The following is a 71,870-nucleotide window of genomic DNA, read 5'->3' on the forward strand; positions in this document are numbered from 1 at the left end:
CATACAGAGTGAAGTAAGTCAGAAAGAAAAAGACAAATACCGTATGCTAACACATATATATGGAATTTAAGAAAAAAAATGTCATGAAGAACCTAGGGGTAAGACAGGAATAAAGACACAAACCTACTAGAGAATGGGCTTGAGGATATGGGGAGGGGGAAGGGTAAGCTGTGACAAAGCGAGAGAGTGGCATGGACATATATACACTACCAAACATAAGGTAGATAGCTAGTGGGAAGCAGCCGCATAGCACAGGGAGATCAGCTCGGTGCTTTGTGACCGCCTGGAGGGGTGGGATAGGGAGAGTGGGGGGGAGTGAGACACAAGAGGGAAGAGATATGGGAACATATGTATATATATAACTGATTCATTTTGTTGTAAAGCAGAAACTAACACACCATTGTAAAGCAATTATACTCCAATAAAGATGTTAAAAAAAAACAAAAACAAAAACGCTGAATGCTATTTTCGCTTTTTGCCTTGTTTTGTAAAAGGAAAAATCCCCTACGGATTTCTCCTGGTTAGCAAAAACAGGTACTAATGTAATGTAGGTCTTTTGTAAAAAGCAAAGTGGTGTAAAGCAAACTTTTGAAAAGCAGGGGATACCTGTAACTTTGGGTGCACTGGGGAAGGTTTGTGGGAGTCAACTTGGACCTGGGCCTTGAAAGTGGAGCAGGAATTTGCTGGGTAGTGAAAGAAGAAAAGAAATTGTACAAGGCACAGAGGCATGAAAACGCACAGCGTGCTCCAGGGACAGCAAGTATTCGTCATGGCTGGGGCCTGGGAGGAATGGCCGGGGGCTGGGAGATGGGGCAAGGGGAGCAGGCAGGGGCCGAGGAGCAGCACACCTTACCTTCACGCCAGGGAGTTTGGACACATACATGTCCTAGATCCAGTTATTGAAGATTTTCAAACAGGAACGGAATGATGTGGTCAGTTTGAATTTTAATGTAGAGGGGAGAAGCGATAGAGAGGCCAGAGAGGAGGCTGCTCTGTTAGTCCAGGGATTTGGGCCACTTAATAACAATGGTTAACACTCAGTGATCACTCTGTATGGGCCCCATTCTAATTACCTCATAACAGTCAACTGATTTAATTCTCCAAGGACCCTATTTTAAAGATCAAAAAACTGAGGCATAAAGAAGTTAAGTACCTTGCTTTACTTGGTAAGTGGTGAAGCCTGGATTTGCACCCTGGCTGGCACACTTCAGGGCCCGTGCTTTTAGTCTCTGTGCTATATGGGTTCTCACTATCATCATAGTAATAATAATAATGCTATGCTAACGAGTGTTTGTTGAGTGCATATTCAGTGCCAGGCTCTGCTCTGTGCCCTTCGGACTCTTACCTCAGGTTTAATCAAGTTCTAACCAGGTTGGCAAGGAGGACACTGTCCAGCTGGAAGGCCATCCCCAGAGCCCATAGTCCAGGCCTTGCTGTGACTTAGCCACTCAGAGGACCTGGCCACCTCCCCAAATTGCTGACAGCGACCTTTGGCAGAGGCATCCGGAGCCTCGTGCTGCAGTTGGCTGAGAGCCCAGCCAGAAGGGCTGAGCCAGTGTGGAGTGGGCAGCTGCAGGGCCTGGGCCCCAGGGGCCTCCAGGCACCCTGGCTTAAAGCCAGGACACTGTGCAAGGCTGCTACAGCCCATAAACGGGGACCAGGCATCAGGACCCCTGGGTTTGGGTCCAGCTTGGCCACTGATGTGTTATGGGATCTTGGGCAAATCCCTACCCCTCCATGGGCCTCAGTTTCCTGGAGGGTGAATGAATAAGCTTGCCCCTGTCCTTGACCTTCCTTCCTTATATGGCCTGTGATGGGCAGGGCACTGGGAGTACCACAAAGTCGTCTCTCCTTCCAGGAAAGCCAGGCCCCACGTTATTTAGGATCTCTCCTTGGTGCCGGGCCCTGTGCTGTGTACCTAAGCCACAGAGCAGGGCTGAGCTGATCCCTGCCTCCAAGTAGTTCCCAGTCAGTTGTGGGGTTGGGGCACAGACAGGAAAACCAATCACAGCCCAGTGTGGTAGGTACTGCACTGCATAGAGAGAAGGGTACCCATGGAGGGGTCTGTGGGGCTCCAAGGAGGAAGCAACTGACTCTGCCTGCAATGACCTGGAAGGCCTCCAGATAGGAAGTCCACAGAGCTGGACTGTGTCTTGCATCTTCCAGGTGGAGAAGCAGGGGTGATGCGTTCCTGTTGAGGGAACAACCTATGCAAAGACCTGGAGGCAGAAAAGCCTGGGTCTGTTGAGGAAAGGGTGAGAGCCATGTGGCAGGCGGTGGAGACGGCAGTGTGTATGTGTTCGAGGAATGGGGCTGAACGGGCAGGTGGGAGGCAGCAAGGGGCCACACTGAGCACCAAATTGCCAAGGCACAGCTGAAGTCTCCTCAGCTAGGAAGAGCAGGGCCCACACACAGGCTTTGTGGGCAGCTGGGAGGGCCAGGAGCCTCTGGAGTCCCAGGTGGCCCATACCACCTCCTCCCTTCCCGAGGCCAAAGGCCATCCTGCCTTCCTGTTCGGGGCACTCCATCCCCTCCAGTCTGAGATAAAGCCCTTCACAGAGCTGCCCATTCATCCCAAACACCTCATCCTTGTGCGCTTCATCCTCTGGCTTCTGAGTTTCTCCAGTAGTCCAGTGAGGTAGCTGAGGCTCAAAGAAGCCAGCCTCCAGGCGATGCAGAAACAGTTACTGAGCACCTGTGGGTCAGTCACCATGTTGACCTCTGGAGAACAGGCCAGACAGGATGCCTGCAAGGAGCCTACGGTCTGGCTGGGAGGACAAATGCTAAACAGGTGAGCATGCCACTAATTAATGATTTACCATTGTTTGGGTTGTTTAGAAAAATATACGTAGCTGGAGAACTTTATAATAGGGAGCTGACCTCTCTGGGAGACAGAGAAGGCATTCCTGAGGAAGTGATGTCGCAATCCGAGCCTGAGGATGCAGAGTTGCTGGTTTACTCAGTGAAGCATCAGGGGAAGAATGTTACCAAGTCCCAGATGACTTGTCCCAGGTCATCTGGCCACAAGGGGGATCTGACTCCAGGCCCAGCGTCTCACAGTCCCCTCCCATCAGTAATTTTCTCACATTATTCAAATGTCAGCAGCAAAGAATTTCCATATCTTTGATCTTGCTGGATCCTCCCTGAGGTAGGGCCCACCTGCCCATTTAGAGGCAAACTGAAACCTAGGAAGTCCAAATGACTCACCCACTTCCACACAGCGAGTCAGAGCTAGGACAAGAACCCACATGTCTGGGCTCTGAGATACCCGGTGAGATCATGGAGGAAAATCACTGCTGTCTTTCCCAGCATTGCCTTGGACCAGACCATCCCTGGGATGACAGACACCCAAGGGACTTTCCTGGGAAACAACTTCCCTGAGGGACATGAGAGCTGCCCAAGAGGGTGCCCAGGAACCCCTTACTGGTAGCCCAGCGCTCAGAGCAAACACTCAGACCATGGTTCTTTCTGCCCTTGATGTTGCAAACAGACGGCTTTTGAATGAAATGGAGCATAAGCAAGGGCTGGACAGGCCTCTAGGGGATGTGGACACCACCCTCAGAAAGACCTGTGAACTGTAGGAAGCTCTAAGCCCTTGAGCACTGGGCCCTCAAGCCCTGAAGTGGGATGGGTATCTTTGGACCCCAAGGGGGTCTCATTCCCATTCAGGGGACTCTGGGTCCCAGTGTGAAGACCTGTAGGTCATTACAGAGAATATCTTTTGGGGGTTCTAATGAGGGGTCTTTGGATACTGTGGACCCCGGGGAGGGGGTTCAAACAATAACAGATCACTTGTCAGAAACATGGGAACAGTTGAGGGTTTGAATATATTTGTGTGTATATATTTGCTGTGTATCTATGGAGTTGCTTCAGTCCCTTTCATTCCCAGAGCACTCACTCGTTGATTATCTTATGTGTTCCACATTGGCCCTAAGAGCTTCATCTTATGGAGCAAAAGAGATTGAAGATGGAGAAATAAAAAGAGCTGACCAAATCCCCACAGAGAGGGACACATCAAGAATCAGACCTGACCCTCTCCTGTGGCCTCCATCTGCCCTTGCACCCTCTGCCCATCCTCCGCCCACCCTCCCCCAACCCAGCTGGCCTTGCCTTTCCAGCCTCTGCTGAGCTGCAGGCCTTAGAAGCCAAAGAACCAATCCCCACTCCCCACCTGAGTTCTTCTCTCTAAAAAAGCCTTGTCTGGGGAGATAGGATGAACCGGAGACCTTAATCCTGGCTCTGCCTCCTTCCCTGCATTGCGGTGAGTTTAAGTGAAATCATGGATCTGAAAGTGCTTCGTAAACTGAAAAATGTTGAACCAACACAAAGAAGGGGAAATCACCACTCTGCTCCGTACAGAGATGGGTGGTTTGGAGTCGTGCCTCTGAGGGGCTCACGGTCTGGCTACACAGACACACAGACCCACAACCTCAACATGGCATGACTAGTGTGCCGGCCAAGGGATGTGCCGGGCACTGTGAGGGCACGGACAACTCCTAAGGAAGAAGGGGAAGGCCCTGAGCGGAGGACACCTTGGAGATGGGCCCTGAGGGATGTGTGAGAATTTACCAAGTAGACAAAAGGGAAGACATGCATTTCAAAGACAGGAACAGCTGGTGCAAAGGCAGGGGGGCCTGGAGAGGGAACGACGGTGTCCAGCTAGAGCCGGAGAGTGCAGTCAGCGATGGGGCAAAGGAGCCTTGGCAAGGCCGGCCAGGGTGGGGCAAAGAAGAGCGCTGCAGTGCTTACCAAGATTTGGAGTCCTTTTCAGTGAATAATGGGAGTTCTAAAGCAGGCAAGTGGTACTTATGCAAGAAACGGTTATTCGGTTTTTTTTTACAAATTTCAAAATAGAGGCTCAGCGTGAGCAAGCAAATTGCCCAAAGCCCCTGTATTTGTCAGGAAAACAGAACTAATAAGAGCGATGTATATCTCCACACTTATATGTATGTATGCACTTATATTTTATATATATTTATATTATACCTATAAAAGATTTATTATACATATATGTATAATAAATATACGTATATAATATATACACACATGTATATAAAAGAGATTTTTTTATAAAGAATTGGCTTATGCGTTATGGAGGCCAGCGAGCCCCAGGATCTGCAGGGTGAGTCGGCAAACTGGAGGCCCAGGAGAGTGGATGGTTTAGTTCCAGTCCGAGTCTGAAGCTATCTGGACACTCTGTGAGCAGTCAATTTGACACACAAAATTATCACAGCCTCACAGCTAAATAGTGGTAGAGCTGGGGTTCCAAGCCAGGACTATCTGACTCGAGAACCCGTGGCTGCGGCAGCCTCTGGGCAGAGATCCAGGGCTCTCCTTCCCCAGCCTGGTCTCCAACCCCACGCCAGCTGGAAGGAAGCAGCCAGTCACCAGCCAGGTTAGGCCGTGGGCCAGTCAGATAACCCAGCAGGACTTGGGGAAGGAAGGACTAAACAACAGCCTCTCTGTTTCAGGCAAGGCTTTACAAAGGGTTTTACACTCTCCTGGGAGGCAAGGTGAGGACAAGGGGGTTGGGGCTTCAGAGAAACTGCCCAGCTGGAGCAGAACCTGCTCCGCCCTAGTCAGGCATCTGAGCAGCTATGCCTCCTCGGTCTCCCGTCCCCAGCACCCCCACCCCCCGCCCCGCTCCCTGGCCTGGAGAGCCATTGTTTTCAAGATTGCTGGAACTGGAAAAGCCCCCAAACTTCCCTTCTTCAAATCAATTCCACACCATTATGCAGATGGCAAAACAGAGGTCCAAAGGGCTTTCCTACTCAGCGAATCCAGTTCTTGTCAACCCATGTTTATACGTCTCACTGTTTTCTATTGTGCAGGGGCTTAAATGGTAAAGGGATTGGATAGGCAAGTCCAGGAGTGTGCTTAAGTGACACTTTCCCCACCAGCCTGGAGCCTCTAAGGAATAAAAATGGACCCACCTCTGGGCCTCCAGTGTGAGTACAGGGCCTAGCGTAGAGAAGGTGTGGGGCTATTCAGTAGTGTCCCCACATGTTCCACAAGGTCCTGAGGTACCTGTGAGAGACACAGAGAACAGAAGCTACATGAGGCTAGTATAAATGTGGGTGGTAAGAGTCAAGGGGTTGAGGATAATACATCGCAGTTTCCAGGCTTCAGCTTCTGGGTACATGGGGGTATCCTTCTCTAATTTTAAGGACAGTTGGAAGAAGTGCAGATCTAGAGGGAAGATGACAAGAACAGTTGGGACCTTGAACTCATGAGTAAAGTTCTGGAGAAGGAAAAGTAAGAGGCTTGTTTGGGGAAGGCTGTTGGTGTGTCTTGGAGAGCGGCAAGAATTAGGTATGAGTGGTAGAGGGTTTTGAATGGAGGATGAGGTTAGTCCTTGATTCCCTCGGGGCAGTGGAGGGCCACTGAAGGTCGGTAAGCAGATCCTCGGAGAGATGATTCCAAAGGGCACTTCCAGCAAGCACCATGGGAATAGCACCCTCAGATTCCTCAGGGAGTAGGGGGAAATGAAGCCAGGCTGTGCCCACATCAGCATCCACTTTCTTCCCCATTCACCTCATTTGAGCTCCGCAACCCTGAGAGTGGGGAGGGGTAAATGCACATTGGGCAGATGAGAAACTAAGACGCTGAGAGGTGACGTGTGTGCCCAGGGTCACAGCTGGGAAGAGAATCACTTGGAGCCCATCCCCCTCCTACTTTACAGAGAAAGAACGAGAGGCCCAGAGGGGAATACCCCCATTTTGCCCATGAAGAAGTAGAAACACAGGAAGGTTGGGTCTTCTCCAAGCTGTTCAGTAAATAGTGGTCAAGCCCTCCAACTGTCCTAGGTATTTTCTCATCTCTCCACAGAACTGGGCCTTTCTAAGGTCCCCAAGCCCAGAGTTTACAAAATATTTGTCTTGGCCACTATATCTTCGGTTCTAGATAATGCCACTGTGGAGCCAGATGCAATCTTACCCTCCGTACTGAGATCCAGGGAGGACGAACAACCTCCCATGTCACCCAGAAAATCAGGATCTAACTCCAACTATTTCCCTGGGCTGTCCCTTGGACTGGCATAATAGAGGCTCGACTGGTGGTGGGACCAGCCTCTGGGCGACCACGGGAAACCTCTCTGTGGAGAGGAAGGTTCTGAGGCCCGGAGATGGCAAGGGGCTGGCCTGAGGCTCCACGAGCTAAGACATGTTGCTACCCTATCACACCACTTGGCGAACACCAGGTACTTTCTGGCGGTGATGGAGGATGGGCTGGGCCCCAGTGCCTGCCCCACATCCCACCATGAAAGCACACCAGGAGCGAGGGGCTTTCCACCCAGATCTCTGAGAGAAGTTGCTCCATCACCCTGTCTCACCACAACCATTTCCTTCTCTAAAAACTCCCTTCGCCACAGGCTCTGAGGCCAGCCAGGCTGTCAACATGGAGGACCCAGACTAGCTGCTCTAGCTGTAGCCACACCAGGCTCAGGAATGTCCCAGGAGGCCCCCTTGCCTCTGCTACTGCCACAACTGAGGGTGTGTGCTGGGTTAGCCTCAGACTAACACGCTCCCATTGTTGCAAAGCCATCAGACATCACACACAACAGCTCACTTAATCCTCACAGCCATCCCATGGGGGTGGGAATAGTTATTATCAATGGCCCTTTTACAGGTAAGGAAACTGAAAGCAGGAAAGAGCTCTGAGTAACGACTTTTCCCTCTGACTGAGCAACCTTCTCCTCCTAAGGGTCTGCTCAGTAGTGTCGAGGATCACGTTCTGAGTTTGTTTAGCTTTCGGAGGTTATGTTGGAGGTTGCCTGGGAAAGAGTTAAGCTTCGCAGAGCGCCAAAGCGGAAGGGTCCCCCGGGGTTGGGGAAACCGTAGCGGGAAAGGAGACCTGACTTAGGGAAGGTCACACGGCAAGCGAACTAACTAACTGGCTGGGGTCAGACTTGGCGGCGGGAAGCACCTGCCAGGCTTGCACCCTGACACCAGGGCTGCCGCCTCCCATCCCTTAAGGCCTCAGCTTCTCGGCTCTCTAGGCGGGGAGCCCTTCCAGAGCTCATGCCTCCGGTGCCGCCGCAGACTATGGGAGCTGTGCCTGCGGAAACCTTTTCATCTGCAGAGATTCTCGCCCCGCCCCCTTTGGCGCGGGCAGTTCCTTCAGCCCCCTCTAGCTTCCCTGACCCCTCCAGCCCTGACCCCGCCCCGCCCCCTGCACCCCAAGCACCAGAGGACTTGAAAGGCTCCGCCCCCAGCGGTGCGCCAGGTGTAAGGGGCAGAGCCTCTCGTCCCAGCGGGGCCAGGCGGGAGCCCCGCCCCTCTACCTGAGGAGGCCCACCTTGGGAGGTGAAAGGTTCGCTCCTCATAGGAGAAAGAGGGTCTGGCTGGTGGGCGATGCCTGCTGCTACTGACTCATTCATACACTCATCCATTCATGCATTCAACCTCCCTGATGTTCATTCGTGCACTCCATCAGCAAATTCTTATCCCAGAACCTTCTAATTCTCTCACTAGACTTCTCCGGACAGCCACACTGGGTCACGCCTTTTGCTGGACTCTGGGGACACAGAAATGAACAAGGTGGACATGGTCTCTGCTCTGGAGGAGTTTAAGAGTGTAAGGAGGGACTTCCCTGATGGTGCAGTGGTTAAGAATCCACCTGCCAATGCAGGGGTCATGGGGTAGATCCCTGGTATGGGAAGACCCCACATGCCGCAGAGCAACTGGGCCCCTGCGCCACAACTACTGAGGCCCGCCTGCCTAGAGCCCGTGCTCCGCAACGAGAAGCTGCAATGAGAAGTCCGCGCACCACAACGAAGAGTAGGTGCCTCTGACCACAACTAGAGAAAGCCCTTGCGGAGCATGAACACCCAAGACAGCCAAAAATAAATAAATTAATTAAAAAAAAAAATAGTGTAAGGGGCACAGCAGCGTGTGTCTGATGCTATAACAGAAGGATGGGCGCAGGACAGCAACAAGACGGGGAGGGAGCCTCAAGTGTGAGCAGCCAGGCAAGGCTACAAAGGGGAGTGGCATCTGACCTGGATCAGGAAAGGAGCAATAGATGGCCAGGTGAAGTTAATAATAGTAACAACCCAAATATAAGCTCTTTGCAGGTTCTTACTGTCGGTTTTATTTCCATTGCTTTTCATCTTTACTACAGTCTTGGGAAGTAGATATTATCACCTTCATTTTACACATGAGGAGACTGAGGCTTCAAGAGTTTACATAAATTGTCCAAAGTGATACAACCAATAAATTTCAAAAAAGCCAGAATCTGAACCAGGTCTATCTCCAAGTTTAGACCTAGATTTAAGTTTAAAAATACCAAATGTTAACTATAAAGGCCTGGAGGCTATACCCAAAATATTAGCAAAGGTAGTCTCTGGGAGGTGAGTTTACATTGTTATGCATTTGAATTATGTATGAGACGAGATGTCTGTATATGTTAGAATTCAAAATTTCCCTATGGCAGATTAGTTTTGTTTTCTCCTATTCTTTTTCTTCCCCCAGAAATGGAAATTGCTTGACTGTGGGGTTTTTTTCTTCCTTGATTACAAAAATATAGTATCATTTTTTGAAAATCAGTCCTTTTAAAAATAACCATTTTCAGTGATTATTTTCCCTCTGTGTTTTCCTAACTTACTGCATCAAGCATGAATTACCTTTGTAATTCGAAAGTAAATGCTATTTTTAAGAAATGAATTGCACTCGTCAAGGACTCAATGACCTGAACCACCAGAGCTCAGGCAGTTCCTGAGAAAAAGGCTTGGGGGTATTGGTTGACCTCAGACAAGGGTGAGTCATCTCAGTGAAGTAACTGCCAAACACTGGGCAGACAAGTAGAAACGGGGGCCCCAGATTGGAGAAGGAAACCTCCCCTGCCGCCTCAGGGCTGGTCAGACCTCATCTGAGCCTCAGGCAAGCTGGAGAGCTGCCCTGCAGCTGGGGAGAGACCTAAGCACAGTTGAGGGATCTTGGAGAAGAGGCACCTGGGGAGAGGTCTTCACAATACACACACAATTGGCGTGCAGGTATGAGCAGGGCAACCAGGGGGCTTAACTTGTCTGGAGAAATAGTGAGCAAGGAGAGGCTGGAAGACCACCTCATTAAAGGGTAGCTGTGTGGGTCATAGATCGCATTAGGAGACCTCCCTAATATGTACAATGTTAGTCAGATATGACGGGAGAGAGATACATCCCCAACTCAACATCTCAGAGGGAATACGCTGGAACTATCAATAGTAAACAATAGTGATAACAATAATGAGAATTGTTTGTTGAGTGCCTATTGTGTGCCAGGCTCTTTATGCCTAGTACATTATATGTAATATACATTGTAATACATGTAATTATATACAATATATAATATAAATTATGTCAGTTATTATATATGGTGTGTTGTATAATATAATCATATAATATAAAATATAATGTTTATAATATAACTATATATATATATAGAGAGAGAGAGAGAGTTAGGCATAAAGAGCCTGGTGATATATATACCAGTGACTTTCAAATTTTAGCTACACTAGAATCCTCTGGAAGGCCTCTTGCCACACAGATTGCTGGGTCCCACCCCAAGAGTTTCTGATTCAGTATGTCAGGGGTGGGGCTAATTCACAGGTGATTAAACGCAGCTGGTCTGGGAACCACACTTTGAGAACCACAATATACATTTGTCACAACTGCCTTACAGTAGAGGTTCTGTTATCAGCCCCGTTTTACAGATCAAAAAACAAACAAAACAAGACACATCCGATGTTCCTCACAGAGGTAAAATTACTGCTTACAGCTAGCAAGTGGCAGAGCCTAGATTTGAATCCAGGTTTTTCTGACTCAAATTTCAGACTTAACCAAAACAATCAGTTCTTTTTTTCAGGTAACTAATAAATAGAAATCAAGATTCTATTGTTTGAAATTAACATAACATTGTAAATCAACTATACTTCAATAACATTTTTTAAAGAAGATTTTCTTATTTGGTAGTAAACCTGTAAATTTTTCCTTCAAGTTATTAAAGAAATAAAAATTTTGATCCTGGAAGAGGCTGGGCAGGAGTCACCAGTATTCCAGAGACGAGAAAAAGCAAAGCCTTGCGGGGGAGGCGGGAGTGATGATTCAGTTCTTCCCTCCGTGTGGGAGGGGCTTTGGATTATACCTTGCCCAGCATTTCTCAGTTCTTACAGCTTCAGGATCTCGTGTTGGGGGCTCTCTGCTGGGGCAGTCGTTCTTCCCTTTCTTAGGATGCAATTGACCAAACACGTATTGAGCATCTTGTTCGATAGAGCAGGGTAGGCTGAATAATGGCCACCCAATGATACCAGGTCCTAATCCCCAGAACCTGTGAATGTTACCTTATATGGCAAAAGGGATTTCACAGATGTGTCTACATCAAGAAACTTAAAATGGGGAGATCATCCTGGGTTATCAGGGTGGGCCCAATATAGTCACAAGGGTGCTTATAAGAGAGAAGGCAAGCACAGAGAGAGACTGGAAGATGCTTCGCTGCTACCTTTGAAGATGGAGGAAGGGCCACAAGCCAAGGGATGCAGCTTTAGAAGATGAAAAAGCAAGGAAACAGATTCTTTCCTAAAGCCTCCAGAAGAAATGCAAGCCCTGCCAACACCTTGATTTTAACCCCTGCAAGACCCATTTTAGCCCTGCAAGACCCATTTTGGACTTCTGACCTCCAACTATAAGATAATAAAATTGTCTTGTTTTAAGCCACTAAATTTATTGTAATTTGTTACAGAAGCTATAGGAAACTGGTATGAATATGTGCCAAAAATAGAAAACTGCCTCTAGTTGTTCCATAAATGTGTGAGCCAATAAATACACACGCATCCACGTTCACACTCACACTGCTTCTGCCTTGTGCATGCAGGGGAGCAGGTGCATACGGTGGCCTCAGTGGCATCCAGCCTCAAAGAGTGAGAGTACCTGGAGCCACCTAGACCCACCCAGACCACTTCTGGGCTTACTTCCACAAGTAAGCAAAGGTGATTCATTTCCTCAATAAACATTTACTGAGTACCTGCTCTGGGCCCAGCTTGGTGCCAGACATGGGTATGAAAGGTAAGCCAAATGGATCTTCATGGGGCTTCTGGTCTGGGGGTGGGACCATAATTCATAATTATAGTGTGGGTGTCTCAGAAGGGGGTTCAGTTCTAAAGTCAGCACCCAGGAGGAAAGGATATATCATTCAAAATTACATTTGAAAGCCCTTAAATTACCTATAATGCACAATAATTCTTTTGCATGCTTGGGTCTGAGAACTCAGCTGAAGGGAATAACTAAAGGAAAGGCTGTCTTGAGATATCTGTACATTGAAGCTGCTCTGCCTTTAAGAAAAAGACCCCATCTCTAGGGATGAATTGAGGTTGGGCAGAGAATTTGGGAGTGCTCCTGGCACCTGCAGGGTGATTCCAATCTGCTTTTATATTACGCATGTATCATCTTAGTGCATGTTAAAAGATTAGTTTGTTTTTATGAGGATAATACAAATTCTGGAGCTGCATCTTTGGAGGTCAGTGGTTGGAGGATATGGTCGTATTATTTAAATATGCCTCGGATATGAATCCACAGGGCAAACTGTGGGCAGTATTATTATGGAAAAGAGCTGAACCCATGAGAAACTACGGTTGGAAGAACACGGGGTCCCATGGAGGTCCTCCCAGAGGAAGTGACATTGAACTGACACCTGCAGGACAGGGGGACAGGTGAACATTAACCAGCAAAGAGGACTGACCGGGAGAATATTCCAGGCATGCAAACTACCTCAGTAAGTGGCTAGAGTTGAGACCTCCTCTGTAGACCCAAGAGAGTGACACCCACAGTCCCCTTGCTGCCCAAAGATACCCTGGGACTCTCTGCCCTAACGCTGAGACCTTTAAGAGGTTCTTGTCTGTGAACCCTAGGCACAGTTCTACTTCCTAGAAAATGCTGGGGATTTCTTAAGATTTGGGGTTTCTTCTTCATGCCTGGGGCACTTTTTGTTCTCTGGAACAGTGTGGTGAAGCTTTGCAGGGAGTGGTCCTAGAATCTGTTCTGACATCAACTTGCTGTGTGATCTTGGACAAGTCAGGTCTCTCTGGGCCTTGATCTGTCCATCTGTAAAGTGGGTTGAGCCCTTCCAGCCCTGACACAGTCCCTCTGGGACTATGGAGAAATAGTGCCCTACAGTGGTTTGAAATCCCAGACTGGCACCAGCTCTGAGTGGGAGTCCTGACTCCACCATTTACTGGGACCTGGGGCAAGTCATTTCACCTCTCTCAGGCTCCATTTCCTCAACTGTTTTACAGATGAGGCCTTTGTTCCCATCCCTGTGGATTGTACGAGGATTAAATGAGATCAGGGACATAAAGCATTTGTTGCTGTTGCAGCTGTGGTCATTTTTTGTTATGGTTGTGAAGTGGAACGAGTTAACTCTGCTGATTTCTGCAGAATGCACCACCCTCAGGGTTTACCACCAGTGCAATCTCGGCAAACAGCGTCAGAAGGTCCTCTGATGGGTGTTCAGGGAAACACCCAGAACTGGGTGGCTGCATTTGGCAGGAACTGAGGAAACTCCCCACAGGGAGTTATGACGGGTGGGCGGTGGCTGCACTAACTTGTGAGTACAAAGATGATTCCCAGACTGAGCTGCAGGAGTAGGCCTGGGATGGAGTCTGGGTAGCCTGAAATAGTTCAGGGTGGGAAGGGAAATGTCCCTTGCCCTCAGCTGGTAACCAGGGCCAGGACAGGCTGGGACAGGATGGAAAGGAGGAGGACTGAGTCTTCCCTCACCTATGACCAGCCCCTGAGCCTCTGGCCCTGCCCCACTTTGATTCTGACCACCTGGTGTCTATTCATATTGCAGCTTAGACAGTCTGACTGCTCTTGATACAAGGGATAGGAAACTGAGTCCCAGAAAGGGGTAGGGACTTGCCCAAGACCACACAGAAAATCAGAACCAGAATTGAAGTCTCCAGGTCTCAGATCCAAGAATCTCTGACAGCATCCAAGAATCTCTAAGGCTATGTGAGCTTAGTCAGGTCACTCCACCTCTCTGAGTTGGTTCCCTCATCTGTAAAATGGGGTTCATCATATCTACCTCTCAGGTCTGGATAAGGAGCAAATGAAAAAATGACGCAGATCCAAGACTTGGTCAAGTGAGTGAGTAGTTGGTTGTTGCCTGGCAACTGCAGCAGCCCCAGATGTTTTCTATCTCCACACTTCCATGGGAATCAGGCCACCCAGTGACAACTGGGCTCAGATCTCAGAGAGAAAAGTCTCTGGCTTATGGGGCGGTAGGGAGAAAGGCTTCTCCTTCTGAAGCACTGACCCAGGCGAGGCACAGTCAGTTCCCTTCCAGGTCCTAGAGGTCCTCCCAGGCAGCCCAAACTTGTCTATCTTTCTAGCTTAGGGACAGATTTACATGACTCCTTCTCTCTAGGCAGAGCTGAGCTGTGGGCTGTCAGCACACACAGCAGCAAGTGCTGGAGGAGAAAAGCCTGCCGGGGCCTTTTCATCACCACTGAGAGGCACCTTAAGGGAGTAATCTGGAGACACACCTGGGCCCAAACCCTGGCTCTGCCACTCATTGGCTATGTGACCTTAGGTCACTCCACCTCTCTGAGTTGGTTGCCTCATCTATAAAGTGGGATTCATCATTTCTACCTCTCACGTCTGGATAAGGAGCAAATGAAAAAATGAATGTAAAGTACCAGGCCTAGAAGTGGGCACTCAGCACTGGATCAGTTAGCTTTCTCAATTGCAAAGGTCACCTCGCAGAAAAGGGCCAGAGAATCAGGCTGAGAGGCTATACAGCGAAAAACAACACCCCCAGAGTGCAAGTACACGGCACGGATAGGGCAGCACGCACCAGGGATGCTCTGCAGGCTCGCTTCCCTGACACCACCGCTTAACCGCTGCATCCTTCTTCTCCTCCTCCACCTTCAGCACTCCCTGACCTCCTTACCCTGCTTAGCCCTTATCACCTTCCCACATAACTTACTTATTATGTTTACAAGTTGTCTGCTTTCCCTCGTTAAGCACCGTGAGAGTGCGGATCTTTGTTCTGTTCACTGAACAAAGTATGGCACATAGTAGGGGCTCAAAAATATTCGTTGAATGAATGTCCATAATGTCCCTGAGGTCACACAGCTGGGAAGCAGCATGGCTGTGATTAGAATTCAATTTTATTTGGTTCCAAAGCTATAGAATCTTCTTCCTAGGGCTGTTAACGAGGCTCAGATGAGTTCACATGTGTAAGCCACTGAGCACAGTGCCTGGTACAAAGGTTATTGTACCATAAATGTGGGCTGCCGTCATCATCATCACTCTTACTATTATTGTTATTGAAGGGTCCCCCCCTTCTCTCCTCATGGGCTCATTTTTCTAAATTCCATAATAGTTCTGTCAGCTATCTGGGGTGTGACTTCAAGCCTGGGCAGACACACTGACACGAACCTCAGGAAGGAAAAAATACAGGTGTCTCCAGGCAGCCCAGGTCGCAGGGAGCCCTGCCTGCCACCCCCACCCCAGGACCCAATCCTCTATGTGGCCTGTATTGTAACTGACCTGAAATTATTCTCTCACAAAGGCAAACAACACAGACTTCCTGTGTTTTGAGAAAGGGGAAGTCCAGCCAGCACTTTACCTTGAGTCATTTGTTTCACAAAGGAAGCCCCTGCAGTAGGCAGAAGAAGGTAGCAGAAGAGAGAAAGGAGGATTCTAGGAGTGCTACCACTTCTCAGCTCCGTGCTGAGCAAATCTCCTCTGTGGTCTTAATTTTCTCATTTTGGAAAATGGGACAACGATCTTTATCTCACCTGCCCCTCTGCATTGTACTAGTATCAATGAGTATGTGTGAGGAGCTGGGAATACGTAAGCCCTGTGCAACCGGGAGGCCTTGGAATAGCCACTAAGTCCATAAGTTAAAAACACACAGACCTGGATTCAAGTCCTGCCTCCATCACTTTCTAGCTGTGCGTTCCTAGGCATGTAATGGACCCTCTCTGAGTCTTGGTTTCTTTTTCTATAAAATGGGCCCTTGGTTTCCTCAGCTGTGAAATAATAGCTTATCTCCTAAACTGGTTTTGAGGGTTAACTGAGAAACACACATCAAGGCCAGGAAGGACCTAGGCTCAGAGCAAGCCTTCAGGAATGGTGGCTTTTGTTTTTAATCCTCGATGACCTCTCACTTCCTCACCTCTCCTGTGTGCTGCCTTGTCCAGTCCTGCTGTGCTCAGGACAAAGCCCCTTCTGAGACTGCTTCTCATAGACCTTCTCCCACATCTGTGAGGCCACAAATAACTGTTAAAATAGTTTTACTGATTACAAAAGTAATAAATCCATGCTAGAAAAAAAATTTTAAGCAAAGAAGTAAAAAGAAGGAAATAGGTATTACACATAACTTCACCACCCAGAGATAATCACTATTGATTGGGTGACTTTCCTCCCTGATTTCTTTTTAATGAATGTGTAACAGGATGTCCCTGTTGTTTTGGCAGATAACAAATGCCATGAACCATGGACCACCCAGGCAGAGCATGCCAAAGGATGGAGAAACCAGTTCTACCAGCATTACCCCATCACCCACCTCTGGTCATCATGGAGTGTGTGTGTGTCTGTGAGAGAAACAGAGACAGAGATGAAGAGAGAGGAGAGGCTGGTTGGAAGGGATTTCTTTTCTTTTTTCTTAAATTCTTAATTTATTTATTTTACTGATTTATTTTTTTAGCTGCGTTGGGTCTTTGTTGCTGCGCGCGGGCTTTCTCTAGTTGCGGTGAGTCGGGGCTACTCTTTGTTGCAGTGCACGGGCTTCTCACTGCACTGGCTTCTCTTGTTGCAGAGTACGGGCTCTAGGCGCATGGGCTTCAGTAGTTGCAGCATGCAGGCTCAGCAGTTGTGGCTCGAGGGCTCTAGAGCATAAGCTCAGTAGTTGTGGTGCATGGGCTTAGTTGCTCCGCGGCATGTAGGATCTTCCTGGGCCAGGGCTCGAACCCATGTCCCCAGCATTGGCAGGCAGATTCTTAACCACTGCACCATCAGGGAAGCCCTGGGAGGGTTTCTTATGGAGAGGACTGTTGGTTATTGTTTGGTCCCCACTGAAAAACCCCCTCCACCCCAGAGAGGTGGACTTGAAGGGAACCACTTGGCAAGTTTGAGATGTACCTGGGGTCCACAGACCCAAGAGAAAGGCAAGTCTAAGGCAATGGCACACTCTCGTATCACCCACACTTCACATAGCACAGAGCTTATCACACTGAATTGGAAATGTCCGCTGAGTTGCCTGCCTCACCAGCTTGACCTAGAAATGGCTTTCAGTCTGGGCCTTGTATCCCCTACCCATGCAGAAGGCCTAGCACTTAGTTGATGCTTGATAAATGTTCTGGTGAATTGAGTGAAGATTGAAGAAGCTGTGGAATCAAAAGCAGAAAGATCAAGGATTTTAGGACCACACAGATCTAGGTTCAAATGCTGCCTCTGCCACTGTCGCTGGGTTCCCTTTGAGGAAGTCACGTCATATATCTTACCTCATTGTTTTCACTTGAAAAATGAGGATAATTTGAGTTTCTGTTCTGCGGAGTTTTGAATGATCAAGCGATGGCACATAGTAGGTGTTCCAGCAATGATGAATGAATGAAGACACAGTAGTCTTGGAAACGCCGCACACTGGCTGGGCCTCCCTGTTTGAACTGATACAGTTCCGGAATTTCTGGATCCTGGTTTCTTTCCCCTGCTCCTTTCTCAGGCATCGTCATGTCATTGTCGTCATCATCATCATCATCTTTATAGCAGCAACAACAGCTGCTGGTTGAATGGAAATTTACAGAAATTCCATGACCTGGTCTCATTTAAATCTCACGATAATCCTGTGAGATCTATAATTCCCATTCCACAGACAAGAAAACTGAGGCCTAGAGAGGGTGAATGACTTGTCCAAGGGCACAAAGACCTGAGACTTGAGGTGCTGCTTTTGGCCTTCCTTAAACTAATTGATTTAACATGTACTCAATACCCACTGTGAGCCAGGCACTTGAAATTAGCAGCTTGGCTCCTGTCCCCTTATAGATGAGTGGGAAGGACAGACATGCAAGTTAATAATTATAACTCTACATAGTAAGTGCTGTCCAGGAAAACTCCAGAGAAGATGATTATTTCTTCTGCTGGGGGCAATCGGCTGGAGAGTGAGTCCAGTCCACTATTTTCTATCTCTGTGGCTTTGGGCAAGTTACTGCACCTCTCTGGGCTTTAATTTCTTCATCTGTAAAATGGGGATTATGATAATAATATCTCTCTCATACACTCACTGTGGGGATAACAGAGGTAATATATGTATTTGCACAATGTCTGGCACAAGTAAGCACTTAGTAAATTATAGCTGGTTCTTTATTACTGTAACCTAGATGTCAGCCAGGGGCCTCCTGACCCCTTGAGATCATGGGATGAGCCCAAGCACTCATTCCAAAACCCTCACCAAAATGACTGCGAATTCTTGGGAGATTTTTTTTTTTTTTTTTTTTTTTTTTGCAGTACGCTGGCTTCTCAATGTTGTGGCCTCTCCTGTTGCGGAGCACAGGCTCCGGACGCGCAGGCTCAGCGGCCATGACTCACGGGCCTAGCAGCTCTGCGGCATGTGGGATCTTCCCAGACCGGGGCACGAACCCGTGTCCCCTGCATCAGCAGGCGGACTCCCAACCACTGCGCCACCAGGGAAGCCCCAATTCTTGGGAGATTTGATATCTCGTGGTCCAGCTCCTGATTCAGCCTGTACTGTCTTTGATCAGCACTATGCCAAAACAGATGTAAAGCTTGGCCCCTTCAGCCATTTTCACAAACACCCCAGTCGGGGCAGCTTCAGTGAGTATAGAAGACTTTTTTGAAGATTTCCAGGAATGGGAGACAGAGGAAGAGACCACATCACAATTACAAAAGACCTCAGGGTGAACTAAAAATACACTGGTTCCCAAGACAGCATCAGCAGCTCTTCTGCTTCCCTCTACACTGTTCCCACCCCCTCAGCTGTGGCCAGCTCCTGTCTCCTGGCCATGGATATCTGCCATATGGCTACTGTCTCTACTCTCTCTTCCTAAGGAGCTCTCCAATTTCCCTTCCAGGCATTATCCCACTGTGTGAAGCCTTAGGGGTTGGGGGGCTGGCTTCCCCTCCCGTCTCCAGTCACCCCCTCACACTCTCCCTCACCCCCTGCAAGTCCAAGTACAACAGGGCCCCTCCCTGGCCTTCATGTAGACCCCATGAATGAGGAAATGTTTGCCATCATTCACAGCAGTTGATGCTGGTGGGTAGGTGTCCTGGCTGGCTTTCTACTGCCTCTGCCCTCCCCCCGCCTCGGTTCCTACCCATTTCCCAAACCCAGGCCTCCAGTTTCTGGTAGATTCTCTGAGTCCTCAGTAGCTTAAAACGTCTAGAGTCGTTTTAAGAACAAATTCAAATCCAATTCCTCTTCTTTTTTGCCTCCACAACAGCTGCCTCTGGGAGCTTCAAGACCACACCTTCACCTTAAACAATTTTTCAAAGTATTTTCCCAGTGAAAGCCATCCTCTTTCCTAAAGAGAAGAGGTCACACACTGAGGGTCTATGAGCTGCATCTGGTCCACAGGATGTTTAAAAAATCAAATCAATATTTAAAAAGTGAGCAATTACACATAAAAATCTGGATTTGTGGCTTTTCCTGTACACTCACAATATCTGGCGTCATAGGACCCACAGTCCCCGCAAGAAGCATGCTGGCCTCAATGGACAGCAGAGTCCCTGCCCTCTAGCTAGGTTCTTCTTATGCCCCTGCCCACTGGCCCTATTTATTTCTCCTGTTTGACCCCTGTAATCTTTCAAATTTGTGACCTTTGCTGAAAAGCATTTCAGCAGCAGTTCCCACCCCCCATCGAATTTTATTATAATAAAGTTGGGTCTATTAATGTGCTAGGTTTGCAAAGGGCACTCTAGGCAAAAAGTACAGCGAGTATAGTCACGAGTATGAAAGTGATGGCTGTTCCTGGATGGGCAAGAGGTCCAGAGGGACTGGGTCTCTGGTGCAAGAGAGCAGTGGGACTGGAAAGGGTTAAGCTGGAACTTGGTTATGAAGGGCCTTAATGCTCTCCTATAGGGCTATTGGGAGCCAGTGTGGAGTTTAAAGCAGGGCGACACATCATGAGGTGTGCCGTAAGACAAAAGTGGCTGGGAAGCTCGTGGGGCAGGATAGATTGAAACCCTCCTGTCCCCCGCTGTCCCTGCAGGAAGCCCAGCGACAGGCTGGGGCAGTGGTCCAGGAGGGCCAGGGATGCTGTGGCCTGACTGCGTGGCAGCGGCAGTAGTAATGGCTGGGACGGATTCCGGAGGCAGCCTTGCCCTGGAGTGGGTATGCTTGACCTTGACGGAAAACACTGCGTGCGCTGCGGCTGCAGCTCACTCGCCTCCCCGCCCCTCCCCCGCGCCGCAGCGGACTGCGGCGGAATCCCGGCCCCTCGCCGGAGCCCACTCCCGCGCGGCTGCGGCACGCGAGGGGCGGGGGCGGGAAAGCGGGGGTGGCAGGATGGCGGGGATGCCAGTCTCCCCCAGAAGGCGAGGAGGGGAGGAGATGGGGAGGCTGGTCACGTGGTGCCGCCACTAGGCACAGTCCGATTGGCAGGTCCCGCAGCGGAGCCACCCGGGCTGCTTGGGTTTCCAGGCACGAAGCAGCGCCCTCCCCTCGTTCGAGGGCTCCAGGGTGTGCTGGTCTCTTGCGGAGGAGGGTAGGGTGGGGATGCTGCTCCCTCCGCGGGGTGTAACGCAGCCTGCTGCCTGGCTGGTCGCCACGGTCCTCACTGCATCTTGGGAGGTCTGATTATTGTCTCCGTGAGCACATCCCTTCTCTGCTTCTCTCCCGCCTTCCCACATCTGCCCCTCTTACTACCATGCTAGCTGGAGGCCAGCTTTGTTTAGACTGGCTGAAACAGGTTTCTATTACTGGCCGCAATGTTGCAATTTGGGGTAAATCAATTAACCAGGCGGCAAAGATTAAAACAAATCCCACAGACACTTCCAGCCTCCACAAATCCAAACCGACATTTTTCTCTCTCCAAACTGCGCCTTCTTTTTGTCTTCATCTCTGTTTCAGGCAAGAAGCCCAAAAGCCATCTGTCTCACTGTCCTCCATCAAATCTATGACAAAAACCTATTAAATTTACCTCCAAAATAGTTCTTAAAACTCAGTACCCAGTGTTTTTCCTGATTTGTAACTATGTTTATTTGTGATTGTTTTTGTACAGTTTTTTCCACTGGACTGTAAGTGAGCTCCATGAGAACAGGGACCTTATCTATTCTGCTCATTGCTGTATCACCAGCACCGTACCAGGCACATAGTAGGTGCTTAATAAGTGTTAACTGAAGGAACAGATGCACAGCAAGTACTGTACTAGGTGTGGAAAAGGGGCTCAGATTTTAAGATGAAACACACAGCTCTAGCCTCAAGAAGTCATCTATCCAACAAACCCACCCTGAGACCTTCTCTACACCAGGTGCTGGGGGGGACCAGTGCACAAGATGAGTAAGACTGCATTTCTACCTTCCCCCTACATCTGGGGAGGGGGGACCACACATGACTAACCTAGACAGTAAGACTCTGAGGTACTGGGGAGTCAGGGGTGGTGGCCCATACCAACCTCTAGAGTCAGAAGAGTTCAGGATTTGAAATATGATTGACCTCCAGGGCCAGCTTTGCTGCCTTCTGGCTGTGTGACCACAAGTCTCTTCTCTCTCTGAGGCTTCACCTCCTTATCTTAAAAATGGGGATAACATTCTTGGGCTGAGAGATATGAAAGCACCACGTGCCAGGTTTTATGACAATGTTGGGTGTAGGTGGATAACCGTACCTTCTCGTTTGCCCGGAACAGACTGATCGACACCTGTTGAACCAGGGCAATTGATAATAGCATTCTCTTTCATTCTCAAAAGTGTCCTGGGTTTGGACAGTAAATCATGTGGTCATCCTAGTAATAGGTGTGACACTGGTGTTATCTACATCATGCCCTGGGGACACAAGAGAGGGAGGGAGGTGAGTCTGAAAGTAGAAAGGGAGGTGGTGACCATGGAAATGAACCTGGAATTATGCATGGGATTACAAGCAGAGGGACTAGCATTTGCAAAGAAGCAAGATGCATGGAAGGAGATGAGGCTGGCAGTGGGAACTGTAGAAAGTTTTTTGTGGAGGGGTTGACATGAGCAGATGATTTCACAAAAGACACCAATTGAGGGGAGCTGGGGCCAAAGTCCAGGCAAGAGAGATGTTGAGGCCTGAACCAGAGTGAGGTTCCATAAGCACTTTGGAGTAAATAAGACTTGGATATGGGGCTTGGAGGACAGGTCAGAGGCAGGAGGACTTCCAGGTGGATGGGGAGGCCATTCACTGAGGCAGGTAGGGAGGGGGAAGGGCCAGGAAACCTAGGAGATAGGAGGCCACCCAGATCAGCCTGACTAGGCCAGTGGCATTCACCATTCTGATCCAGAGGGAATAATTAGGGGTAACAACAGGTAGATCACTCCTGAGGCCAGAGGAAGGAGCTGGGGCCCAGCAGTATTCAGGTGACATCTGACCAAAATTAGCTTTCAAAGCAACCTGGAAAGGCAAGAGAAAGCCTAAAAGTAGAGCCTCAAGGAAAGAAAGAGCAGGCTTTCCAGACCACCTCCATTGTACACATGGCTCTCCTTGATCAGAATGTCTCCACAGCGCCCTACTCCAGAATAAAGGCTGGAGTTCTCAGGCTGGCATTCAAGGCTCCTGGTGACCTGGCCCCAGCCTACCTCTGGTGAACACTTCATATTTTACCTGCTCATGTTTGACCCCTCCCTTCTTGTGAAAACATAAGAATTGCCCTTTCCCCTGGTCCAGCCATACGTTCCAATCATGGCATCCCATCCCCCATGGCCAAGGGCTCAGTAGCTGTAGTACTTGTCTCAAAGGGTTACATGAGCCCCAAATCACTTTTTTGGCCTAGGCTAGTTTACGTTGCGCTGCTTTTCCTTGCATCCAATGGAGTCACAATACAGAACCTTTCCATTTTCTCTTCTCTCACACAGGCTTTCAAACATTCTCTATTCCTGTCACACCCTGTTGCTCACACTTCCTCAGGCTGATCCAGCCTTTGTACCGCTATGCCTTTCTTTCAGGCTCCCTCAGTTAGGAATGTCCTTTCTCTTTCTTACAACTTGTCAACTCTAACTCATCCTTTGAGACCCAATCCAAAGGGCTCTTCTTCAGAACAGCCATCCCTCACCACCCTCAGCAAGGCTTACCATGCCCTCCTCTGGCCTGTCACAGCTTTTTGTACATGACCTTATCACTTAGTATCCCAATGACCTGCTTTCTTGTCTGCAACCCCTATTGGACTGTGCTTCATCTCTATGACCATAGTGCCTGGCAAAGAGCCTTCCACAAAGTAAGTATAATAAATGTTTACTGAATGAGTGAATAGATAAGTGAGAATCCTTCTCTCTCATGTCATCTCCCTGAGTCACTGCTCAGCTTGTATCAAGTGGAGACACAGAGGAAAAAGTGGGAGGAATTGCTTTAGTCCCTTGATTCACGGGTGATGGATTCAGGAGACAAAACCCAGGAGAAATGGGGCCATAGCAAAGTCCAGTGGCATTTATGAGAGGTCAGTTTTCTGCCAAAGCACTGATGGTGGCAGCTTTGAGCTGAGGCAGAGTTTGTTTGGGAACCAGAGCCAAGAAAAGCAAACATTCGGTGCATTGAGCTTTTCAGCAAGCTAGGATTCTGACAGCTGTTTCTGTCAGCTGCACAAGAGGAGGCATCTCAAAGCCAGCTGGGTCTGCCTGGAATCAGGGGTCCCCATCTCCTTCAGCATAATCTGACCCAAGGAACAAGGCAGACTTCTCCCCCATCTTTCATCCATATCACAGGCACACAGCTCCTCGAAGGGGGCTCTGCAACCGCTCAGGACATTGGGCACTGAGAACAAAGTCAACAGTGATTATAGGGAACTGTGGCTGAGATAACATCACTTACTAAATAGTCCATGCCTCACCCCCCTCTACATTTCCCAGCCTCCTTTGCAATTAAACTGGGCCTGTATGACATTTTCTGCCTAGTAGTCTGTGAGTGGAAGTAACACGTGTCATTTCCAGGCTGAAGTATTGAATTGATGGTGCACAACCCTCCAGCTCTCTTTCCCCTATTGAGGCAATCCTGAAAGCCTTGGGTTGAGGTGGTACAGCCCAGACTTCTGAGTGACCCAGAGACTGCCTTGCCTCATAGCAGGCTTTGTATGAGTGGGGAAAATATATCAATGTGTTAAGGCATTGAGATATGAGTTGTTACCACAGCAAAACCTAGCCTACTCTGTCCAATATACAGAAGTTAATTGTTGTTTAGCCATCCAGCATCAAATCTCCTTCCTCCTTGAGGAGAAACATTTCTCCTCCTTATGGGACTCTTTGGTATTGCCAAATCCAGCGGTCATTTCTGTTCTTATCTTTCTTCATTTCTCAGCGGGATTTGTCACAATTGACCACTCCCCCCTGGAAACATTTTATCTAGGTGTCTGTGACATCATGCCGGCTTGAGTTTTCTCCTGTCTCACAACCCCTGCTTCTCAGTTTCCTTTGCTGGCTCCTCTTCCACTGTTTTACCTCATGAGTCTGAACTTTCTCAGGGTTTGTTCCTGGGGGCCTTTCTCATGGTTTTAAATACCACCCATGAAAAAGACAGCTGGTTACCTTCCAGTACTCATTCCACCATTCTTTTTTTTTTTTTTTTTTTTTTCCCCCCATTCTTTTTAACAACAGAGCACCGGGCTTCCCTGGTGGCGCAGTGGTTGAGAGTCCGCCTGCCGATGCAGGGGATATTGGTTCGTGCCCCGGTCCGGGAAGATCCCACATGCCGTGGAGCGGCTGGGCCCGTGAGCCATGGCCGCTGAGCCTGTGCACCCGGAGCCTGTGCTCCGCAACGAGAGAGGCCACAACAGTGAGAGGCCTGCATACCGCAAAACAAAAACAAAACAAAAAATAACAGAGCACCTATTTTTAGGGGCACATTGTGCCCAGTTAGAAAACTACATGTCCCAGTTTGGCCATGTGACGATGCTTTGGCTAATGAGATGTAAACACAAACGTGCCAGACTTTCCAGGTAGTCTTCTCAAAAGGAAAATAGTGTACCTTTCTTCTCTTTTCCCTCCCCACTGTCTGGAATGTGGACCATAATGAGGTGATCTTACGATTAGAAACCAAGTGCTGAGGATGGTAGAGCAGCCTTGAACTGCCTACTTTGCGACTTAGTTTTCACAAAGAGAGAAATAAATTTCTATCGTAAGTCATTTTTTTTCTTTTGTTATTTGCAACTGAGTATAATCCTAACTGATACATTCCCATTGCTGTTAAAGTGGCTTGCTTGCCTCGCATTTGTAAGTCTGAATCCGGATCTTCCCCCGGTCAGAGCAGTGGGGAACCAGCAAAAGAAAGGCACTTTCAGGCAGAAAAATGCTGGGCTTCCTTCTACAAATTGTAAGTAACGAAGCTAGCGGGAGGTAAGAATGGGAGGTGGGCCTAGCAATAGTTTATTAGCTCACAGAGACCACTGAATGTTAGATTAAGGGATTTGGACTTTGTTCTATAATTCTCTTGCAGATAGGGGGACCCCGTCTGTCTTATCTAGTAATGCCTCCACTTAACAGATACTCAATGAATATACTCTTTATTAATTAAAGCTTAATAAACAACAACAAAAGAAGTGTTGGAAGGTGGACCAGCTTGGAGTCACCATCTGATTTACCCTTATCTGCTTTTTACAGATGGAGTAACTGAAGTATCATTTGCTGCAAGTGGCAATCGGCCCATCCTTGAGGAAAGGCAAACCGAAAACTCCACCTTATGGATGACGGGAGTCGGGGAGAAGGTATTGTAGCAGGAGGTCTAAAAAGCAGTTGGGTTACCGTCTCCTCAAGATGGAGGTCCTGGAATCACCTGACCCCCGAGGAGGCGGAGCTCCGCTCTAGCACGCCCAGCACGCCCCACCCCAGCTCGGCCCCGCCCAGCGCCCCCACCCGGGCGGGGCGGCGCGGGTTGTGAGGTGTCTTCGCGAGGCGCCTGCGCAGTGGGCAGCGGCGCGCGGGGCGGAGGCTTTATAACCACTTAGTCGCTGCCGTTCCGTTTCTATCTCTGGGAGGGCGGCTGAGGCGGCGGCGGTCGGGACGCCGACTGAGGAGCGCTGTGGCGGCGCTGGGCGCCCCTCGCTCCTCGGCCTCTGGGGGCCATGGGCTCCGAGAAAGACTCCGAGTCGCCGCGGTCTACATCCCTACACGCGGCTGCGCCCGACCCCAAGTGCCGCAGCGGCGGCCGGCGCCGGCGCCTCACCTTCCACAGCGTCTTCTCCGCCTCGGCCCGCGGTCGCCACGCCCGGGCCAAGCCGCAGGCCGAGCCGCCACCCCCGGCCGCGCCGCCGCCGCCCGCCCCGGCCCCTGCCGCGGCCCAGGCCCCGCCGCCTGAGGCGCTGCACGCCGAGCCGGCCGCCGAGGCCGAGGCGGAGGCCGCGGCGACGGCGGGGCCCGGGTTAGAGGATGAGGAGGCGGCGGAGGGCGGCGGCTCGGGCCCGGAGGAGGTGGAGTGTCCTCTGTGCCTGGTGCGGCTGCCGCCCGAGCGGGCCCCGCGCCTCCTCAGTTGTCCGCACCGCTCGTGCCGGGACTGCCTCCGCCACTACCTGCGCCTGGAGATCAGCGAGAGCCGGGTCCCCATCAGCTGCCCCGAGTGCAGCGAGCGACTGAACCCGCACGACATCCGCCTGCTGCTCGCCGACCCACCGCTCATGCACAAGTACGAGGAGTTCATGCTGCGCCGCTACCTGGCCTCGGACCCCGACTGTCGCTGGTGCCCGGCCCCGGACTGCGGGTGAGAGCGGGGGCGTGGCCCGGGGGCGGTGGCCGCGGCGGAGGGAACCTGGGGCCTGGGGCTGGTCACCGCGTGTCACCGGCCCCAGGGGCCGTCCTTTGCGCACCGTGTGTGTGTGTGTGTGTGTGTGTGTGTGTGTGTGTGTGTGTGTCCCAGCGTGGAGGGAGAGGTGAGGGATGACCAGGGGGAGGGAGGGCCAGGCGGCAACTGCGGAGAGCCGGTAACCGCTAACCATCCGCACGCCCAGAAGAGTAGGGTAAACGCACCCAACACCCCACCACTGCCCGAAGGCTTGAAGTGGGGGCTGAGCAGTCGGTGAGAAGGGAGCTGTCCATCAAGTCAGGAGGCAGGGAGAGGCCGTTTTTGGTCGGGTGAATGCCCCTCTGTCCAGAGGTAGGGGATATGTCTTAATGAGGATGGGGAGGGGATATCTGGCAAAGGATGGAATGAGAATATCATTCTGAGGGGGCAGCGCTTTGGAGGGGTGTGTCCATTTGGCTAGGGGCATACTTTGCAGCGTTTCAGGAGAAGGGGTGTTCTTTCTGCCCACCACGGCTGAAAGTTGGAATGCAGGTGACTGAAATGGCACTAACGGGAAAGGACAGCTCCCAGGCAGCGCTCTGGGGGCACCCTGGGCATTGTGGTGTGTCTTCTGTGCCAAGCTATTGGGGGGCCCCCTGTGGTTCTTACACTGCTGTCTTGGGCAGGGTGCAGAGTGGACAGACCCTTTCTTTGTCCAGAGAAGCAACGGGGCACTGAAAAGGATGCCCAGAGGTTGACATGGTAGGAGAAAATGTGTTTCCCAGCTCCTCTGATCTTGAGTTCTTGACGATGCACCATGTATGCCGACTTTTTAAGGTCAGTGAGAAAATAGGCAGTAGATGCAGAGACATAATACTACCAGATTTCACTATCTGGAGCATTCAGTGGACACCGCCCCCGACCCCCACCCCCCACCCCCGACCCTTACCTTTTAAAATCTGATTGTGTGTTACTGTCAGTACATCCCATGAACGATTGCATGCAGCAAAGAGGGGCGTCAGACTGTGCCATTACCTGCTCTGCGACCTTGGACAGATCATTTTATTCTTGTGTGTCATGTTTTGAGGACAAAAAGATGCTAGGGACTCCTAGTAAAAAGCTGAGTGTTCGTTTCTTTCAGAGGAGTTAAGAAAGGCTCTTAATTGTAGCCTATATATCAAGGCTTTTAAGATTTCCATGATTCTGCTATTTGTCTCCTTCAAAAGAAGCCGACTTAGAGTATCTAGGGGAGTAAGATGAGTTATTCTATTTTTCTGTTCTGACAAACTTGTTTAGAGATGGATGTGTTATTTAAGCTCACTGAGTTGGGGTTTCTAAATTACTTTGAAGTGTTGTGGTCAAAGGTTGGGGCATTTAACTATGGTAGGTCACTTTCACTTTCAGTTAATAAGTATCAGAAAGAACCTCGTAGGCTCTTGGAAAAGTTTGCTTATATCTGGACATCTGGTGATCTTCCTAGCCTTAAGGGGTTAATTTACATGGTATTGAAGTTTTACAGACACTATTGATCTATTTTCTGAACCAAAGGAATATTTACTTAAGAGAACACTGCTTGGTTAACTTTGGAATAATATATTAACTCCTTTTTCAGATGTGAATTTCCTTGAATTTTAACTGAGAAATGTGGCATCACTCATTATATTTCTGGAAAAGTTCTCTTTTTGTTTTTATTTCTCTGAAATCAATCTCTGTCTTTGCTCACGTCAATAAAAATGAACAGGAATTAATTTACAATCTTGATGACAACTCTAAACCATTACTGATTTGGAAGTTATTAAAAAATTAGGCCATTTCTTATTTTAGCCAAGTATTGGATTACTACCATCCAGAGGTTTTTTTTAATTAGTTAAAAAACTAACAATTTTAATATAATCTTTAAATGTGTTATCTGTGGGTTTAAAGAAGGTGAAGTCTGGGAAAAGCAAGCAAGCTAGCATCTGAGTATCTATGTGTCAGGCATACATAATTTAATTTGATCCCTGCAACATTGTAAGATAGATTTGATCTTGTTTTACAGATGAGGAAACTGAAGTTTAAATGAATTGAGTGACTTGTTTAGGGTCATATAACTAGTGGGTGGTGGAATCAGGCTTGGAACACTGGTCTTAACTCCAACCAAGGCCAGTATTCTTTTCTCTCAAAGCATAAAAAGCTTTAAAAAAGCATAGGCTTATCAACATTATTGGGGATGCTACTGGTTGGGTCATTTCATCAAGTGTGGCCTAAGGACAATGTTGAGAGAGCCAAAAATGCTAGAATCTGGTTTCTCTTCTGATTCTTACTGTTAACAGCCTATTACCTACTTTATTTTTCTTACCTGAAATAGGCCTAATCCTTTCCTTACTTGAGAGGCCTAATTGATATTTTCAGAGTGTTTTGAGAATTCAGTTGAAGGTGTTAGATAAACAGGGAGATAAACAGGGAGTAACTTTAAATTTCTGTCACTTCCCAAATAGGTGGGGATATGGCCAGTGGTTTTGCCACCTCTTTTTAATGTCATGAGAAAAATAACTTGTTTCGTTTTAATCAAACTGTTCTATTCTTCTGGGTCAGGTAGAAATCATGGATGAGAACTAGAAGAGAAGCCTAAGACCCCAATTGTGTCTTCTCATACCTGACCATCTTTACTGCCTGCAGATTAAGTTTCTGCCAGCCAAATTTATCAAGTTCCTTTTTGCTCTCTGTGTGTATATGTGTGTATTTGGCAGGGTGAGGGGAGCATATAAGTGATCTGATCGTTAGTTTTACTGTGATCACTCACGATAATAAGAATACTATATGTTAAACGATTCATTATTTGTTTATAAGATATTTGTGGAACAGAGAAAAGAATCTTGAATTTTTCTTTTTTCATACTTAAATACAATTTTATTTTATTCATAAATAAGGGAACTGATTTCTATGGGAAAACATTCACATTATTATTAGTATTATTAAGTACAATATTACCAAGTGCAATTTTTTTTTTTTTTTTGCTGTGCGAGACTGTGGGATCTTAGTTCCCAGACCAGGGATGGAACCCGGGCCCACGGCAGTGAAAGTGCCGAGTCTTAATCACTGGATTCCCAGGGAATTCCCACCAAGTGTAATCTTTAAAACATACTTTCAAATGAGATAAAATTAACTCAGAATACAGATAACTGACATTTTTATAGTCCTTTATAATCTTCAGACTGTAACTTCATTCAGAAATAATTTCATTTTAGTTTCATACAGGTAGATGGTGGTAAACTCATTTTATAAAAGAGAAGCCAGTTCAGAAAAGTTTAAGTGTGGGACCCAGTGTCTCACAGCTGATAAATGGTACAGTTGATATGCTACCCCTTAGAGTCTCTACTTAAGCACAAGGTCTTTTCAGAAACCTCCAAATCATGTAAACATGTAATGTTTTCCTCTCAAGTGCCCTGTTGCCTATCTTTAAACCCCTTCAGAATCTCTAGAAGACTGAGGGGTGAGCAAAAGAGACGACAGAATATTTCCTGGCATACAGGGGGCAGATCTTCTTTACAGAAGAACAGGAGATAAGGCTGTCTTGACCTAAATTCTTTGTGCAGGTCCACCACTCCAGCCTCTCATTGCTGCCTCTGTCTCCTGCAGAGACCCCCATCCCACCTGACCCCAGAAGGTAGTATCACTTATTGGCCATCCTAGATAACTGGACTGGATTATCCCATAAGCAGGAAGCTTCTGTTTGTCTCGTAACACTTTTATGAGGGAAGAGCAAGCTCCCTGAACAAGACAGATTTCTCAATCAGTGAGGGAGGATTTTCACTTTCTGAAGCCTTCCTGAACCTCTTCTCTCTCTCTTTCTTTTAAAAAATATAATTAATTAATTTATTTTTTAAAGGTGGAGATGGGGAGCTTTTTTTTTTTTTTTTTTTTTTTTTTTGCGGTACGCGGGCCTCTCACTGTTGTGGCCTCTCCCGTTGCGGAGCACAGGCTCCGGACGCTCAGGCTTAGCAGCCATGGCTCACAGGCCCAGCTGCTCCACAGCATGTGGGATCCTCCCGGACCAGGGCATGAACCCGTGTCCCCTGCATCGGCAGGCGGACTCTCAACCACTGCGCCACCAGGGAGGCCCTAAAGGTGGAGATGGGGAGCTTTTAAAAACAATGTTTATTTATTTATTTATTTTGGATGCTCCAGGTCTTAGTTGCAGCACGCGGGATCTTCGTTGCAGCATGCAGGTTTCTTCGTTGCGACATGCAGACTTCTTAGTTGCGGCATGCAGACTCTCTTAGTTGCACCATGCGAACTCTTAGTTACGGCATGCATGCGGGATCTAGTTCCCCAACCAGGGATCGAACCCGGGCCCCCTGCATTGGGAGCATGGAGTCTTACCCACTGGACCACCAGGGGAGTCCCCTGGACCTCTTCTTAATTTAGCTCTGTACCTTCATTTTCATAACTCTTTATTCCCCCTACAACGCCCCTCGCCATTTACATCATCCTACAGCCCAATATGTCTTTCTCATATTTGCCAGAGTACTCATTCTAAAGTGGAACATTTTATATCATTGCCCTGCTTAAAACTGCTCATACCTGACCTACAAGATGACTTCTTATGTCTTTAAGAACTTATTCTTTATATGATCTATCCTTATGATTTAAGACCCTTTATGGTCTCCAACCATCTTTTGATCTTGTTTTCTATTTTTCACCAACATCAATATTTCCCAAGGTATAGGCATTACTATTGAAAAGAAAAATGTTTTATGATTGAATAAGCTTGGGAAATGTTGGATTGAACAAAATAAAGCAACTCTATTTCTGAGCTCCTTAGACCCTTTAAAAAATACTAATATACACTGTAAATCTTGTTAATGCTAATATGCAAATCTTCAGTCTGGTATAATTTCCGTAAACTGAGATCACCAGGAAACATGTTTTGTTTTGTTTCGTTTCGATGACATCTTTAAAGCATACCTGAAACTTTCCCTATTTGCAGTTCTCTAAACTCCTTTAATAGTTATTCTGTCCTGCCTTCTGTTACTGTCCTTATTTAACACTAAATCTTGTGCTCTGAGTAAATTGAGAGCTCCTCTAGACTAGGATATCTATATTCCAACTTTTTCTACAACTCTGAACAAAATCTTTCGATTAGGTCCCAGAAGAATGGGATGAATAGTTAAATTTTTGATACGGGGGATAAAGAATACAAACACCACACTTTTGAGAGGAGAAACAGATAAGAGGAGGGTATGCAAGAAAGGACAGACAAGTAATCATTAAACAGACACTTTTCAAAATCATATGGTGTTGAAACTTAGGTGAGTATTGGGTATTACAAAAAGGACTTAGACATGGGCCTCTTGACAGGGAGTTTGGCCTGGTAGAGGAGACAGGTAAGTAGGAAGATAATTATAAATGCAATGTAATATATACTAAAGAAAATACAAATGTTCTTAGAAGATGGATGAAAGGTTTTGCATAATGGTGTCAATAAAGACTTCGTGGAGGAGGTGATATTTGATCAGGGCTTGAAGAATATGAGTAGAAATTTATACCAGACAAACAAAGATGAGGGTAGAGAAAAAGGTGTCTTAAACCAGAATGTTATGAGCAAATGCATGGAGGTATAAGAATTCAAGACTAAGTCTGGAGTCTCGTTTGGTTAGCCTCTGGATATACAATATGGGGAACATGATCTGGGAAGTGACTTGAGATCCATCTGAAAAGGTAGATTGGATTCAGATTTATAGGTCTATCTATGCCATGCAAAGAAGTGTAAGTTTGAAGGACTTTTTTCTTTTTTGTTGAAGGATTTTAAGCAAAAGAGTAACATCATGAAAGATAAACTTTTGGAACTGGAATTTGGATTGGAGTAGGGAATAAAGAGACTGCAGTCTCTTGCAGTTGTCTGGTCAAGAGATGACATGGGTTTGAACTAGCACAATAAAAAGGAAGATAGTAAGAGTATGGCTCACTGTGACAACTTGGCCCATGTTTTCCACCCTTATATATGCTCAGGGTCTGTTTGTAAATGGTTATATGGCCTGGAACGGTGAAGTACAGACATAATATAGGAACACATTCCTTTAACTCCCAGGGTTTGTTGGAGCATAATCAAATTCATACTATTGGGAATTTTTCCCCCAGGGCTGGAGTAAGGTAATGCTGTGGTCTGGCTTGTCACACATTATAATGTTTCTCAAGTTAGGAAATTAACAAAATTAATAAAAGTTGTATGAACTTAATGGGGGGAGGAAAGGATGCTTCTGTGTTCTTAGCATCATGCAATTTCCTACACCTTCCATTTAGCTTCTAATTAGCAGACCTGAATGCTCTGTTCAACTAAGAAAGCAGAATAGGAGGCTCCCGTGTAGGACATGGAAGAGAGGGAACAAGATAGTCAAGGCAGTTTTGGTCTCAAGGATGAAGGGTTTTTCTTGACTGCCTGGGGTAGAAGATTGCCCTATTCAGAATTTAGGAGTTTGCTCCGAAAAGGGGCTTAAACAGAATTTTAGGATTAAGTTATAGTACTTGACATAAAGAAAGCCAATAGATACATGGATAAGTTTAAAAGATTGCTTTAGGGAAAAGTAATGGCCCAGGAGAAGAGCTAAATGACCTGGGGAAAGTAAAAAACCCAAACAGGAGAGGGTCTCTATCATTCATTCAACACAGGTATTTTAAGCATGAATCAGTGTGCTAGACCCTGGAGATTAAAAGATGGTTGATACTTTTCCTTCTCTAGTCTGGTTGGGGAAGCATACATATAAACAGATAATTACAATATAATGTGTTAAGTATTGTAAAGTAATTATGCACAGACACAAAGTGGGCAACCAACTGCCTGGAGAGGTTAAGTGGATTTTATAGAGAGGATGACATTTGAGCTGGTTCTTAAATGGCTAAGTATTTGCCAGGACAAGAAGTAAGGAGAGGGCGTTTCGAGGCTGAAAGGAATAGAATATGCAAAGGCCAAGAAGTAGGACAAAACACGCTGTTTATCTATACCATAACTTTTGGGACAAGATCTCAAATGCAGTTTGTTTGTTTTTTTAAATATATTTATTTATTTATGGCTGTGTTGGGTCTTCGTTGCTGCACGCAGCTCTCTCCAGCTGCGGCGAGCAGGGGATACTCTGCTGCAGTGCGTGAACTTCGCATTGCGATGGCTTCTCTTGTTGCGGAGCACGGCTCTAGGCATGCGGGCTTCAGTAGTTGTGGCGCGCAGGCTCAGTAGTTGTGGCAAGCAGGCTCAGTTGCTCCATGGCATGTGGGATCTTCCCAGACCAGGGCTCAAACCCGTGTCCCCTGCACTGGCAGGCAGATTCTTAACCACTGCACCACCAGGGAAGTCCTCAACTGCAGTTTTAAAATATGTTTAGTTTTGGGTTTTTTTAATAGAAATTTATTTTTTATTATTTATTTATTTATTTTATTCATTTATTTTTGGCTGCATTGGGTCTTCGTTGCTGTGCACGGGCTTTCTCTAGTTGCGACGAGTGGGGGCTACTCTTTGTTGCGGTGCACGGGCTTCTCATTGCGGTGGCTTCTCTTGTTGTGGAGCACGGGCTCTAGGCGCGCGGGCTTCAGTAGTTGCGGCACTCGGGCTCAGTAGTTGTGGCACACGGGTTTAGTTGCTCTGCGGCATGTGGGATCTTCCCAGACCAGGGCTCAAACTCGTGTCCCCTGCATTGGCAGGCGGATTCTTAACCACTGCACCACCAGGGAAGTCCCAAAACATGTTTAGACTTAAAACATGTTTAGACTTAAAACATGTTTAGTTTTAAAACTCGAAGGCTGCAAGCACCTATACTACCATTTTAGGGATAGAATCTAAAGTTTGGAGATTTTAATTAGCTCAGTGTCATGCAGTATGAGTCAGGGGTAAGGAGCCCAGACCAGGCACCCAAAAACAGGAATGCCAAGTCTCGTGCCCTGAGTAATTCTGTGTCATGGTAATAGGTTGCTGGGGGTCTTGAGTATTTGGGGTTATTTTACTTCCTTGGAACCAAATTCCACACCCAAAATTGACATTGTCAATACTATCAAATGTTCTTTGAAAAAAAAGAAGTATCTGTTAATAAATATTTACTCCCACCATGTGAGGTAGGAATGGATCATGAAATGCTCAAGGCTTCCTGACTGGCAGTCTATCTAATATGTATTGTCAGAAGTTGACTTAATAATTTTCTGAGATCATCCAATACCTTTCTCATTTAACACAAAATAGCAAGCAAGTCACTTTCTTCAGGAGAAACGTTTTTTATCTTTAGTAGTTATTTTACAACTAGGTGGAATAAATTTGCTCAGAACTCCTACAGGGTATGAATCATTTGCATTCATACATTGACCTCTTCTCACTTTGCTCTTTCTGAGAAGAGTTTTAATACAGCCTGTATTATGTAACATAGATGATACCTTGTCATCGGTAATTTCAGTGTCATTCTCAAATCAGCTTGCAGAATCTATGATGAACCTGAGAACTTAAGTTGCTATCGTGAACATCTAATGCACAATCAAATAAGCAAACAAACCATAGAATAAATCTAAGAAAATGTTATTAGTCTTTTGTTTAAGCTGTTTGAGGTCTTTGACTATTGGAGTAGAACATGGAATAGGTGACAAAGCCCCGATGGCAACACCTAAGCCTGAACTCATTGACCTGTCTAAAATTTGTTTGAACTTTCACAACTGCTGTCCTCCATTCTTCATTTGTTTGTTTAAATTACTTTTTTTTTAAAAAAAGAGTTATTTTAAACAGGTGTCTACTTGTTAGTCTGTGCATTTAGTTGACATTTTTAGAATTAGTCAGAAAGGCTAACAGTTTGTAAATATATTTGTTTTTGTTTTTGTTTTTGTTTTTTTTTGCGGTACGCAGGCCTCTCACTGTTGTGGCCTCTCCCGTTGCGGAGCACAGACTCTGGACGCACAGGCCCAGTGGCCATGGCTCACGGGCCCAGCCGCTCCGTGGCATGTGGGATCTTCCCGGACCGGGGCACGAACCTGTGTCCCCTGCATCGGCAGGTGGACTCTCAACCACTGCGCCACCAGGGAAGCCCTGTAAATATATTGGATTGCTTGTAGGAAAGTAATTCTTGGTAAATAAACATGAATTATTATAAGAAGCAGTTGATACTGGTGCTGATAGATTCTGAATTGTCCATCTTTACTAAGAATATGTGTCAGAAGGGATTGGGGGGAGATATGGCCATATTCTATGTTAATTCATAAGATAGATGAGTGGTATTCTTCGATCTGGAACCTGTCAAGAAAAGAGATTTCAAGGTATACATTCAAATTGGGGAAAATAATTTTTTGGAAAGATAAAATGAGCTTTCAATATAAGTTGATCACGAACCCATCTATGTTCATTGTCTCTCAGTCTGCCATCAGACCAGCTTCACTATGAAACTTAAAAATGAAAAAGTATTGAAATCATAAAACTCCTAAAAGAAAACATACGCAGAACACTCTTTGACATAAATCATAGCAATATTTTTTTGATCTGTCTCCTAAAGCAGAGGAAATAAAAGCAAAACTAAATGGGACCTAATTAAACTTAAATGCTTTTGCACAGCAAAGCAAACCATTGACAAAGCAAAGAGACAAACTACTGAATGAGGGAAAATATTTGCTAATGATACGACTGATAAGGGGTTAATATCCAGAATATATAAGCAGGGAGAGGGTGTGGAGAAAAGGGAACCCTCTTGCACTGTTGGTGGGAATGTAAATTGATACAGCCACTATGGAGGACAGTATGGAGGTTCCTTAAAAAACTAAAAACAGGACTTCCCTGGTGGCACAGTGGTTAAGAGTCCGCCTGCCAACACAGGGGACACGGGTTCGAGTCCTGGTCCGGGAAGATCCCACATGCCGCGGAGCAACTAAGCCCATGTGCCACAACTACTGAGCCTGCACACTAGAGCCCGTGAGCCACAACTGCTGAGCCCGCATACTGCAACTACTGAAGCCCGCGTGCTTCTCTGCAACAAGAGAAGCCACCGCAGTAAGCCCGCGCACTGCAACAAAGAGTAGCACCCGCTCGCCGCAACTAGAGAAAGCCCATACGCAGCAATGATGACCCAATGCAGCCAAAAAGAAAAAAACTAAAAACTAAAAATAGAACTACCATATGACCTAGTAATCCCACTACTGGGCATATACCCTGAGAAAACCATAATTCAAAAAGAGACATGTACCACAACGGTTCATTGCAGCACTGTTTACAATAGCCAGGACATGGAAGCAACCTAAGTGTCCATCGACAGATGAATGGATAAAGAAGGTGTGGCACATATATACAATGGAATATTATGACTCGGCCATAAAAAGAAACGAAACTGAGTTATTTGTAGTGAGGTGACTGTACCTAGAGTCTGTCATACAGAGTGAAGTAAGTCAGAAAGAGAAAAACAAATACCGTATGCTAACACATATATATGGAATCTAAAAAAAAAAATGGTTATGAAGAACCTAGGGGCAGGACAGAAATAAAGATGCAGACGTAGAGAATGGACTTGAGAACACAGGGAGGGAGAAGGGTAAGCTGGGACGAAGTGAGAGAGTGGCATGGACTTATATATACTACCAAATGTAAAATAGATAGCTAGTGGGAAGCAGCCACATAGCACAGGGAGATCAGCTGGGTGCTCTGTGACCACCTAGAGGGGTGGGATAGGAAGGGTGGGAGGGAGATGCAAGAGGGAAGAGATATGGGATATATGTATATGTATAGCTGATTCACTTTGTTATAAAGCAGAAACTAGCACACCATTGTAAAGCAATTATACTCCAATAAAGATGTTTAAAAAAATTAAAATTTTTAAAAAAGGTAATTAAAAATAAAGAGAGAGAGACATGTACCACAACGGTTCATTGCAGCACTGTTTACGATAGCCAGGACATGGAAGCAACCTAAGTGTCCATCAACAGATGAATGGATAAAGAAGATGTGGCACATATATACAATGGAATATTACTCGGCCATAAAAAGAAACGAAACTGAGTTATTTGTAGTGAGGTGGATGTACCTAGAGTCTGTCATATAGAGTGAAGTAAGTCAGAAAGAGAAAAACAAATACTGTATGCTAACACATATATATGGAATCTCAAAAAAAATGGTTCTGATGAACCTAGGGGCAGGACAGGCGGAATAAAGATGCAGACGTACAGAATGGACTGGAGGACACAGGGAGGGGGAAGGGTAAGCTGGGATGAAGTGAAAGAGTAGCGATGACATATATACACTACCAAATGTAAAATAGATAGCTAGTGGGAAGCAGCTGCATAGCACAGGGAGATGAGCTCAGTGCTTTGTGACCACCTAGAGGGGTGGGATAGGGAGGGTGGGAGGGAGGCGCAAGAGGGAGGGGATATGGGGACATATATGTATAGCTGATTCACTTTGTTATACAGCAGAAACTAACACAACATTGTAAAGCAATTATACTACAATAAAGATGTTAAAAAAAATTAAAAATAAAAAACAAAAACAAAATATATAAGCAGCTCATACAAATCAACATCAAAAAAATTTTTTAAATGATCCAATTGAAAAATGGGCAGAAGACCTGAATAGACATTTCTCCAAAGAAGACGTACAGATGGCCAACAGGCACATGAAAAGATGCTCAACATCATTAATCATCAGAGAAATGCAAATTAAAACCACAGTGAGACATCACCTCACACCTATCAGAATGGCTATCATCAAAAAGTCCACAAGTAACAAATGTTGGCAAGGATGAGGAGAAAAGGGAGCCCTCGTACACCATTGGTGGCAATGTAAATTGGTACAGCCATTATGAAAAACAGTATAGAGGTTTCTCAAAAAATTAAAAATAGAACTACCCTATGACCCAGCAATTCCACTCTTGGGTATTTATCTGAAAAAAGAAAAAAAAGACCAACACAAATTCGAAAAGATACATGCACCCCAATGGCAGCATTATTTACAATTGCCAAGATATGGAAACAACCTTAAATGTCCATCAACAGATGAATGGATTAAAAAGATATGGTATATATACACAATGGAATACTACTCAGCCATAAAAAATATTTTTCCATTTGCAGCAACATGGATGAACCTGGAGGGTATTATGCTCAGTGAAATAAGTCAGACAGAGAAAAAAAAAATACTGGATGATATCACTTATATGTGGAATCTAAAAAATAAAACAAGCTAGTGAATATAATAAAAAAGAAACAGACACACAGAAATAGAGAACAAATTAGCAGTTACCAGTGGGGCAAGGGAAGGAGTAAGGGACAGGATAGGGGTAGGGGATTAAGAGGTACAAACTACTATGTATAAAATAAATAAGTTACAAGGATATATAGTACAACAGAGGGAATATAGCCAATATTTTATAACTATAAATGGAATATAACCATTAAAAATTGTGAATCACTGTGTTGTACACCTGAAACTTATATAATGTACATCAACTAAATTGCAATTTTAAAAAAGTATACTTGCTTTAGTTTCTGCTGTTGTACTTTATTTTACAAATGTTCTATCCTTTATAAACAAATTCTATTTTCTCTAAGTATATCAAATCATCAAAAGGAAATAGTTTTGTACCCTTATTTATGAAACTTACTGGGACAAACTGCTCCTAAAGCAGCTTAAACTATGACTGAATACATGCTAGAAATTCAGGCTGGACTTCCCTGGAAGTCCAATGGTTAAGACTCCACACTTCCACTGCAGGGGGCACAGGTTCGAACCCTGATCGGGGAACTAAGATCCTGCATGGCATGCAGTGTGGCCAAAAAAAAAAAAAAATTCAGGCTAAGTATGATATTTTCCCCTACTTTTTCAGGAGATAAATGATATGAGTTTTTAGAATCTCAAGAAACAATTTACTTTCTCACACAGAATGTTTTAAAGTTTGTTAGGTGTGCTCGTGCATGTGTTATTTGTTATATGTGTGTTCTTTCCTCTGCATCGTATGAAGTGGTGGGGGTACCACACAGTGGTACCACTGGGACTGATGCATGTCTTAACTTACTTATATCTCTTACTTATATCTCTTCCTATTTCCTTACTCAGGTATGCTGTTATTGCCTATGGCTGTGCCAGCTGCCCAAAGCTGACCTGTGAGAGGGAAGGCTGCCAGACTGAGTTCTGTTACCACTGCAAGCAAATATGGCATCCAAATCAGACATGCGATATGGCCCGTCAGCAGAGGGCGCAGACATTGCGAGTTCGGACCAAGCACACTTCAGGTCTCAGTTATGGGCAAGAATCTGGACCAGGTATGAGTTGGCATTGTCTCATTTGTCTCTTTACTGATATTTCATAATGTGAGCCCAAAGCTGGGAGAGATTACCTTCCTGTATAACTCAAGGATTAGAGAGCAGAGACTATTTGGTTTTTGTTTGTTTTTATAAGTTTATTTTTATTTATATTATTTATTTTTGGCTGCATTAGGTCTTCGTTGCTGCACTCGGGCTTTCTCTAGTTGCGGCGAGCGGGGGCTACTCTTCGTTGCGGTGCACGGCCTTCTCATTTCAGTGGCTTCTCTTGTTGTGGAGCACAGGCTCTAGGCACGTGGGCTTCAGTAGTTATGGCACACGGGCTCAGTAGTTGTGGCTTACGGGTTCTAGAGCGCAGGCTCAGTATTTGTGGTGCACAGGCTTAGTATTTGTGGTGCACAGGCTTAGTTGCTCCGCGGCATGTGGGATCTTCCCGTACCAGGGCTTGAACCTGTATCCCCTGCACTGGCAGGCGGATTCTTAACCACTGCGCCACCAGGGAAGTCCCAAGTGCAGAAACTATTTGGTAATATTTTCAACACTGTATTTGGTATGTAGCTTCTCTCTCTGACCATTTATAGGTTGTCCAACCCAGGTGAAATTGGAATAAAGCAAAACTGAATTCTGTACTTTCTACCTTCTTAGTAATGTGTCTCAGATTGGAGAGCAGTTGGGTCCTTTAGCTAGGGGCTTTTTCAGAACTTTCACTGTGAGCAGAAAGACGTTTAGTATTAAAACTACTGTTTTCCTACTAGCTTTAAATACATCACTGGTTTTGGAAGTAGGGTACAGATTTAAGGAAAGGAAATAATATTAGTATGGATTAATGATTAACCTTAAAAGGAGGAATATCACACATTCAGTTCCAACCTTGACATGTCAGAGTGAACCTCTTTTAAAATGTCAGTGGGTTTATTGCCTTTTATAAGTGTGCTTTATTTCACTGATGTCATTTGAGAGAAGCTAGTAGGAAAGATTTTACCATTCACTTTTTCCTGGCACAGTATAATCTCCTAAATTCTCTTTGTAATAGGATAGTTCCTAGCTTGCTGTGAAAATTACCAGGTGTATGCTATATAGCATACTCAATTGTTTGTAGGTTTTGAATTTTAAAGTATCATGGGAAGGGACTGTGAATTATGTTAACAGCAAATCACAGTGATACTTGTACCTGAGAAATGAGTTTAAAGCCAAATGCAGGCTGCAGACTGTTCTTCCTGTAGGACTGTGCTTTTAATTCTGCCAGCCTATTGGCTGCTGAAATTCCATTTTTCTTGGAACCATCTTTCTCTCTAGGGAAGTCTCCTTGCTCAGAGTGTGGCTCTAGTGCTGTGTAAGATGCCAGATTGGGGGATAGGCAGCTCAGTATGAGACAGGATCCATTTTATGAAATTTCCTGAGGTCTAGACATAGCCAGCCTTCCAGTGAAGTGGGTTGCACAATTTGGAATCCTCAGTCAAGAATTCTTGACTGCCTCTTCATTTCTTGTGCATACTCCTAGGAATAATAAAATCAAACGAGGTTTAACTAGGGATATTTTTCTACCCATTCTTTCTCCCCCACTTAGCAGATGACATCAAGCCATGCCCACGATGCAGTGCTTACATTATCAAGATGAATGATGGAAGCTGTAATCATATGACCTGTGCAGTGTGTGGCTGTGAATTCTGTTGGCTTTGTATGAAGGAGATCTCAGACTTGCATTACCTCAGGTGAGATGAGAAAGTGTCTGTTGTTTTTATAGTCTTGTTCTCTTACTGATGTAGGGAAAAGGATGTCAAAGAACCATCGTTGTCTGTCCTCTCATTACAGCATAAGGAAGCTTATGCTGTAAAAAAGTTCCTCTGAAACACCCTTCCAATCATGTTTTTCTCCAGCTCAGCAACTTCCAGTGACTGTTTTCCATTACCTTCCAGATATAGTTCAGTTTCCCTATCATGACTTTTAAGGTTTTCTGCAGTCTGGCCCCAATATACCTTTTTCCATTTTGCTTTCATAAATGCTATGTCCCAGATTATCTGTGTTTCTTCTGTGTTATCTTACCTCCGTACTTCTTCATGTTCTTTCCTTCACCTGGAATGCTTTATAATCACCTCACCCCCCAGCAACCCCCTTTTATCTCAGCTGTTCAGTTCTTATTCAGCCTTCAATGGCCACTTTAAATGTCATTCCATCTCTGATGCCTTCCCCCAGTTTTTTCTGCCTCATTCTTCTTTACTGACATTCTTTAAATGTTCTATAAACGTCATCATGACTTTTAATTACTTCATTTACGTGTCTAATTTTGTTAAACTATATTAAGAGTCTTCAGGCCAGTATTACCTTTTTACAGTTCCTTGGATATAGTAGTCATTAAAATATTGTCCTGAAGGAGTTAATATTTACAAACTTAACATTCATCGTGTGGATGAAACATTTTCATTTCCAATTTAGCAAACATTTGATTACTTACAGTATACCAATTATTGGGGACACAGGGGTGCGTAAGACATGATCCCTACTTTCAAAATTACTTACTCTTATCTAGTAGAGAAGACAGTACAAAGGGCGTGGACAAAAGTGGTTGGACTCAGAAGGGCTGAGTGTAAAAGTAGCCAAACTCAGAGTATGAAACTGTCATAAAGGGTATGATGAAGTCTTTTTATATCCTATCCCAGGAAGATGGTTTGCAGTATCTACATATGCCAAGAAAACTATGCAAATCAGAGAGAGTTCATTAGCTGCAGGACACAGTATGTATGGATGAGATGTCAAGTGCATAGACTATGCAGGATCCCACGTAGTATCACTCAAAGAAGTAGGTTCGTTTTGGTGGGTTAGAGAGGACAGAGTGCAGCAGAAAAGAATGGAAAAGAGGTTTCGTTTCAAGTCTGGAGGCCTGCCTTTACGAAAAAAGAAAAAAAAAGTAAAGAGCCAGAACTCTAATAGTCTGGCCTTGTCCTTTGCTCCCCCTCATGTAATAAATTCATTTCTTGTAATCTCTTGTAACTATTAATCACTCCTATAGAAAAGAATGCTCTTGCTCTTATCAAGCTCTCTGATGACAATAGCTGCATTTGTAATATTGACATTAACTTCAGCATGTTTCCTCTGTAGCCCCTCTGGCTGTACATTCTGGGGCAAGAAACCATGGAGCCGTAAGAAGAAAATTCTTTGGCAGCTGGGCACATTGATTGGTGCTCCGGTGGGGATATCCCTCATTGCTGGCATTGCCATTCCTGCCATGGTCATTGGCATTCCTGTTTATGTTGGCAGGAAGGTAAGATATGTTGAGTTCTGTGCATGTTCCATCTTCAGGTTTGTTGGTAAAGGTTTGAAGGAAATGGGGAGGAGCTTATGTTTCAGAGCTGCCTGAAAACCAGCTGGTTCTTAAATAAAACTAATTTTTTAAATGGATTTTTCATAAATTCCCAAGAGATCTGAAAGTTCTTATTAACATCCTGGGCCTGGTTTGTCTCAGTGACTTAAAGATAAAATGCTTACTTCACTCCCCTGAGTTACTTTGTCTCTTCTTATATTAACTTTTTCTGTATTAGTTTATATCGTCCTGGTCTGAGTTAGATTAAAATGTGAGAAAGATGTCTCTTTGACATGGGGGAATATGTTTTAATATAGATAACTTAAAAGAGAATATTCACTTATCCTTTTTCTCCCTAGCAAAAAGATTGATGTCCTAACCTGCTGACCTGAATTTTCTTTCTTATTCTTAGATTCATAGCAGGTATGAGGGAAGGAAAACCTCCAAACATAAGAGGAATTTGGCTATCACAGGAGGAGTGACTCTGTCGGTCATTGCATCCCCAGTTATTGCTGCAGTTAGTGTTGGTAAGAAGCTAGCCAGGACCATGACTCCTCCCCTTACACGACCCACTCCCATTAGCTTTCTGGCCTCGCAGTTTAGCCAGCCGGCCAGATGTTTCACCCTGGATGCTCCTACATTTTATGTCAGACCCACCTTGGGAGTTTATTAGGCACTGTTATTATTATCAGCCACACTAAAGTATCAGAGTTTGGGATCTTTCATTCGTAAGTTAGTGCCTAGAACTCCATCTGGCACATTAAAAAGATTGAATTAAAAAATATTACTTTAAGGCCTAGTTTTTCACCTTTTCTCTTCCTTCTTCATTTGCCACAGAACCCACAAAACAAAATTACTTTTGATTTGCTTAATGCCTCACAGTATTTTGGAAGGCATGAGGGTCTGTTTTAGAATAATAATAATATAATATTTTCTGAGACTCTCCATGTGCCAGGAGCAGGTCTGAGTGTTTTGCCTGTATTAATTTATTTAATCCTCACAGCAGCCCAGTTGTAACAGAAAGGTGCAGTAATTTGCCCAAGGTCACTTAGCTGGGACATGAATTAAGGCAGTCTGACTTCAGAGTCTGGGCCTTTAACAACTAAGCCATTCTGCCTTCCACAGCAGCAAGATTTTGGAATTAACACTCTGGGGGGATCCTAAACTCTAGGAGTCACTTATTTAATGTTTGATTATTGATTGGTTCTTGGATTAGCACTTCAGCAGTGAATGGAAGGGGGAAAATGAAAGCAACATATATTTACTGTGCTGAGCACTGTATATACATTGATCATTGGCAACCCTAGGAAGATATGTCCAAGGTTATAACAGCTGGTAAATTGGAGACAGGATTCTAATCCAGGCCTTTCTGATTCCAAGTCCAGTCATCATTCTGTTGGACCAGTCTACCTCTTTAGCATAGCTATCTTCTGTCTTTCCTTGGCCCTTTATAAAGTGGTTTGTCTGTGTTCAGCCCTGGGAAGGAGAATTCAGGGCAGCTGCAACCTGATGGCCTGCTGACATGTTTCCTTATCTTCCCCAGGTATTGGTGTCCCTATTATGCTGGCTTATGTTTATGGGGTTGTGCCCATTTCTCTCTGTCGTGGAGGTGGCTGTGGAGTTAGTACGGCCAATGGAAAGGGAGTGAAAATTGAGTTTGATGAAGATGATGGCCCAATCACAGGTAAAAGGAGAATTTTAATTTCCCTTTGAATTTTTGGAACACAAGATAAAAGTCAGTAAAATTCAGCACATTTTACAGAGAGATTGACATTGGATTACATTGGCTAATGAGCTTTATAGGAGGTAAAGTATTTTTAGCTTTTCATTTCTTTTTTCCAGAGTTATTAGGTTAATTCCCCTGGTACTTGCCTCTGTGTGGCAAAGTACAAACTAGTAGGACTCCAAGGTACAAACTAGTAGGACTCCAAGTAACTCTAAGTATGCTGGTAATAGTAAATTACATAATTATAATTATAATAAAGTCTTATATCTGCATGGTACTTTATAATTTTCAGAAGACTTACACAGTTGTTATTTTCACTTGGCTTTTATAACAGCTCTGAAGAGAGAGGGCCAGGGCTGTTATTATCCCCAGTTAAAGGGAACTTATTTAAGCCTTTGTCTCAACATCTGTTAAATGTGTTTAAGAGCTTCTGCAGAGCTGGAACTATAGCAAGTCTTCTGACTTATACTTTGATGTTGTTTTCACTTTACCATATTAACTAACCTGGGACACAGAGATCCCCAAAGGTCTTTCAAACTTCCTACTAGAGTCAGCACACGACCTAAGTGTATCTTGAAATTTTCATGTTTAATTAGATGACATCTATAGTGTAATGGAAAGAATAGGAGACTTAGAATCAGATTGTAGTTTTGTGTGACTAGCCACAGACAAGGCATTTAGTTCTAAGCTTTTGTTTCCTCACCTAAAATTGGGGCTATTAGTTCCTAGTTACTGGGAAGATTACATGTGAGCATATGTTAAAACACCGGATATGTGGTGGCTGCCTGTAGTAGCTATTCATTAAGTGAATAAATGAGTATTTTTCTACATGAATATTCTCTGCTCTGAAGAGTCATTGCAGGAAAATGCCAGACTCTGTTTTGATGCTGTGCTATCATTAATTGAGATGTTTGGTTCCATCCCCAGTGGCAGATGCCTGGCGAGCCCTCAAGAATCCCAGCATTGGGGAAAGTAGCATTGAAGGTCTAACTAGCGTATTGAGCACCAGTGGAAGCCCTACAGATGGACTCAGTGTTATGCAAGGTCCATACAGCGAAACAGCCAGCTTTGCAGCCCTCTCAGGGGGCACACTGAGTGGTGGCATTCTTTCCAGTGGCAAGGGAAAGTACAGCAGGTAAGCAATTTCTGACAGAACCAGTTGGAATTATAAGAAGTAACATATCATATTGAGCCATTTCTCTGTGCCAGGCATGTCTCGTATAGCATATCATTTTGATTTAATCATCAATGGTGTTTTTTTGTTTTGTTTTGTTTTAACTTTTACAATTAGAAAATAGGCTAGAAAGGTTAAGCAACTTAAAAGTTCTGTGTTTTTTCCCACTGCACCATAGTGGCTCCATATAAAGAATAATTTTTTTTTTTTAAACACAATAATCCTGTGTTCCTGGCCAAATCTCTCTCTCTGTTTTTTTTTTTAAATATTTATTTATTTATTTTGGCTGCGCCGGGTCTTAGCTGCAGCACACGGGATCTTTAGTTGCAGCATGTGAACTCTTAGTTGCGGCATGCGTGTGGGATCTAGTTCCCTGACCAGGGATCGAACCTGGGCCCCCTGCATTGGGAGCACAGAGTCTTAGCCACTGGACCACTAGGGAAGTCCCAATAAAGGATAATCTTGACTTCAGATCCTCCCTCTACTACGTTAGGCTGCCTCCATCAGGAAGGGGAAGCATGCATTTTTGTAGAATTCCCAAGACTGTGTCCTCCATTAGGCTTATCACTGGCTTTTAGTTGAACAGCATTTATACTATATCTTGTGGCTTATTGGTGCTGTTATTCTTAAAACCTTCCTAATTCTGATTCCCATTTGATAGATAAGGTAAATCAATTCTATAAACTTGTGTTGAGAATATGTAAAGCTTTATGACTAAAAAGGTTATGACTTGGTTGGTCGTTTTACCAGTTAGAAAAAACAGAACATATTCAGAGGAGCATAGCAGATGTTACATGAGAAGCAGTTATTTGAACGCACTGGAGAAGAGAGCCCTGGGGAGGGGTAAAGGTGGTACAAAACAAGGTAGGGAGGTAGGGGAGATGCTTGCCTTCAGATATCTGAAGGGCCTTGAACTGGAAAAAAGGATTAAGAGTTCTGCCTCATGCCAAGGGATAGATTAAGACGATTTGGCAGAAGCTAGAGGGAAACTAATTTTGTTTCATTATAGAGACTATAGGAAAAATCTGTATAAAGTCCAAAGAAGGGATGGACTACGTCTATCCCTGGAAGTGTTTATAAAGTGAGACCAGAGGGCCATTTGGCTCCTAGAAGGAGTCAAGCAACAGATGGCAGATGGACTGGATCCCACACCTGAGTGCTTGTCAGTTACCTGGGAGCCTTTTCAAAATAGATGTCAGCACCCTATCCCAGAATTAATAAATTAAAATCTCCCAGATTCTCTCCTAATCTCCTAGGGATCTGTGTTTTGAAAAGGTTCCCCAGGTGATTTTAGCATAGCCATTGCACAGACTAGCATCTGCGAAACACCTAAGGTGATAGATGGCCTTTGTGAAAGGCCTCTTCCAATTCTAACTGTGATTCTATGGCAGAGCTGAAACTAGGACCCAGGTCTCTGACTCAATGTACTTTCCATTGCACTGCCTCATTTTCCTGAGCCATGGCACATTTTTGAAGGGCATCTAAGGCTGGAGCAGCAGAGCAAAGACTCAGGCAGCAGGATGGAGGTTGATTGAATGTGCAGCTGCAGGCTGCTGCTGACCTGTCTGCGTTTCATGACTCTGGTTGTCTCTTGTTAGGGGATCCTGCCCACACATGCTGGAGAATTCACTGTTGTGCTTTCTTAAAACCAACACCCCTGTAAATAAGCAGACATAATTGAAGACTGACTTGCTGAAACTGCAACTTAGGCAGTCCAGCTGTTCCAGTACTGTGAAAGCCTTTTATAGGAAGTGAATGAGTCAGATGGGTTTGACTGTGAAACCATTATGAGGAAATACTTAAGTGTGCAACCAAATGATATTGGAGTCAAGAAAGGAAAAGCTATGGGTCCTCTGAGACACCATTGGGAAACTTTGCTGCTCTTGTCAGAGGTTGACTCTTATTATGTCCTTTAAGCTCGTAGGCTGGGGGTAATTTGATTGCTAAATGTTTAAGTTCCTAGTATGTGCAAGACATGGAGGGTAAAGTGTGAATGAGGTGTGGTCTCTCCTTTTTTGGAGCTCACAGATGACTGAGAAAGAGATGCATAAATTGATTTAATAAATAGGTAGGTGCTGTGGGAGCACTTAGCAGGAAGTGACTGGTTTGATAGAAGAATGAAGGGAGATGATACTTCCTTTGTTGTTAAGGACTGAGTATGAGTTTGTCACATAGAGAAAGGAAACTTCCAGAGAGAGGGACTAGCATATGCAAAGTCATAGGGGTATAAAATGTGTATAGGTGCGTAAGGAAAGAAAAAAATTCAGGGTGATTATGATTTAGGACCTATGGTGAGAGATGGAACTGGAGAGAGAGCTTGGAGGCAAATCAGTAGACCTTAAATGCCTGTTGGCAAGAGGGAGCCAAGAGAGGGCTGTTAGAGTGATCAGGTTTTTGTCCACATTGGCACTGATCTGGAAGTTGTTTGACTTGGACTTAGGGCTACTGGAAAGAGAACCCAATTGCAGTTACCCACTCGGGAGCTGTTGAGGGCCTGAAGTTAAACAGTAGCAGTGGGGATGGAAAGGAGGGGACGATTTCAGTAGATAAATTTAAGAGAGAAGATGTGTGGGCATCTGTTTGAGCTATTTGACATTTGGAGAAGATCAGATCAACTCAATTTGCAAGAGAATAATGGAAGAGGTATGTGCCAGGAAGCAGACTGTCTCGGAATACCCAGGTCTCACATTAACTTAAACGTCCCCTCTTTACACAGGTTAGAAGTCCAAGCCGATGTCCAAAAGGAAATTTTCCCCAAAGACACAGCCAGTCTTGGTGCAATTAGTGACAACGCAAGCACTCGTGCTATGGCCGGTTCCATAATCAGTTCCTACAACCCACAGGACAGGTATGTGAACAGTCAGAAGCCTAGGAGAGGTTGCATTTTTTTGGTTGGGTTTTGGCCTTAGAAGCTCAATGCCTCATGTTAGGGCTCTGTGTACCATCTAGTGTGATACATAGTGTGTATACCCTGTAAATTCATTGAGCAAGTTCTTGGTATGGGAGTATTTGGCATCTCTTGATTGATTTTTCTTGTTAGCACTTGATTTTTAGAGGTTCTTTCTTCCTTTTCTATTTCCTTTTCTTTTCTTGGCTATTGCAACAGTGTAATTATTCACATGGAACTGAAGAGCTAGATTGGTGTCCATTGATGTATGTATGTAGCTCTATGGTTTCTGCTCTCATGTTGCTCTTTGCTTGATGTGGCTTCTGTAGCCTATTTCTCTTTATATTTGAGAAGCTAGTGTATCTGGTATGGTGTGACTGCAGCACTCCCTACTGGAGAGATTCTGGTTTCTTCTAATTGTGGCAGAGAAGTAAAAAGCTGTGACTCTTCTTTCACTTTCATATTTTGAGTTAGATAGTGTGAGGCTCCGAACCTTAGTTGAATTTTGGAAGCTCATTTTTAGTTGTTTAAAGAAATTGGCAGAATAACTAATAAGGACCTACTGTATAGCACAGGGAACTCTTCTCAATACTCTGTAATGACCTATATGGGAAAAGAATCTAAAAAAGAGTGGATATATGTATACATATGTATAACTGATTTCATTTTGCTGTACAGCAGAAACTAACACAACATTGTAAATCAACTATAATCCAATGAAAGTTAAAATATAAAGAAATACAGAAATTGGCAGAGATGTTTGTGTGCGTATTTTAAATCAACAAAAAGATCTAATTGTTCTTCTCCATCTTATTTGAGTGTTAGGTTAAATTTTATTTTCTCTAAAAGTGAGCTCTATTCTACTATTTACCTATATTTTCGGACTTTCTAATCCTGAACCCACAAACTGCTTTTACCAACAGGTATAGCATGACCCATGCATGATTCAGCAAAGTGGATTTTGTCTCCACAGAGAATGCAACAATATGGAAATCCAAGTGGACATTGAAGCCAAACCAAGCCACTATCAGCTGGTGAGTGGAAGCAGCACGGAGGACTCACTCCATGTTCACTCACAGATGGTGGAGAATGAAGAAGAAGGTGGTGGTGGCGGTGGCAGCAATGAAGAGGATCCCCCCTGCAAACACCAAAGCTGTGAACAGAAAGACTGCCAGGCCAGCAGACCTTGGGACATCAGCCTGGCCCAGCCCGAGAGCATCCGCAGTGACCTGGAGAGCTCTGATACGCAGTCCGACGATGTGCCAGACATCACCTCGGATGAGTGTGGCTCCCCTCACTCCCAAGCCGCAGCCTGCCCCTCAACACCCAGAGCCCCAGGTGCACCGAGCCCAAGTGCCCATATGAACCTCTCTGCCCCAGCTGAGGGGACGACTGTCTTGAAGCCGGAAGATGCAGAAGCCAGAGTATGAAGTGGAATAAATGCTCCTGTTCTGAGAAGCACACTTGTAACTGCATCTTTTGGAATCTTTTGGGGGGGGGGCAGGGATTTACATATTGTATTTCAAAGATTTTCTGGTCACAGGTTTTCCCCAGGGAAATTCTGAGAAATTTGCAATTTCTTAACAGAGGAAACATGGAAACTTTGCCCTTGGTTCCACCCCCCATCCCCTTTGCCCCCCCCCCCTTTTTTAGTTTTAATTTATTGGTTAAACTGATGGTGGCAATCTGTGAGGTGTGTCAAAGAGTGTACAGATGTATGTGTGTATATTGTATGTATGCTAACATATTACTGCAGGACACATTTTAATAAAGATTTCTGTCGTAATTCAACTCCTCTCATTTTCCTTGGCTTGGATAGTTCTCCAGAGCCGAGTGTTTGAAACAGACCACTACATCTTTAACAGTCTCTAGATCTAAGCTTTCCTAATCCCAGGGAAGAAGGATGGTATTCTAACCAGACTGCAGTGGAGTCATCTGTAAACCAATGACTCCTAGTATGACAGGAAGCAAAGCCAAGCTTGACTTGGACTGTGTAGTCAGACTGAAGAATTAGCTGAGTCAGCCAGATAGAGAAGCTGGAGATTAAAATGAGCCTTGTTTGCCCTCTAGAGGCAGCTGTGCAGTTTTCCTATTAAAGCTTTATTTACCCCTTTCTGCATTATAGTCACTATTAGAAACGTGCTTCAGAGGAGGGAAGGGGTATCAGTTCCAGTGGCTCTTCAGAAATCCCAGTGAATGTTGCATGGTTATAAGTTGGGGAACAGAGTATTCTTACTGGATAAAGAAATGTACCTATTCTGCATAATCACCAAGCAATATCCTAGGTGTTTGTTATGCTCCCGTGTATACATTCCCTGTTCCAAAAAACTCTCTAGTTTTGCCAATCTAGTTTAAGTAAGAGGGACTAAGGAATCTGACTAGGATTTGTAATGAAAGGAGAGAGGAGGCATGTCATCAAAATCACAACATATTTAATTTTATCTGATCTTATAATTTTGTCAGAATTGAGCTAAGTTAGTGCTACTTGGGGTTTTGGCTCTGTCTAGAATAATGGCCTTAGAAATCAAAGCTCATACATAGTATAGCAGAAAAATTAAAAGATTTATGAAACCTGATCTGAGATTCCAAATCTGGCAGTAATTTACTCTGTGACTGTGTGAGTCAGTTACTCTCTCATGCCGCTAATATCCCCAACTCTCAGACAGTATTTAAGGAGCTTCCAGTGCCAAACTTCTGTGTCACTTTAACCCTGGGCCCAGAGGAAGAATTGAAAACATCCTTTCCCTGAGGACCAGATGGCTTTCTGTTTCCTTTCACAGATGCACCTGCTCTTTGTCTTCCTGACCTGTGCTTTACTACGATGAGGATGATGAGTCTGGACAACAGCCATCTTGGAAGATTCTTATCTCTTGGGCACTGCAACCAGACTTAGCACATTACCCTGCACCTGGGACAGGAGGTGCTGTTAGTGGACTTTGGGTCTCTAGAAGAATGACCAAGAGGGTGTCTTTGTGTGAAAAAGGGAACTTGTTGGGAAAAGGGGCAGACTGTATGGAAATCTCTGAAATGCAAATTATCAACTCAAGACTTGTATTTCTCTTGAAGAAGCATGAAGAGAGCAATTAACTTGGATAAAATCAAGGAAGTCTTTTGGAGGGGCAGGAGTTTGCAGCCAAACCTGTATTTTTATCTAGGTTCCAGTTCTTACTGCTGCGAGAGTTGGGCTACGTACTCTGAGTGTGTTTACACTTAGCCAAAATGGGGATCATAATCCTAATTATGGAGTTGTAAAGATTAAGTGAGATGGCGTACTGAAAACGCTTTTGTTAAAGGCCCATATTTTTTTTTCTCCTGCAGGAATAAGAAGAAATAAGTTAAGGGAGATTATGGGTGCCATCTAAAAAAAGCCCAGAGCTCTAGACCAGAGGCTATGAAAAAACTAAGCTTATTCTAATCCCTTGCAACACGGTTGTATCTCCTAGACATTAGATGAAAAGGCCCGTCAGCACCACCTGGAGGAGAACATGAGTAATGCATGGGAAAAGTTGATTCTCAGTTTAGAAAATGGGGAAAGTTTAATTTCTTACTTGTACAGCGTTCATTCATTCTGAAATACCTACTACGTTTCAGGTACAGGATGCAGCAATAAGGAAAACACAAAATTCTTGTTCCTGTGAAAGTCACACTCTAGTGGGAAAAGACGATCAGATGTATAATCTGGATGAGGATAAGTGTGATGAAGAAAAGCAGGGAAAGTGGAAAAGAGAGCTGCTTTAGGTGGGTACTATGGGCCTCTCTGATAAAGGTACATTTTACTAGAGTCTTGATGGAGTTAAAGGTACATTTTATTAGAGTCTTGATGGAGTGAGAAAGAACCATGTGGATTTCTAGGGCAAGAACATACCAGACATGAAAAATAAAGTATGAAGGTCCTTTGGTGGAGCATCCTTAGTCTGTTTAAACACACACACAGCATAGAGGCCTAAATGGCTAGAACAGAGTGGACCAAGGAGAGTAGTAGATCAGGTTGAAGAGGTGGCTGAGGACAAGATTGTGTAGATTATCAAAACAACTCTGAAGACAATGACATTTTAGGTTACTCTGAGGCCAGGAAGAGAGGTAATCTTCAAAGCCAGACAGATGGGGTGTTGTGTTCAAATTTAAAAGTGGCTAAAACTGGGAGAAGACATGTCTGGTCACCAGTCCTACTTAGATGGGCCAATGGAAAGAAATTTGTGGAAGTGCTAAATGGGTACTTATTCATTCTGACCTCTCTCTAATGTACTGTCTTATACTCTAGAGGCTGGAAAGTTAAAACTACATGTCTCACACTTCCTTGAAACCAAGGTTGTAAATGTAATTTATTTTGCCAGATGCACAAACAAGGATATGGAAGGAGGAAGTGATTCAGGGGTCATCTTCAGCAACTTTGTTGTTCTTGCAAAAGTATAAAGCCCTTAGGTTTCCCTCCAGTGGTATTCTAATATCCATCAATAGTTGTGTGGATGTTGAAGGGACTCCTGATCCACAAATAACCGTCAGTGATACATGTTCTTGTAGTCAGCCTATGCTGGCCTCCTGGTTCTTCATCTTCCTGATGGTGGCAGAGGTAGTGGCTCCCATACTGGACCGATCTGGGAGTCTTTCCTGGAGGTCCAGCCTAGAGCCCACTTGCCCAGCTTTCCAACTCCTTTGTAAGCACCTAATTTATGTGTATTGAATTCTTTTCTGCTTAAAATAGGTGGAAGGGTTTTGTTTTCTGCAGTTACTGAACCCTAACTGATACAGTATTTGGTTCCAAATTTGGTTATAGACAATAGTCCCTCAAAGATGGGATTCTTGATTAGTTATGACTAAGTTGGATTTGAAGGAAATGAGAATCTAGTTGCCATTGAAAATGGTAAGGTAGTAGGCAAAGATGACTTACATCTGTGGTCACATTAAATGAATTGTCTTTTGGATAAAAGACTTTGATAGACCAAGTGGCAGCCACAACAGACCATCGTGTAAGAAATGAAGACTTAAATGGGGGTGGCTTATGCTAGAGAGATTAAAGAAAGAAAATGAAAGCCTCAAGAGTTTAAAATTTTCAGCTCAAAGCTGTCTCTTGTAGCCACAAGGCTGATGTACATGAAAATCAAGGAGGGATTCTGGGTTGTTGAATTACGACATAAGTTAAATTCTTAGCTTACCAGGTCTCTTATATAAAAGTTACGATGTTGTTTAGGAAAGAGTAAGATGTGAAATGGGGACATGTGAGTAGATTTGGGTAAATCCTAGTGTTCTGAACCCACAGACTCCACTTAACTTCTCTTACCAGCAGAAGCAGCCCTCCTCTCTCCTCCCCCCGTTGATAGGGCTGGTCCTGTCCTCCCCCCGTTGATAGGGCTGGTCCTGTCTTCCCCCGTTGATAGGGCAACTTACCTGCGGTAGTTGCCTTGAAAGGGAAGACTTTTGTGTCCCTTCTCATGTACTTCTCATGTCCCACCCACTACCCCTTATTGCTACCAAATCTGTGACTAGAGTCAGATCCCAGTATGCTTCAGAAAGGCAACCACAAAATCTGACCTGAGAGAAAGAAAGGTTACAGAATTGTGAGATTTTGCTAATTTGAATCAGCAGAAACCTGAGGAATGTGTGTGGACTGGATTCTAAAGGTATTAGACCAGGAAGAAAAGAACAATTTTATTTTCATTTGGGTTGAACTTATTAATATGGGCATTCTAGAGATTCTGGAATCAGTATACTGACTTTAGCAGCTAAGAGTAGCTCTTAGCTGGTTGGTTGGATGAAACCTGGACTTAACAGTGGTCTACACTCAAATTGAAATGCTAAAAATTCCTTAGTATAGCATTAGAAGATGAATCCAGAAACATGAAGATAGAAGTGTCGGTATAGATTTATCATATGTGTGACCTACTCATCTCCTAATTTTGCCCTCTAAAATTGCTCAGAGGACATTCCTTTCACAAAGGAATTGGAAAGTACATAGATAAAGGGAACACCTTACTTTGAAAGTGCTGTAATGTAAATTCTCTATAGTCGGAAGTGAAGCTAAGAGATGCTGCCATTGAAATGGAATCCCTGATATCAGTAGGTATGACGGAGATCCTGGAGTGGCAGGGGCCAAGGGGCAGTACCAAGGCAACAGAGCAGGAATACTTGGTTTGTATATACAAAGCAAAACTCCAGGTCTGGCAAAGAGAGGCCTGTTTTAAGTCACCAAAATGGAGAGTTATGGACACTCACTAAATTCTCAGACCCAAAGCCCTTGAATAAAGGAATGCTGAGTACCCTGGAGAAAGCACCCAGCAATATTACCATAACTAAATTGTAAGTTTTCTAATCTTCCCCAAAGGAATCTTAAGTCAATTAACTATGTTCCTGTGCTTAGGGAAATGGAAATACCCAGGCCTTTAGCGAATACTTGGAAACCGACCCTAAGCCAGTACTAATCTCAAGGGACCTAAAAGGTCTTTGTGGACCACTAGTTAAAAATAGAAGCCTTTGGGGCTTCCCTGGTGGCGCAGTGGTTGAGAGTCCGCCTGCCGATGCAGAGAACACGGGTTCGTGCCCCGGTCCGGGAAGATCCCACATGCCGCGGAGCGGCTGGGCCCATGAGCCATGGCCGCTGAGCCTGCGCGTCCGGAGCCTGTGCTTCGCAACGGGAGAGGCCACAATAGGGAGAGGCCACAATAGGGAGAGGCCCGCGTACCGCAAAAAAAAAAAAAAAAAAAGCCTTTGGGGTGTTATGGGTTGAAAATTCACATGTTGGAGTCCTAATCCCCAATACCTCAGAATGTTACCTTATTTGGAAATTGGGTTGTTGCAGATGTAATTAAGATGAGGTTATACCAGAGTAGGGTGGGCCCCTAATCCAATATGATTGGTGCCATATAAAAAGGGGAAATTTAGACAAAGAGTCACTCATACAGGGAGAATGTCATGTGAAGATGAAGGCAGAGATTGGGATGATGCAGCAGAAGCCAATGAATGCCAAAGATTGCCAGCAAACCATCAGAAGCTAGGGGAGAGGCATGGAACAGGTTCTCCCTTACAGCCCTCGGCAGGAACCAACCCTGTCAACACCTTGATCTTGGACTTCTAGTCTCCAGAACTGTGAGACAATAAATTTGTAATGCTTAAGCCAGCCAATTTACGGTACTTTGTTATGGCACACCTAGCAAACTAATACACAGGGATCATGTAACTTAAAAGGAATCTTGGCCTGTATCTATCTCACATATTCATCCTGTGTGTGGTTATTTCCCAGTTCCTGTAAGCACAATTGTAATAGATGTATTTGGCACCTGGCAGAATCTTCACATTGACCGGTAGAGTGAAAGCTATTGTGGTAAGAAGAGCTGAGGAAAGCCCCTTGCACAGTCCTACACCAGAATCATAAGCCAGAAGAAATAGTGCATCCCTGAGGGCATGATAAATATTACCGCCACCATCCAAGACTGAGAAGTTCCACAGTGGTGATCCCTATCATATCTACATTTAAATTATTTGCCCGGTAGAAGACTTGCTATGTAGCTGTTATTTCAGATATAATCACTTTGAAGCAAGTCAACACCTGCCCCAGCACCTGCAGCCATGCAACTACTGGCCTGGAATATGCTTTTTTTCTCTAGCCCAAATAGCAGAAAACATGAAAAGCAGATTACTTTTACCTGTCGAGGTCAACAGTACCGCTTACTGTCCTCCCTCTGGGTGGTATCACCTCTCCAGCTCTGCTGAAATCTAATGTGCAGGCACTTCAATCATTTCATATTTCCCAGAACATCACTCTGTATGTGATGGCATGTTTTTGGACATAATAAGCAAGAAGTAGCAGGTATCTAAATGCCTTGGTAAAATACATGTGTTCTGGAGGATAGGGGATAGTCCCTGCAGAAGCTTAAGGGAACTTTCAGCTCCATGAAATTTTTCGGGATCCAGAGCAGGAGTCTGGAGGATGGCAGTTTATCTAAAGTGATCGATGAGCTGTTGCACTGTATACCCCCCACCACTAAGAAAAATTCTGGGCATTTGGTGGATTTCTTGATTTGGGAGGTAGCATACCCCATTTGATTATGCTGCACTGACCCGTTTTCTAAGTAACCCACAAGGGCTACTAGCTTTGATGGGCCCAGAGAAAGAGAATGGTCACCAGTTGGTACAGGCTGCAATGTAAGCACTTAGAATTTTATGACCTAGCAGATCCAGTGGTGTGCAAAATCCCTTGGCAACTGAGGCTACTGTACACACACTGTGGCAAACATCCATAAGAGAAAAACAGCACAGGGCCATCAGATTTCAGAGTCAAGCCAGGATATTTTTGGCAGTGGCAATTCTTTTGAGAAGCTGATGTTGGCTTACAGCTGAGCCCTGCTCCATGCTCTGGAGGGAGCAGCTGGGCACTTAATATCAGATCAGAGCCCTCCCGTCACAGAGAAGGCAGGGATTTGTCCTCACTGGAAAAGACACTCGAGATATGAATTGTTTCCATGTATGCCAAGCCTAAAATATTCATAAAGAAAAAAACTTTAAATGAGAAAAATAACAATTATCAGGGCAAAGACATCCATCCCCCCATTATTCTAAATTTGACTATATGTTCACTTTGAGAAGCATAGTGGTTAAGAGGACAGACAACAGAGCCAGAATGCCTGAGTAGGAATTCTAACTCCACCATTTATTTAAGTAGCTTATGACCTTGGGCAAATTATTTAACCTTTCTGTCTCCGTTTCTTCATTTGGGACTATGAGGATTAAATGAATACATATGACAGTGCCTGGCCTGTAGTAAGAGCTATATGTATTAGCTAGCATCATTTATTTCATTTATTATTATCATGCTCATCATCATCATCATTGTTACTATCCATGAACTTACTGAATGTCTATTCATCATGTAGTATTCCACACAACACTGCCTCTCATCAAGTGAGGCAATGGGCTAAGACCCATGGGATCATCCAAAGCAGCTGGCCTCACCCAACTGTCAAATGGCGCTATTGGAAGACAGCATCTCATGCAGTGAAGTTCTGTCCTATAGGATGAGGTATGTTCTGAAACAGTGACCTATATATAACCCATTCACAAAAGTTTTGCTTCTTGCCCCTGTGACTTTGGTCTTTGTTAGTTTAGAAGTCTCAATACCCAGAGGAGAAGTACTTCCACCAGGGCACATAACAATGAGTCCACTGAACTGGAAGTTTTTTGGCCAATTTTGGCTCTTCATCCACTGAACCAATAGCCTAAAAGGGGGCAGTTGTGTTAGATGGAGAGATTGATCCTGATTATCAAGGGAGGTAAGTTTGTTGTTGCTCAGTGGGGGCAGGAAGGAGTGTGCCTGGAACTTAAAGGGCTTAAAGGGCTACTTCTAGTACTGCTGTATGCAGGAGTCAAGGATAAAAAGCTATTCCAGGGAAGGCTTAATTCCTTTAGGAATGAAGATTTGGGTCACCACACCAGATAAAGAGCCTCATCTGGCTGAGATACTGGCTGTGAAAATGAACTTCATAAGTAGTAGAGAAAGATATTTATGAATATAAGTAATTCCTGAAAGGTGGAGAGATGAGGACTATATTAGTGTTTCATATTTTTCCCTTGCTCTGGTATGTATATATTTATAGATATCATCCCATTTCTTCCCCTCCCACATTTTCCCTAGTATCATAAGGTGTGTTGGTAAGTTGATCAGTTAATCATTAGGTTACAGGTTGTTGAGACAGGATCGTAACTGAACTGGAATGAGTATCACCCAGAGCTGGATACATGACTAATGAGATTTTGGATCTCTCCTTTTAGGGAGGGTGAAATTGTGTAGATGTGGTGAATTGCTTGTCAGCATCCATTCCAATATCTTTCTCATAGTGCCAAGGCCAGAGTTAAATGCTACACTTCCCAGAATCCCTTGCAGTTAACATTCTGCATGCAAATTAGGGTTTATAAATTGCATCCGTTTATATAAGAGTTGGGAGGAGAAAATAAGGCAAAGGCCATCTTCCAGCTGTGTGGTTGTTGCTTCATGTTTGTGGCAACCTTGAGTTACTTCAGCAGCATTCCAATGTCCAAGCACTAGTTTCATGAGGTTGAAAAGCAGTGGTGGCAGCAGCAGAGGTAGATTTCTGATCCCTGGTCCTTAGATTGCAGCCACATGGTGTGTGTGTTTTCTAACCATCTTATTTCTTTATGGAGATATAACTCACATAACATGAAATTCACCATTTTACTTTTTTTTTTTGGATGCACCGTGAGGCATGCAGGATCTTACTTCCCTGACCAGGGATCGAACCTGTGTCCCCATGCAGTGGAAGTGCAGAGTCTTAACCACTGGACTGCTAGGGAAGTCCTGAAATTCACCATTTTAAAGTGTGCAACTCAGTAGATTTTAGATATATTCACAAAGTTGTGCAACTATCACTACTCTCTAATTCCAGATGATTGCCATCAACCCCTGAAAGAAACCTATTATCAGTCAGTCGCATTTCCCCCCTCCCTCCAGCCCTGACAACCACTAATCTACTTTCTCTATGGAATTTACCTATTCTGGACATTTTGTATAATCATACAAAATGACTTTTGTATATGACCTCTTTCACTCGGCATAAGGTTTTCAAGGTTCATCCACATTGTAGCATGTATCAGTACTTCATTCCTTTTTTTTGGATTCATAATATTCCATTGAATATTGTAAGGATTTTGTATGGATATATTACATTTTGTTTATCCATCCGTCAGTTGATGGATATTTAGATTGTTTCTACTTTTTGGCTATTGTGATTAATGCTGCTATGAATATTGGTATACAGATATCTTCAAGTCCCTGGTTTCAGTTCTTTTGGGTATATACCCCAGAAGCGGAGTTACTGGATCATATGGAAATTTTATGTTTAATTTTTTGAGGAACTACCATCCTCTTTCCATAGAGGCTATACCATTTTACCTACCAGCAATACACAAGGGTACCAATTTCTCCACATCCTTGTCAACACTTGGTATTGTGTCTTTTTCATTATAGTCATCCTACTGGGCATAAAGTGGTACCTCATTGTGGCTTTGATTTACATTTCCCTAATGACTAATTATGTTGAGCATCATTTTCATGTACTCTTTGGCTATTTGTATATCTTCTTTGAAGAAATACCTAGTCAAATCCTTTGCTCATTTTTAACTTGGGTTGCCTTTTTTATGGTTGAGTTATAAAGACTTCTTTATAGATTCTGGTTATAAGTTCCTTAACAGATATATGATTTGTAAATACTTTCTCACATTCCATGGGTTGTCTTTTTACTTGGTGTGTTCTTTAATGCAAGAATTCTAGTAGCAGCCTCCTGACTCATCACCTTCATGATTGTGCCAGTTAGCAGCTATTCTGGGGTCTTGTTCTGTAAGTCATTCCTGGAGCCCACTCCTCCAGCCCTCCCAACTATTTTGTTTAAACCTCTGATTCCCTGTATCAAATCCTTTTCTGCTTAAAATAGAGTGGTTTCTGTTTCCTGCAACTGATCCCTGACTAGTAGACAGCACAACTTGAAAACTTCGAGCAAGGATGTGACATGTCATTTTGCTAGAGCTGATGTGCAGCCCAACTATAATAATAAATTCCTGGAAAGTCAAATTTGGACACACCTTTGTGCCAATCCCTTCATTTCTCAAATGAAGGAAGGAAATGGAGACACAGTGAGGAAGACACAAAAACCGTGAAGCTGAGAACCTGCACCTCCCTCTCCCATCTCCCAGGGCCAGCAGACCTGAGCTGATCTTGCTTCATAAAATCAGCAGGATCTAGGTCACGTAAATCCAATGAGGCCAGCCCAGGCCAAATGCTGCTGTGAACAACATGGATGTGATGGAGGCCACGCACCCGTGTGAGGCCGTCTGGTATGAGAGACGTAAGTGCTAGGAGCACATCCAGAGCATGTTGCCAGAACATTGTTCCTGTTCTCCAGGGACCTGCTTGGGGCCCCTGAGATGGCTTCCCCTGGTACCCCACATCCTCTGAGTCCGTACCATTCGCCCCCATTCCTGAAAGTCGTCTGAGCACCTGAGGAAGCTAGGAACATACCCAGCCATGGCCACTGATTTTCTGGAGATCGAAGCCTGGTCAAAAAAGAAGCAGGCCGCAAACCCAGATCTGGAATTCGTGCTCTTCCCACTCATGCAGACATGAGGGAGAGGGCTTCATGAGTGGAGAGTGACAAAGAGGGAAGACTGCTGGTTCTTTGTGGCTGAATTATCAGGCCTGAGTTGTCATCACAAGGATCCAGCAAGGGCAGGATAACCACCCCTCCTCTTACATTTGTGCGTCTGCCTTTGTGAGTGGCTTGGAATATAGTTCCAGCTCTGGATACTGCTTTGTCATTCCTTAGGCACCAGCCTTTGAGGAAATCCACTCATTGCCCACCATATGTGGACAGCTGCTCTGTTCAGGCTCTGTGTCAGGGCACAGAAACTGACACCCGGAGACAGACCCAGGCCCTGGAGATGGAAAATCACCAATGAAAAAAACACTTCTTGAAATCATAGATGTGAATGAAAGGGAAATTGGCCTTCTCTTTTCATAAACCTTTAACCAGTGAGTGCAGGGAAGGAGCAGCCAGGAAACGGAGGAGGAGAACCGGGAATGAGGGAAATGATGGGGTGAGGATTTCAGGAAGGAAAGCAGGGTTAGCTAACATGTGAGACAGGTCAGGCTGGCCAAGAGCTGGATTTGTCACAGGGGAAGTAACTGGTAACTCTGGAAAGAGCAGTTTCAAAAGATGGCAGCAATAGAAAACTGATTTCGTTTAGTTGAGGTGTGAGTGAAAAGTAAGGAGGTACTGCTAAGAAGAGGAGTTTGTTGGGTTTTTTTTAAGTACAAGAGATTCAAGCATGTTTGGCGGCTCAGGAGAAAATAGGGTAGAAATGGAGAGAGTGACAATATAAGAGAAAGGAAGCTATTAGATGGTGCTTGTCTTTAGGAAGATAGAGGGATGGGATCAAGGGCACAGGCAGAGGGGTTGGCTGTGGACATGAGAAGGACCCCCTCTGCTCTCAGCTTGGAGGGAGTTGGAGACCACCATGAGATCTAGTCTCCTTCCCCAAAAGGGATAATCTTCACCATGAGAAGATATAAAATGCCTGCCACAGAACAGATGGTTGATAAATATCAAGCCTTTCCTCCCTTCCCTGGCGGTGTAGTTTCAGTCCCCTGAGGCCACATGTGACGTCACTCTGGAATGTTTCAAGGCTAAAGAACACAGCTCCAGCTGGAGAAATTAAAGGCAATCCCAAGCTTTTCTGGAATTCCAGGGGAGTAGAGGCTGCTTTCTCCTGAGGTTCCAAAGCTGGGAAGTTGTAAGCATGGATCTTCCACTACATGGACAGAGACTGCCTGATACTGAAACCAGCACAGACGAAGGCAGAGCTGAGAAATGGAGAGAAGACAAGAGACAGAGGCACATTTGAGCATACCAAATGACATTGGGGTTTTTTTTTGTTATTGTTGTTGTTGTAGTTTGGCCACGCCACGTGGCTGGCAGAATCTCAGTTCCCCGACCAGGGATTGAACCAGGGCCACAGCAGTGAAAGCACCGAATCCTAACCACTAGACCACCAGGGAACTCCCTATGTGACATTAATGCCGGGAGCTAACCACGCCTAAGGCCCCCAAACTTTCCCAGAACGTCATCCAACAAATTCCTTCCCGCTACCCAAAGCCCATTTCTGTTAGGATTCTGTCACCTGCAACTGAAGTTCTGACCACTATGAGAAGTGGAGTGTTGCCAGTGATGTCCCTAGCACGTGGAAATGGCTGAGTTGAGGTGAGGTACAGAACAGTGAGGATTTTCCAACTGTTGGGAAAATCCTGGGATTTTCCATTCCCAGGAGGCTAGGTCAGCATTCCCTGAGATGCAGCTTCAAGGCCAGGGTCTCCTGAAGCTCAGACCATGTACCTGACATAGGTGGGATGTTTAGGGGACTTGATAAAAATTTGTCAGGGGGTTGTATGTGTTGGCTATTTTCCCAAGCCTTGATTTCAGAGTCAAAGGCATAAATTTTGCAGAAAGAATAATGAAGAATAAAAGCTAACATTTCTGAGGCACTCATCATGTGCCAGGCTCTCAGTGCTTTATGCATATTAACTCATTTAATCTTCACAATAACACAAAGAAATGGGTACCATTGTTATTCCCCATTTTACATTTGAGGAACTGAGGCGTGAACGAATTTGCCCAAGAACACAAAGCTAGACAGGGTTAGAGCTATGACTTGAATCCAGGCAACATGACCTCTGAGCTTATGTACCTACAGCTTTGCTAAGAGAGATAGTCTGTAGCCAGCAATCCAAGCTGATGCAGAGTCTGACGGTCACATGCTTTGCAAGATTGAAAAAGCTCATCTGTTCACATCAAAGCTAAAGTGAGTGGGAATAAAGGCAGGGAGGTAGGAAGCACAACCCCCCCAAACCCTTCCTACCTGTTCCCACTAAGAGGACAGTGACCCTATGTAAAGAGCCTTCCACTGGGATGCAGCCTAAAGGTCAGGGACAGCCAGCTGTGCCTTCCCCCCATGCCTGGTGTTCACAATTGCCTCAAGGCAGAGGTGAAGCTGGAGGCCCTGAGCTGAGGACTGGGAGGTCCTGTTGCTAAGACCCTGCATACCAAGCTCAAGGTCTAGATTTAGGGACCATAATTCATCATTCTGCTGACTTGGTTATTAATTCATGGAGTTATCCAAATGTGAATAGCCAGAAAACTTACACAGCTTTTAAGGGAGTGGTTCTGTGAGAGAAACCCCAATCCTGGCACGTGGAATCCTGTAATTGATCAACCCCTGGGGCAATGTCTTGGCCCCAAACAATACCAATCGGAAATCCTCAAAATTCTTCTAAGATGCGGCCACAGTTACAATGGTTAGATGAGATTCCCCCAACCTGGCAGAGCAGCGAGACTGGCCTCATTTTATCAAAGCAGGGAATCCTTGCTGTTCTCACTCTGAAGGATACAATACACACCACGGACCACTGGGTGATTTTTCCCCTCCTCTCCTGTTCAAATGGGATTGCTTATTTATAATTACCTTGTGTTCCCTTCATCAATGCACCAAGGTATTAGGGGCTGATTAACTTTGTTTATCTGTAGCAGCGTTTCCCAAAGTTTTTGGTCTCAGGATCCCTGTACACTCTGAAAAATTGAAGACCTGAAAGAGCTTTTGTTTATGTGGATTACATTATTGATATTTGCAATATTATAAACTAAAATTAAGAATTAAAAATAATTATTTATTAAAAAATAATAAACCCATCAATGTTAAAGTAAATAATACCCTTTTCAATGAAAAATAATTACATTTTACAAATCAAAAAAATGAGTGAAAAGAATGACATTGTTTGACATTTTTGCAAATCTGTTTAATGTCTGACTTAATAAAAGGCAGCTAGAATTCCCATATCTGCTTCTTTATTCAATATGTTGAGATATGTTGTTTTGGCTGAAGTACATAAAGAAAATTCAGCCTCACACAGATATATAACTGGGAAAAGGAGGAGTATGTTAAAAGGATTCTCAGATAATTGTGGATATTCCTCTTTGATACTCTACCTAAACTTGACAAGTCACAGTTTTGTAAAATTTAGTTTCAATGTGGAATCTGAAACCATATCTGTCAACTTTCCATTACATTAAAATATATTGGTCTATCTTGCACTTTGAATTCATCCTTAACCTGTGCATGATTTTGTACAGGCATGTGTTGGTCACTTGGAAAGTATTGATTGGTTCACTGAGTTATACAGATCTTCCAAATGTTGACACATTTCATTATACAATATAAAAGTCATATATGTTAATGTCACCACTAAAAGTCTTTAATATTGGGAAGCTGCTAAGCTCACGGCAGTGGATACCAATTTTCCAAACACCTAATTTTCACTCAAAAGCTCAAATTTTATCTTTGGCAGCAAATATTGTCAATTTTTTCCCTTGAATTGACAGGCTAACTTCCTTCGTTTTAGAGAAAATGCCTGCAAAAAAACCTACATTTCCATAACCACAGTATGTCTTTCAATCCTTCTTTCAAGTAGAAATGGTGCTCATGAAAAAAAGCAGCTAGTTCATCTTACAACTCAAACAATTGCACAATTGCTTTTCCTGGAGACAACCATGGTACTTAGGCAGACAGAAGAATTCTTCCCATTCTGTCAAAATATTTAAAAGAAGTATACTCGTAGAGAGTTAATAAAGTTAATAATTTTTACTGTTTCAAGTCATTCTTAAATGAATCTGGTATATTTATTTTTTTTGTTGTGCGTGCACAGCAGTGACGGATACAATGACTACAAGGGTGTCCTGGAGTCCCTACTTTTCGAAGTGCTAAGGGGACAGCTGTTTGACCCACCATTGCTTTTCCACCATCAAAACTGGAAAATAACATCTTAGAATTATGATAAAAATAGTTTTGACTTCACAGACTCCCCGGTAAAGTCTTGGGGATCCTCGGAGGTTTGCAGACCACAATTGGAGAACCACTACCAATGCTTTATTCATCAGTTAACAAATATGTATCATGCATTTACCATGTCCCTAACTAACACCATTCCAGGCCCTGAGTTTTGAGTAGTGAGTTTTATATGAGATCCTTAAGGCCTCTCTGCTCTCATATGACCTACATTCTTGTAGACAGAGCAGAGAATTAATATATAAGTGAACAAGGTTATTTCACCTAGAGAAAAGTACCTTGGAAAAATAAAACTCTGTACTCCTTGAACATTATATAGTAATGAATGTCAATTATTTCTCAATAAAACTTAGGGGAAAAAAGAAAAGAAAACTGGATAATTTAATAGAAAGAGGCTTTGGGGTAATTTACGTTCACGGTTCAATATGGTGTCCACTAAACCCTGTGCCTATTTAACTTTAAATTTTAATTGTGTAAATTAAATAACTCAGTTTCTCAGTCATACTAGCCACATTTTAAGTGTTCAGTAGCCACATGTGGCTAGTGGCCACCCTATTGGACCGTGCAGGTATAGAGCATTTCCATGATTACAGAAAGTTCTACTAGACAGCACTGATTTAGACAGTGAGACAGAGAAAAGATTTGAGGACAGAGTGTTGAAGGCAGAGGGACCAGCAAGAGCAAAGATATACTTTAGTGCCTTGAAAGAAAAGCAAGAAGAGCAGGTGGCTGAAGTGCAGGGATTGAGAGGAGAGTGGTAGGATGTGGTATCAGAGAGATGAGTGGGGACCTTGGCATGTTGGACATTGTAAGCTGTGGTGAAGCCCTACATAGGCCACTAAAGGGAGGTGTTTATTTTGTTTTGTTGTTAATTTATTTTTGGCCACGCTGCATGGCTTGCAGGATCTTAGTTCCCTGCCCAGGGATTGAACCCAGGCCCTTGGCAGTGAGAGCACCACCAGGGAATTCCCAGGGAGGTGTTGATATGACCTGATTTATGTTTTTGAAATATCACTCTCTTTGCAGTGTAGAAAATAGATTTTAGGGGTAGATTAGAGGGACCAGTTAGGAGGCTACTAGATGCAATGACTGTGGAGATGGAAAGAGGCTTTTTAAGATATATTTTGGAGATAGGACGACAGGACTTGTTGATGGAGAGAATATAGAGAATGAGAAAAAGGGAGGAATCAGAAATGCGTTTTATGCTGTTGGCTTGAGCATCTAAGTAGATGATGATGCCATTTATTGAGATGGGGAAGACTGGAGGAAGAATGAATTAAGGGGAGTGGAGGTAAGGGCTCTTCTTGGGTATATTCAGTTTAGATGGCCATTAGATGACAAGGAGGCATTTGGGTACACAAGTTTGGCACTTAGCGAGTGGTCAGAGCTGGAGATATATATTGTTGTTACTGACATTATCATTGACATGTTGATAGTATAAAAGCCAAGAGACTGGATGAAATCACTCAGAAAGAGGGTGCAGATGGAAAAAAGACGTTTGCCCAAATTCTTAGGCATGCCATCATGAAGCATCAAGAGAGTGGAGGCTCTTAAGAAGCTGAAGAATTGAGAAGGTAATAGAGAAAGTAATCTGGAAAGATAGGAGATAGGTGTCAGGGAGTAGGGTGCTGAAACGTAAGGTCTTAGACGTAGTATAGTTACTGAAGATGACAAGATCAAGGGTTTGACCTTAGAATGGGTAGTTGAAAACTACCATGCATGGTCTTAGCAGCAGGACCTCCCAGTCCTCAGCTCAGGGCCTCCAGCTTCACCTCTGCCTTGAGGCAATTGTGAACACCAGGCATGGGGGGAAGGTACAGCTGACTGTCCTTGACCTCTAGGCTGCATCCCAGTGGAAGGTTCTTTACATAGGGTCACTGTCCTCTTAGTGGGAACAGGTAGGAAGGGTTTGGGAGGGGTTGTGCTTCCTACCTCCCTGCCTTTATTCCCACTCACTTTAGCTTTGACATGAATAGATGAGCTTTTTCAGTCTTGCAAAGCATGTGACCGTCAGACTCTGCATCAGCTTGGATTGCTGGCTACAGACTATCTCTCTTAGCAAAGCTGTAAATACATAAGCTCAGAGGTCATGTTGCCTGGATTCAAGTCATAGCTCTAACCCTGTCTAGCTTTGTGATCTTGGGCAAATTCTTTCGTGCCTCAGTTCCTCAGATGTAAAATGAGGAATAACAATGGTACTATTGTTATTGTGAAGATTAAATGAGTTAATATGCATAAAGCACTGAGAGCCTGGAACACGGATAAGTGCCTCAGAAAGACCCACTGTGTTGGGTCTTCATTGCTGTGTGCGGGCTTTCTCTAGTTGCGGCTAGTGGGGGCTACTCTTCGTTGCAGAGCGTGGGCTTCTCATTGTAGCGGCTTCCCCTTGCGGAGCAGAGGCTCTAGGCGTGCAGGCTTCAGTAGTTGCGGTGCACGGGCTCAGTAGTTGTGGCTCGCAGGCTCAGTAGTTGTGGTGCCAGGGCTTAGTTGCTCCGTGGCATGTGGGATCTTCCCAGACAGGGGATCGAACCCATGTCCCCTGCATTGGCAGGTGGATTCTTAACCACCGTACCACCCGGGAAGTCCCTGTTTCTTTTTCAAGATTGTTTTGGCTTATTCTGAGTCTTTTGCACTTCCATATGAATTTTATGATCAGCTTGTCAATTTCTGCCAAAAAAAAAAAAAGACAGCTTGGATTTTGGGGAGAATTGCCATCCTAACAATATTAAGGCTTACAATCCATGAACACAGGATGTCTTTCCATTTAGTTATGTCTTCTTAAATTTCTTTTATGTTACTGATTTTAAGCAGAAGAGTGATGTGATCTGATTTATACTTTAGGAAGATTACTCAGTAGTATGAAAAACCAATTGGGGGAAAGAGATGCTGCATGAACAAGGACAATAGTCGCAGAGACAGAGGAAGCACTAGTTACAGGAATATCTATGATGTAAATCGGCAGGACTTGACGATTGACTTTATGTAGAAAGAGAGGAAAGAGGAAAGAATGACTCCCAGGTTTTTGGCTTGGGTACCTCATGATGCCAACCCACTGAGATAGAAAATACACAAGAAGCAGTAGGGGGTAAAAGTTGGTACATGTTGAGCTTGAGGTGACTGGACACCCAGGTGGAGAGGTAAGATCATTGGATATTTAAGTCTGATCCTCAGGGGAGCTGTCTAGTCTGGGAGAATCATCATATGAAAGGGGGACCATGAGACTACATGAATTAACCAATAAAGGAACCCATAAAGGAACCAATAAAGGGACCCATAAAGGAAGCAGCAAGGATACAGAGGAATACCAGTATTTAAAGGTTGAGCTGTTGACAAAAAGTCTACAATGGAGACTGAGAAGGAACAGCCAGAGGCAGGAGGAAAACCGGGAAGGAGGTGTGTTACGGGAGTACGGAGAGAGTGGCTGATAATAATAAGTTAGGAACTGAAATGCTTCATTGGATTCAGTGTGGTCAGAAGTCACTGGTGACCTAGAAGAGGGCTCTTCCAGCGGAGGGCTGAACCGCACTGCTGTGGAGTGTGGAGGGGGTGGTAGTTGAGAAGATGGAAACAGCATGTAAAGATAACTCATTTCAGAAGTTTGGAGGGGAAGGGAAGGGAAGTACAAAAGCAGTAAGTAGAAATGTAAAGGGAGCCAAGGGAAGGTGTGTTTTTTTGGGATAGAAGAGACTTGGGTATGTTTATTGGCTGACGGGAAAGACTTGGCAGAAAGGAAGAGGGTGAGGAATGAAGTGTGGTCCATGTGGAGCTGTAGGAGTGACTGGGAGAGAGAGCAAGGTGAGTGGATTTAGAACAGTGCTTTCCAAATTTTAACATGCATACTAATCACATATCTCAAATCTCCCCTCTTCTTTCCATCTTCATAGCCACCATCCTGGTCCAAGTCCCCTACATTTCTCATTTCTCTCCTGGACAAGTGAGCTGGCCTTCAGATGCTCCACCTTGTGATGTAGGCTTGGTGGTAAAGAAGCCAGGAGGGGGTTAACTGAACAGAAGAAAGGAGAATGGGCTGGCGGCCTCTGGGAAGTCAGAGGATGAGGCCATGGGAGTCAAAAGACCAGCATGGTGCAAGAGAAGTCTTTGTGGGATGCTCAGGGGTGGGATTTCAGAGGGGACCGTTCAAGGCATGAACCCGGACAGGATGGCTGGGGTCATGATGAAGGTCACTGAGAAGGTCAAGGAAGAGTATTGGAGGGTCCTTCACATGGATGAGCAGGACAATTTGGAATGACTGCCTCACCAAAATCTGGAAACCCAAGTCCTTGATAGATGGAAGGGGATGGCAGAGAGGGCAACAGATCAAGGTGATGAGAAGGGGTGGCAGCGTAAGGCCGGGAGTCAAGAGTCTCAGAGGAGAAAATTACATACGCACATAGGAAAAAACCCTCCAAAATGTGAATGCTGATTATCCGTGGGGATAGGGAGGATTATGAGTAGTTCTGATTTCTTCTCTATACTTAAGAAAGAAAGAAATGTAAAAGATAGAAAATATACAAAGAATAACAAACTCCCCATTCACACCATGTAGAATTTGTCATTGTAAATATGCCTAAGTCCCCTTCAACCACCTCCTCCTCTCAGCATGATCACTTGGCCTTTCGTTTTATGTATGTGTATGGAAAGACACAAAATTGAATATGGTAGGGTCCGTGTGTGATTGTTCTACTTAGAGGGAGGAAGTATTCTAATAGTCAGGGAGGAAAAAGCCTTTCTCAGGTGAAGAGGACTTGCACAAAGACTGGAAGCCTGAACCTCCTTCCCAGCTGAGCAGCCCGGCGGGGAGGCCATGCCCTGGGAAGACCCAGAGTCCGATTTAAGTGTACTGGACCACACCTGGTTGTTAAGTGTTCCAGGAAGAGAGAGAATTTCTATTTGTATTTCTCTGGCTAGGTTTCAACCAACTCTCACATCTCTCAAGTCTTTTTATGGCTCAGAAATCTGGGAAGGCGATCACTATCTCCATTTGACAGATGGGGAAACTGAGGTCTGGGGAAGGGCTGTGAGCTGCCAGGGTGTCACAGTGAGTTAGTAGAGCACAAGGAGCTAGTGCTGTAGCCTGGGGTTCTTTCCAGAACCCCAGAACCCTAGCCAGTGTGCAGAAGGGTGAGGCGCAGGCAAGGGACACTGGACAACCCAGAAGAATGGACTTTGGTCACTTGGCAATAAGCAAAGAGAAATGGCAATAACTTCAGGGCGCTTAGGCTGGGCCATGGCCGGGAAACTGTGTCAGAAGAGAAACAGGTGGGCCATTCCCTCCTCAGAGGCCCCAGAGAGTAGGCCCACTCCCTGAAGACTATGGCTCCCCTGTCGCCCACCACACTCAGGAGCAGCCTTCACAGTTAAACAGATCTGGATTCAAGTCTCAGCTCTACCAATGATACATGCTGTGTGCTCTTTGAAAAGCTCCTTTACCTTTCTGGGCCTCCATTTTCTCATCTGTAAAATGGGGTAATAATCTTTAACTCTCAGTATTGTTCTAAAGATAGAAAGAGAGAACCCTCATTTATTCATCTGAAAGCAAAGACATTTAAAAGGTCTGGGTTCCCAGCCTAATTCCAGACTGCCCTGGTTGGGGTCAGTGTCAAGGGGACAGCCTGACACTGACAGAGAAGCCACGTGCACGCACATGCATGAGATTTGACATTGGCTTTGCAGTGACCACACGTGCTCTCCAGGGCAGCCCTTGGGAGGTGGACTTGGTCATCAGTAAGTTGTGTGCCCCACACACAAGGCACACGCATTCAGTGGACAGCTGGTGTTAGATGCATCAAGCCAGCCCCTACCCTCAAGGCCACTGACCAGTGGGGTAGGGGGTGCAGACTGTGAATTGATGCTGCCCAGATACCACGGAAGTGCCTCCCAGAGTCCTGCCTGAGGGCCAAGAGCCCAGGCTGGCAGCCACAACACGGCCACATTAGAGAAAGGGCCCTGAGACCCATACTCCACCCCTTCCGCTGGACACTCTTGTGTGAGTCCATTTCTACATGTTGAGGATGAAACAAAGGGTCATTCTGGCACATTAAAGGGGCACAGTAACCAATAGCCAGGAATAGTAAAGCTCTTGTTACATGCTCCTGCTAAGTCTGCACTTTGCAAAGATACTCTAGAGGGTTTTCAAAGCATTTTCTTACCTCATTTTTGTATCTCACCATGACTTTAGGGGACAGGAATTATTATCCCTGATTTTCTGAGAAGGGAACAGAGACACCCCCCATCCCCACCCCCACAAGTAAAGCACCTTGCTCAGCCTGCGGCCGAAGACCCTCAGGCCA

The 71,870-nt window shown here is 44.9% G+C and overlaps 1 protein-coding gene across 5 annotated transcripts; it reads left to right on the forward strand.

Moving 5' to 3' along the window:
- Nucleotides 1–26,087: 26,087 nt before the first annotated feature.
- Nucleotides 26,088–50,979, forward strand: RNF19B (ring finger protein 19B). Of its 5 annotated transcripts, none has more exons than XM_027109229.1 (9): nucleotides 26,088–26,843; nucleotides 39,898–40,103; nucleotides 41,671–41,815; nucleotides 43,200–43,362; nucleotides 43,814–43,928; nucleotides 44,945–45,085; nucleotides 46,055–46,262; nucleotides 49,018–49,149; nucleotides 50,162–50,979. In XM_027109229.1, exons 1-9 carry the CDS (start codon nucleotides 26,212–26,214, stop codon nucleotides 50,616–50,618), a joined length of 2,199 nt encoding a protein of 732 aa, XP_026965030.1. In that variant the 5' UTR covers nucleotides 26,088–26,211; the 3' UTR covers nucleotides 50,619–50,979. The 5 variants fall into 5 exon arrangements, with proteins under 5 accessions (XP_026965030.1, XP_026965032.1, XP_026965033.1 ...); XM_027109232.1 differs by having other exon boundaries at nucleotides 26,107–26,843; nucleotides 50,112–50,979; XM_027109233.1 differs by having other exon boundaries at nucleotides 26,109–26,843; nucleotides 41,674–41,815; nucleotides 50,112–50,979.
- The last annotated feature ends 20,891 nt before the right edge of the window (nucleotides 50,980–71,870 follow it).

This window comes from Aethalodelphis obliquidens, unplaced genomic scaffold (genome assembly GCF_003676395.1).
Source record: "Aethalodelphis obliquidens isolate GAN/ISIS:26980383/991018 unplaced genomic scaffold, ASM367639v1 scaffold9, whole genome shotgun sequence".
In the NCBI taxonomy this organism is placed as follows: Eukaryota; Metazoa; Chordata; class Mammalia; order Artiodactyla; family Delphinidae; genus Aethalodelphis; species Aethalodelphis obliquidens.

Excerpts from the sequence above, each read along its gene's own strand:
- RNF19B (XM_027109229.1), top strand. The coding sequence starts at position 26,212 with ATGGGCTCCGAGAAAGACTCCGAGTCGCCGCGGTCTACATCCCTACAC. Across the intron at positions 41,816-43,199 it reads TCAGACTTGCATTACCTCAG|CCCCTCTGGCTGTACATTCT; the intron begins GTGAGATGAGAA and ends TTTCCTCTGTAG. Across the intron at positions 43,929-44,944 it reads TATTGCTGCAGTTAGTGTTG|GTATTGGTGTCCCTATTATG; the intron begins GTAAGAAGCTAG and ends TATCTTCCCCAG.